This window comes from Esox lucius, chromosome 12 (assembly GCF_011004845.1).
Source record: "Esox lucius isolate fEsoLuc1 chromosome 12, fEsoLuc1.pri, whole genome shotgun sequence".
NCBI classification, from domain to species: domain Eukaryota; kingdom Metazoa; phylum Chordata; class Actinopteri; order Esociformes; family Esocidae; genus Esox; species Esox lucius.
The window spans coordinates 17,166,523-17,238,611 of NC_047580.1; the positions used below are offsets into that span (position 1 = coordinate 17,166,523).

Below are 72,089 nucleotides of genomic sequence, written 5' to 3' on the forward strand. Positions count from 1 at the left end.
ATTTTTTGTAGAAGATCACAGTTTGTACTGTAATTTGTTAATGTAGATACAGGACATCCATTCATGTGGCTAGTTGTTTGTATGAACAACAGGCTAAGTAACACAAATTATTCATATGATAATCCAATGTGTTATTATGATTACAGTGAGGTAACCATTGTTAATAAGGTAGGCTAGATAATGACAGTTTAACATCATTCATATATGTTTTCTATTTTCCAGTTACATTAACTAATGGTAAGGTAACAGAGCTACCAATGGGTCATTAGTCATTGTTAAGGTAGGGTATTTCATCACTTCACTTAGGGGGACACAACATAATTAACTAATGGTGAAGTTTCAGTTATTAATGGTTCATAGCTGCTACTGGGTCATTAGTTAGTGAATGTTAATGTAGGATAATTCATCACTTCACTTAAGAGGACACAAAATAATGACCTAATAGTGAGATATCAGTTATTAATTCCTGCTCGGTTACTCAGCGGGCCAAATCATCAGTATGAACTAATGATTTGGTGCTATGGATTAATGCTGTAATACCAGTGTTAGCACAAATTCCTCCCTTCGAGAATGACAGGATGAAAAGTGCATAAAGACAATTTGTAGCATAATCGCTCTGAACACATGGACATCTTTTCATGTTGGAGGATGAAGGAAGAGATAAGTAATGTCTTTTCAGTGGAAGTGGAAACAGGCCAAGTCATATACAAGAAATAAGCAGTCAGATCAATAAAATCTAATTTTGTCAAGCCCTTTTTATATCAGAGGTTTTCACAAAGTGCTTATACAGCAATTATTTTGTACCTATGTGTAACTTGTGTGGTAAAATCCAGTAAAAGGATGAGGCAATTGCAAATAACCTTCATTTTAACATGATTAGGACATAACTGAGCAAGCTAGCAAAGTGCTAATCAAAACTAATAAAGACTTGACTAGAGCCAACATATAGCTAACTGGAGCCAACTAATAATCAGCCGAAGCCAGCTAACGGGAACTAGCTAATCGCAACAGTGCAACAGTTGCAAAGTTCCAAAACAATACATTTACAACATCAAATTATATAAATTCTTAGGATATTGTCAGGAGTGTTGTTTTCGAAAATAAAAATGCTCAGGACTCAGGAGTACAGTACAGTAACAAATGTGTTAAATAAATGCACCACCATCATGGCCTTTTACATTCAACACAGATTTTATGTGTAGTTTATAGTTTACAAAAAAATTACAATGCTTTTCTAACCCTCTACATACACTACACTAACAGGCAAGTTATCAAACTGTATTGAAATTTCCAGGGTACTTTTGTAAGTTATTTACCCCTGGAAAACATGATAAATGACAAGAGAGAAAATATGGCTCTTCCTTCAAGTTATGAGATCCCGCAGATGTTTAGATCGTATGTCCCAACGCGACGGGAAAACATCTCTCTGAGCCCCTATTGGACAACCATAGTATAAGTGTCTCGCAATGAACACAAACTTTGAGAACGAGAAGCCCCTGACTGCAGTGTGCAGTTAGGGGGCCGGGCTCAATGTGGGCGGAGTCAAATACGTGTAAGCTGACCCCTTCCCGTCTCCTTCAAGGTCACTCAAGCTGAGGTTCACGAAAGTATCAACATCAACGAAATCGAATCTTATTTGAACCTATCCTGCACAGATACAAATAGAAACCATGTGGCTTTCATGAAGTTTACCCAATAATTCAATAAAGAAGCTGATAAAATCCACTAAAGGTAACTTAAAGAAATGAGGAGAACCAAGAACATGCAGGAGAGGGAGATGGGTGATGTAATAACCACAACTAATAAATAATTATGGAAAACATGCACATGCTATCAGAAAGGAATTAAGTGGGTATCTACATTGTAGGGGTGGAGCCGAACATCAATACGGTATTCGGAAAGGCACAAATAACGTGGTTTTTACAAATACTTATTTCAAACAAATACTTTCAAAAATATTTGTATTCGGGAACAAGAAAACCGTTATATCAAAAATTAGCGTTTTCTCATGAGACCGCAGTACATGCCTGGATGGGTGAGTGAGTGACGTTCAGTCGGGGGAGGGGAAAAGAATAAAAGCGGTAACTGACACAGGCTGCTCCACACATCTCCATTCTCTACACAGCAACAGAGAGCGCTCGGTATTTTATTAGTTGTTGGTTAACCATGGATGAGTTGGCTGTTATGTTATTTTCTTTTCAATGACGTTCCTTGTTACATGTTCATTCTGTCGGTTCAGCGTCCTCCAACAAGGACGGGTGGTGGTGGGGTTCATAATGTTCACAAATGGTATTTATTAGTTGTTGATTTAACCATGGATGAGGTAATGGCAGTTATGTTATTTTCTTTTCAATGACGTTCCTTGTTACATGTTCATTGCTGGATTTATGGAAAAATATCAACCAATATTTCCATATCCATAATTATTATAATAGATTTAATAAAAAAATACTTACACTATAAAGTAAATTAGAAGTGTAACGCAAAATAAAAAATGTAACAAATACAAATACAGATACAAATACTGGCTGCTTTGCACACCCCTACTACATTGTAGCTCAGGATTAAAACATTTAGTTAGGGAAAAATAAATTGATTTAAAATTTCATGGCATCAACACATCTCAAAAAAGTTGGGACAGGGCCATGTTTACCACTGTGTGGTATCCCCTCATCTTTATATAACAGACTGCAAACGTCTGGGGACTGAGGAGACAAGTTGCTCAAGTTTATGTATAGGAATGTTGTCCCATTCTTGTCAAATACCGGCTTCTAGTTGCTCAACTGTCTTAGGTCTTCTTTGTCGCACCTTCCTCTTTATGATGCGCCAAATGTTTTCTATGGGTGACAAATCTGGACTGCAGGCTGGCCATTTCAGTACCCGGATCCTTCTTCTATGCAGCCATGACATTGTAATTGATGCATTATGTGGTCTGGCATTGTCATGTTGGAAAATGCAAGGTCTTCCCTGAAAGAGACGACGTCTGGATGGGAGCACATGTTGTTCTAGAACGTGGATATAACTGTCAGCATTGATGGTGCCTTTCCAGATGTGCAGGCTGCCCATGCCACACGCACTCATGCAACCCCATACCATCAGAGATGAAGGCTTCTGAACTGAGCGCTGATAACAACTTGGGTTGTCCTTGTCCTCTTTAGTCCGGATGACATGGCGTCCCAGTTTTCCAAAATGAACTTCAAATTTTGATTCTTCTGACCACAGAACACTTTTCCACTTTGCCACAGTCCATTTTAAATTATCCTTGGCCCAGAGAAAACGCCTGCGCTTCTGGATCCTGTTTAGATACGGCTTCATTTTTGACCTATAGAGTTTTAGCCAGGAACGGCGAATGGCACGGTGGATTGTGTTCACCGACAATGTTTTCTGGAAGTATTCCTGAGCCCATGTTGTGATTTCCATTTCAGTATCATTCCTGTATGTGATGCATTGACGTCTGAGGGCCCGAAGATCACGGGCATCCAGTATGGTTTTCCGGCTTTGACCCTTACGCACAGAGATTGTTCCAGATTCTCTGAATCTTTGGATGCACTGTAGATGATGATAACTTCAAACTCTTTGCAAATTTTTTCTGAGAAACTCCTTTCTGATATTGCTCCACTATTTTTCGCTGCGGCATTGGGGGAATTGGTGATCCTCTGCCCATCTTGACTTCTGAGAGACACTGCCACTCTGAGAGGCTCTTTTTATACCCAATCATGTTGCCAATTGACATAATAAGTTGCAAATTGGTCCTCCAGCTGTTCCTTATCTGTACATTTAACTTTTTCGGCCTCTTATTGCTACCTGTCCCAACTTTTTTGGAATGTGTAGCTTTAATGAAATCTAAAATGAGCCAATATTTGGCATGACATTACAAAATGTCTCACTTTCAACATTCGATATGTTATCTATATTCTATTGTGAATTAAATAAAAGTTTATGAGATTTGTAAATTATTCCATTCCTTTTTTACTCACAATTTGTACAGTGTCCCAACTTTTTTGGAATGGGGTTTGTATATATATTATATATTTAATGTAATATAATCTTATTTAATATACATATAATAAATGTGCTAATAGTTGTATTATTTGTTAATTAGCTATAATATTATTGAAAAACTACACTATAAGAGAATGTTTCCACTCGTTACACGCAATACTTTTAAGATGGGCATCTTGTCCCAGCTGCTGTCCTGGATCATAGATTTAAAACTGAGTGGGTGATAAGGGATGATCAGCTGCGTAACCAGTTTAGATACAAACGCGACGGCTCGTACTTTAAACAGCTGCAATGGTCCTCGCTGGACACAGAAGGAGCAGTGGTTGCAGCGGTAGTGAAGTGCAGAAATTATAGGAAATGCATCATGCACCATTACATTATCCTGAAGCCACAGACTCTGGCCAAACCCATCTTTCTAAAAGTGTTTTCCAAGTTACTATAGACAGACATTAAGCAATATGTTTTTATTTAATTTTAAGTCAGTTTTAGATTTAGGTTTTTACAGCTAATATACCCAATGTATATGCTAGTTAAATGCTAAGTGCTTAATATTTGAAAGCATGCAATATGCAATTTTCTTACATTAGCCCATTGATAAAAAATATATTTTGTTCCTTGTTGGCTGTGTGCTGATATGTCTCTTTCGTTTCAATTTAGTTTAATTCAAAGCAAGTAAATGTACTATTTTATTTTATACATTCTATAGGCAAAATGTGGCTTAAAAATGCTAAGCATCTGATTTTTTTGCCAGTCGATAGTGTATTAGAAATGCTTTACTATTTTGTTGTCATACAAAATGTATAATGAATTAATAATATAATGGTACTTGTTTGAGTGTATACATTTTGGCTAAAAGACTGATTGGCAGATCTGTAGACTATTTGAAATAACGATTACTTTGTATCCTTATCCTTTCATGCTGTTAAAAAACAGGATAAACTTCATAAAAATACTGTATGGTAATATAAAAACAAATACTCAACATTCATAATCACAAAATTAACAGATTTTGTTTGAATTATGACTAAACAAAAAATGAATGTAGCGAATTAGAAGCAATTATTTTTCCTGTAAGCAAATAGTGGTTTTGGGCCGAGTGATGGGAAAGACGTGGAGTGGGGGAACAGAGCGTAAGGTTATACTCTAGCCAGTCTCACTTAATGTAATATATCTTACAATCTTCAAAAATGATCTACGTTTTTATTCAAGATGAACAAACTGCGTGACTGTCAAACCTCAGATTGACAAAAAAACGATGGGCGAGGTCAAATATGGGCGGAGTCAAACGTTTGACTCCGCCCATATTGATCCTCGCCCCGAACTACACACTGCAGTCAGGGGTACTTGGAGAGAACTGGCATTTTCAAGGTATGTCTTTTTTCCCCCATGACAAACAAACAATACTTAATCCCAAATGCGACCGTACATTGTGTGTGCGTCACACACATTTGAAGATGCAAGTAGACACTGCTATAGGCTACCAGAAAATATATATTAATCATGTTAAACTATCATTATCCAGCCTACCTTATTAATAATGGTTACCCCACTCTAATCGTATTAACAAATGTGATTATTTTATCAATAATTTGTTAATTATAATTTGTATAATTACTGCACTCGTTTATGGTAGTTCATGTACCCTTATCGGAAAGTTTTACTGCCAATATCAAACTATACTTCATTCATAATTTAAAGGCAAATTTTAAAATGAGTGTGTGAATGAAATGGACTTAAATGATGAGTCTGCTTAAGGTATGAATGGGAAATGAATATAAAGAAAGAAAACAACAATCATTGAATGGCCCTGCGTCATCGCTCACCGTTTCTAGTCAAGCACGCCTCCTATGTCAGATACAAAAGAATCTTAATTTTCGTCTTTGACTCTAATCCGTGCTCCCCTTACCGTTTTTACGCGCAAACTCGATTTCCTCGCGAACACCACACGTGTGTTCTCTAGATCTAAAGATTTTCTGCCGTCATACACAAGTGATTCTAGGATCAAATTATTTACCTTACACGACAATATGGATTTCAATTTTACCCTGATCGGGCGCGACTTTCTAGACTTATGCGCGCTGGCTCAGACACTTCTAACTTCGGGGACCAACTACTCTTTGCGTCTGGGTAACTACTCTCTGTTTGACAACGGATCGGAGTTCTACGAGGAGAACTCCTTGGATGTAAACACTAACATGTACTCGAAGGTCCTGGTCACTGTGATATATATCGCGCTCTTTGCGGTAGGTTGCTTAGGAAACTCCGTTACGCTTTACACTCTGCTTGCCAAGAAGTCCCTACAAAATCTCCAAAGCACGGTCCACTACCACCTGGTTAGTCTCGCAGTCTCGGACTTGCTTATCCTTGTCCTCAGCATGCCTGTAGAGCTTTACAACTTCATCTGGGTCCATCACCCTTGGGCGTTTGGAGGAGTCGTTTGTAAAGGTTACTATTTCATTCGGGATGCCTGCTCATATGCGACGGCATTTAACATCGCTAGCCTCAGCGTGGAGCGTTATATGGCGATTTGCCACCCTTTCAAGGCAAAGAGCATCATGTCCCGCAGCCGCACCAAGAAACTGATTAGCGGGATGTGGGTCGCTTCGTTCCTCCTAGCCTCTCCGATGCTCTTCGCCATGGGGCAGAAGTCCCATCAAGGGGAGAAGATTTGCACCACCATCGTGTCTCCCTTCTTATTGAAGATGGTGATACAGGTGGGTTTGAATCTCGTAGTAAAACATCCCTATTTTACACTCCATTTACAAAGCGAGTCCTGTGCATGGATACTGTCTCCTTCATATGTTATGCTCTGATTCTCTGTTTCCTGAATAATTTACGTTTTAACGCAAATCGATATGAAATTCTGAACACATTTCCTCTGAAGAAAAAAAAATCTAAACAAAACAATTATTCATTTATAATATAACATTTAATTTTGTGAAGTTAGACACCACTTATGCAAACATGCAAACACGCAAGCGCACACGCACACACACACACACACACACAAAGATAAGATGAGTGTGAGTGGAATGAAAGGGTGGGATGAGAAACAGACAGACATAGACCGAGAGATTCATGTACTTACAACATGTAATAACTTACAACATATTGGTGAATTTCCCTATAAACAGTTTCTCAATACCCAATACTGTTAAGGGGGTGGAAGTGGGTGGCTGTTATAATTGACTGTTGCAGCTGTATGTAGATGTGTGATACTGGTGATATTGTGGCAGCAGGTGTAAGAGAATTTAACAAAGCAACTGGAGGGTTGCCGGTTAGATTCCCAGTTCAGAATCTAAATATCTGGTGCAGAGATTCTTGCATTATCCTAAATACCACTGCATGCTGTTTTGCATTCTACAGGGGTGCCACACTGTGACTGACCTATTCATCTTCCAGACTATTGACATGTGTGTGTCTGAAGGGGTTGGTTTGTGCATAATGACACATTTACTTTCTCGTTGGCTAATGGACTATGAAACACATATTATGTTGTCCCTGCTTGCAATGTCCCAGTGCACAAAAACCTGCAAACACAAAAGGAAATCATGTCTGCTATGGGGGCTGATGTGTGACTTGTCACATACGCAATGACTCGAGAATACATGTTGAAGGATGGCACCATGAATTGAAAATTAAAATCATTTCAAATTTGCATTGGCAGGGCTGTTGGTTATTTCTTTCCCCTTTGTCTTTTTCTTACAACATGACTATCTCTTCATCGTTCAATTTCATGGCTGAAGACTTTTCTTCTCCTCCTACGCATAAGGATGTCATTACACACTGCAGAAAAACTGTCTCCTCCGCAATAACAACATATGTACCCTTCTATAATTGAAGGGTTGCCATGTCTTTGCTCATTTTCCTTTGTTGGATGTAAATACTGACATTGTCAAGTTCTCTATCAGTGGAAAGGAGGCAATTTATCACCCGGAGAAGTGGTTTTCAGAGGAGGGGTCACCACAAGTAAACTTGTTTGGTGATTCTGTGTTAGTGCTTGTTGTTGTGTGTTACTATGTGTTAGAGTGTATTGGATGACTCAAATTTCAGAAGCAGCTGGACTGATAAGCCTGTTTACCTTTCAGTTTGGCTTCCTGCTGTTTTGTAGAGCAGAGCCCTACAACGCTTCAACCCACCAGTTTGATTGGTTGTCACGTCTAATCACTTAACCAATAAATATAAACTGAAATATAGCAACTGTTAGTCATTTGCATGCTAAATAGTTACCCTGCTTTTATTATGGATTATGTAATCATAATTGCTATGTACTCTGTTTCTGTGTGTGTGTGTGAATGTGAGAGAAAAATTGAAACTACCTCTCTTGGAGTTCACAGATGTTTTTGGGTGTAGGGGTAACGTGTAGCCCTCTAAAAGAGATGCTGTTCCCTGTTGATAAGTGTGGAGTGTGTATGTCAGGCTACGTGTTAGCGCCATATCAAGTTTAGGCATAAAGGTTAGGTTTAGGGGCTAGTTAAGATTTCTGGGTTTCAGGTCCCCACAAGAATACAAAAGAAATCATGTGTGCATAAGTGCGTGTGCATGCTTTTCCAAGAATGCGGACATGTGCATTATTACATAGTTTTTGGCGTGGAACACAACTAAATAATAGGGGAAGTCTGGGATTAGGCTGAGTGGTGTCCTGTAGTGCAGGGAACTCTGTAGTGGTATTTTTGGAGAGTCCATGCTGTGTAAAATAGCTGGGATTGGAGTCTTTCTCATTCCTACCACCTCAGTCTCCTGTGAAGACAATGTCATCAGTCATGAGTGTTAGTGTGGTTTGTTTCAACAAAACTAAGACTTATGACTGATGACAGGATCGTGGCACAGCACACTATACCAATTACAGCTTACACAGTCAACCTAGGCTTGACTTAACTCCAAAGCCTTTAATAGGTTTGTGGAGTTAATACGCTGTGGTCCACTCTGAGTTCAATTGAGGATAACTGGTACCATGATTGTCAGTCGTCTTTTTGACAAATACACTTCTATAGCAATGTATCCTCCAAACCTAACCTTGGTAAGTTAAGTTACGACTGTGACTTAACTTATGAAACCCTAGATGTAATAACTAAAGTGTGAGTTGAGGACAAATTAAATTATATTCTCTGCTTCTCACAAAGATTGTGTTGTCATCATCTCCTTCGTTTTTTGGACGACGACTACATAAATATCTTAAGATGATTTTCCAGTTGTAATTGAAAATGGGCTAGGGACAAGATCAGAGAATTTGCCCTCTGAAACACTTCAGCCCAGCAATTGTTTTTATTTTCATGTTGCTCACTCAACTAGGAAGTCAGCTAAAACCAACATTTGTGGGAATGCACTCTAATGGCCACAAACAGCTTTCAGGCACCTAACCAGCCTGAGCACTATTTGTCAAGCATGTCTTTACCGACAATGTTTCAGCTAAGCCAATGTATGCCGCCCTCCTTGAACACCCATACACATCCAAGAAGGCACCCACAGTTACAAGTCTTCTAGAGTTAATGGCAGGTGTACAAGCAAGTGGATGAGGAACAGTCACATTATACAGTGGATATAAAAGTCTACACACCAAGTTATTAAGTTTTTTATTTTTCCACCTCAAAGATTTCAGTTTGTTTTTCAATTGAACTGTTCACGTTATAGGTCACATTAAAGTTGGAAAAAGTTCAGACATGATTTATCTTTGTCTCATTCTTTTACATCACAAGAACCTGGCATTTTAACAGGGGTGTGTAGACTTTTTATATCCACTGTATATTGTTATACAACCATTTCTGTGTTTTAGCGATTGTGAAAAAAAAATCGCGACCTACCTTATTAGCCTGGCCTTTGATTGGTGATTACAATACACATAATCTGTCCTGTTATGTTCTTTTTGTGTTTACAGGACCCATTTGAAGTTTAAAGACTTGTTTCTCTAAAACTCTTTACTCCAAACCAGAGTGAAAAAATCCTTCTGGATTTCAAAACGCAATGGCTACCCCTGTTACCTCAGAGGGCAAGCTGTTTCTCAACTGAGAGGCTTTATTTGAGAATGCTCCGTCCCCCGCTTGGTTCTGCATCTAAGTACAGTAAATAAACAGTCTCCCTAGGAGCAGAGTGCCCTCCCTGGATTGTACAGAACAATCATGAGTGTCAGGTAAGAGGGGCTAAGCCATGTAGTGCCTTAAAGGTTAAGTGAATAATTAAAAACAGAGCGATATTTAACAGGCAGCCAGTGTAGTGCAGATGAAACAGGAGTGATGTGTTCTTCCTTTTGGTGTTTAAAGCATTTCATTGTAAGTATACTTATTTTGTTCCACTTAAATTAGTTCTGGATTTGCCTCTACTGTTTCATAAAAGGGCAATACAAAGTTGTCATTATAATTCCCACAGACTTTTGAAGTGCTCTAAAAGACAGCAGAGATGGAGAGTCGAGGAAAAAGAGACCAGCATCATGTTACCATGGAGATCGCTTGCATCATTTTTCATACAGCATAGTGTGCACAACAAAAATACCTTCATTTCTACTTCACTGTTAAACAGCGTTTTGGCATTCCTTTTCGAATTTTCTAATCTACTGTAATCTCTTATGGAAATACACATATTCTTTCTTGGATTTTTTTTTAACTAGCCTGATGTGCAGTGTAACAAATTAAGAGGTATGGCTTGCCAACTAAATTGTCCTGTAATATGATTTTGAAATGATCTAGAAAGAAATTAGAACAATAATCACAAACCTGCAGTATAAACTGTAGTCTCATGTGGTATGGTATGTACCCATCTATAGCCTGTTGGAACCGTGTGGCCAACCTGGTCTAATTGGAATACGTAAATTATTATATGAAAATCTCTGACAGCTGAATTCGTAAGATGTACGTTATGTCAAGTAACGTTAGAGTAATAAACCAGAAAGAAATGGGCATACATTGCTTTAAAGCTGCGTCCTTCAGGTTTGCAGACGGGCACTCTACCCACTGCTCCAAATAGTGACATCCCATTAGAGGAGGTGAGTAGTATCCTTAGCAAGGTCATTACAATATGTTACAAGGGATTCGTTTTTCTAATCATAACCCATACCTTAATCCTTACCTTAACCCCAGTGCTGTGATACCAAACCTTAACCAAACCATAACATATCATACGTTTTCATAGCGAGCGAAAGATATGATACATTTGTCGAGCATTCATAAGATATGATACGTTTTACTAGCATTCGTAACATGTTACGTTTTAGCCCATTCGTAAAATATTATATGTTTTGGTACCACTTTGTAATTTAACCTAAGGTAATGTAACATACCGTACGAAAAACTATGGGGTGCCATTAATTTACATATAATAGTTTACTTATTCCAATGAGACCAGGATGGTGTGGCTGTTCTTCAAATGAAAGTACAAAAACAGAGCGCTGTTATTCCAAGTCTGGTTTCGGTCCATAATCCAATTCAGAGATATTTTGCAAACATCACTTGACATCAGTGAATGAATCTCAGAAATATAAATGATTTCTGTGATAACCTCAAAAAGAGACTTACTATTCCTAATGCTAACCTAGGAGTTATTTTCCACTCTGCTAAAGATGGATGAATCACATCTGTCACATTTTCTTCACAGGTCACATCAACTTGTGGTTACAAGGCCTTGTCTGACGTCGGTTGTCCTTTATCCGATCTTTGCAAAAAGAATTCCTCATTGAATTTAATGAAAAAGCCCATGTCACATTAAGACAAAGCAGAACAAGTAATACAAAACCAATATCCTCTCCCCATCTGTACCTGGGTGAAGTGATACATGCCTGTTTGTGGCTATTAATGCCTTAGAGGTGCAGTACACATCCTTGACAACAGGCACTCAAAATGAAGTCTAGCCCAACACACACCCATCCTCATGAATAACGTTTGCCGTGTGTGGAGGAGAGGGAACTAGGAAGGAAAACAGAAAGATAGAGGGATGAATAGTATACTGAAAGAGGGACTGAATACAGTTCCTCATCTTGTAAACATAAGGGAAAAAGCTGACACTGAAGTTAAATGTCTCTAGAAGGAGACAGGGATATCCTGGTGATGAGGTTTCTGGGCACTCGGCAGGTAGCGTTTATTTTGTGTGTGAGACTGGCATTTAACCCAGAGCAGACAGCTCTCCACAGGACCCAGTCAGCGACAGGACCAGGGTTAGACCCAGGGGCAACCCTAACTAGAGTCAGCCTGCCAGATGCTCAATAGACGTTCACATTCCACAGACTGCTATACAAACTAAAAGTGTGTGGTTTTGTGTGTGTGTGCATGTGTGTGTGTGTGCACTCGTGTGTGTTTGTGTTGTCCGCTGGTGAATGCATGTGAAAATCTACCAGCATCATCTGACATTTACAATCTCAATCAATTGTATACCCAGACAACTAGAAATGGCAGAGCTTGTCTGTCTACTTGAAGGTAGACAGAGCATTCAAGTCAACATAACGCCAAAGTAGTGCTTTATTGATTATGCAAACAGAGACACTGTATGATTTACTAGTGTCATATGCTAAACGTCCAGACGGTTAGCTCAGATCCTTCCCTTTATAATTTTAGTTATAGAGGTATGAATTGATAATGCTTAACAAGTGATATTTAACTTAACGCTGTGAAAATTAAAGACCAGTTCTAAAGCTATAGTCTACAAGGTACCACTAACAACTAACAAGGCTTTCTTGAAGCATGCAACAGACCGTGCAAACAAAATGTTGTGTTGTACAACCCTTTACTCCAAAACATATCGTTAGAAAGTTTTAATCAAGGAAAGCTGTCGTTAAAAGCACCTATGACTGACTAAAGCTTGTTAGAGGCTTGTCTCCTCTAATTGCCTTTTCCAGCTTAGCCTCGTTAGGGCTATGCAATCAGACAGGTCGTGTTTTCCCAACACATGTTCTGGTCTGCCGTTTCTGACCCTGTTCATTACGCACACTAAGTTCTGTCCTGTTGGGTTTTCAGAAGAGTGAGCTTTTACACCGATTTTCCTGGCAGACAGACAAACCACCTCATTTCCAGTCATCTGTCCAAAATCAGGAGGGCAGAACAGGGCGAAGGGATACCCTAAGCTCCTTGGGACCAGTGCCAATGGAGTTTTTTCTACCCCTGCACTCCAATCTACTTGTTCCTAGTTCCACTCTTGTTAAATATATATACTGTAAGTCATAGCCTCTGATTAAAAATGTCAGAATTGTTTTAACGTTCGATACCATATAGCCTTCTGTATTTTCTGGTAAACATCACTTATGTTCTAATCAATCTAAACTGCTTCCACGGAATTACAGAAATCAATTCCAAAGTGCTATGTTATCTACGATTTAATCAAGTGAATGAGTATAATGTAGCATCTTAAGAATACAGAATGTGGACCCAGAAAATATATATGGTTTGGGTGGCTGAAAAACTGTAACCTTTTTTACAATTATTGCATGTACATTTCATTGAGACAAAAACACATTTTATAGTCCTGGCCTGGCCAAAATAGCTGCACATTGTTTCAAGACACTTTCAAACATGAGACACAATTAGAATACATTAAAACATCTGGTTACATTGAGAAAGGCAAGAGATTAACGGTAAGGTTTGTTGCTGTTTGTTCCAAATGAAAGGGCCAGAGATTTGGAACCATTTTTACTCAACTCTGTATGGGCCTTTGGCACAATAAACAACATACTGATTATAGATGATAGTTGCCATTTACAGTCCCATCTTTTGGCAAGTCAGACCATGCCTCAAATCTGCTCATCCTTACCTACAGACAAAAAGTGAAGCAGGAAGCATTAGTGGACTAAGCAATCAAAACATGTTTATGTTTTGACCATGCATACTAGGAAATGTTCAGGGAGACCTCTGGGAAGAACAGCGACATCATGGAACAGGGTCACAGGATTTATCAAGGAATGTGTTTAGTCCCTACAGTGAGTATACATTTCAAAGAGACATGACAGAACTTTGTAAACATTTCTAAGAGGCAGAAAGTCAGTGCACGAACCAATTTGAGTCACATCTCAATGGGTCAGACATGCAAGAATGTGGCAGGGGCTTCAGACAATAACGGATTACCAGGGAAACCCAGCTGCGTCACGGACACAGGCGCCTCGATCACAGACAAGCTAAACCCCTTTTTCACAAAGCTTGAAAAGTAACACTCAGCCCCTGGCACGAGCCCCCACTGCAAACGTGAACATCGGGCTCACATGGTCAGCGTGAACAGGCCTTTCATGGATGTTAACCCTGGCTAGGCTGAAGGTCCGGAAGAAATTTCTTGTTGTCTGGTCAGAGAATTACATATTCAACTTCTCCCATTTCTAGTTGGTTGTCCCGAACTGCTTCACAGTTTTCATAATTGTTCCACAACTACTGAATACAGTGCCTTCGGGAAGCATTCAGAGCCCTTCTCTTTGTTGACATTTTGTTTTGTTGGATGAGAAGCGTTGTTGAACTTCGGTCTTGAGGTTTCCTTACAGATGTTCAGTCAGGTTCAAGTCCAGGCTGTGGCTGAGTCACTCGTCATTGTCCGTGAAAAATAGAAATAGGTTGGAGGGAATTGTTAGATTGTGCAGTAAAATTGCAGGCATAAATCTAAATGTCTTCTCCCAACAGTATAAAGTCAGGGTTACAAAGAAGGGCCAGTAAATATTAATAACACAATTTAGTGTAAAGAAAGTTTGCATACTTGCACTGTAAATGATTACTGCCTCTTAGCCCTCATTTCATGCCTTATGAGAGACTGCTCAAGGACCACATCACCTCCATTTTACCTGCCACCCTGCGCCCAATGCATTTTGAATACTGCCCAAACAGAGCCACTGTTGATGCCATCACCACTACTGCACACTGCCCTAACCTGCTGGAACACCTATGTGAAAAGACCTTTGTGATTACCCTGTTTATAAAGTGAAGTGCAGCTTATAACATTAGTGTCCCCTCAAACCCTGTCAGAAAGCTGGAAGACCTGAGGCTGGATCAGCCCTGCGAAACTGAATACAGGTGGTAAAGGTGAACAACATCACCTCCTCAGCACACAGGTGCCCTGAGGTAATTGATATCTTGGGAGATTATTCCCAAATCCTCAAGGTACCCTAGCCATTCCATGTACAGTGGGGAGAACAAGTCTTTGATACACTGCCAATTTTGCAGGTTTTCTCACTTACAAAGCATGTAGAAGTCTGTAATTTTTATCATAGGTACTCTTCAACTGTGAGTGAGTGAATCTAAAACAAAAATCCAGAAAATCACATTGGATGATTTGTAAGTAATTCATTTTCATTTTATTGCATGACATAAGTATTTGATTTTAATCCATGACAGCGTAGTGTGTTATTTATGGTTTTCTTTGAGACGGTGGTCCCAGCTCTCTTCAGGTCATTGACCAGGTCCTGCTGTGTAGTTCTGGGCTGATCCCTCACCTTCCTCATGATCATTGATGCCCCACGAGGTGAGATCTTGCATGGAGCCCCAGACCGAGGGAGATTGACCATCATCTTGAACTGTGTGGACAGGTTTCTATTATACAGGTAACAAGATCAAACAGGTGCAGTTAATACAGGTAATGAGCGGCTCTCACAGGTCTGTGAGAGCCGGAATTCTTACAGGTTGGTAGGTGATCAAATACTTATGTCATGCAATAAAATGCAAATTAATTATTTAAAAATCATACAATGTGATTTTCTGGATTTTTGTTTTAGATTCCATCTCTCACAGTTGAAGTGTACCGATGATAAAAATGACAGACCTCTACATGCTTTGTAAGTAGGAAAACCTGCAAAATCAGCAGTGTATCAAATACTTGTTCTCCCCACTGTATTTGATAAATTCCACCACCTGCCCACATGATTCAACTTAAAATGAAGAAATCATTAGATTTAGGTTTGCAAATGGTGGAATCCTAACCCGATTTTCAAGATGTGATATTCAAAACATTTTAAGAAACTGTATACGTTGAAACTATTCTGTATAAGAACACAGAATACACATCTGAAGACCCAAAAAGCTGTCTGCATATGATGAACAGAACAGGATCAGAAGGAAATCCAGAAAAGTTCTGGATGCCTAAAAACTCCCTATTAAAAACTCCTCAGTTGCTATGGCAGTGAGTTTGGCGTCATTGTCCTGTTGCGTGATGAAGCACCATCCAATAGGGCAACTGGTTTGAGACAAGATGTTTCTGTAAACCTTAGGATTCATCGTTACGGTGCCGTCAACAGTCACATCATCAATGAAGACAAGTAAGCCAGTTCCAATTACAGCCATTCATGCTTAAACACTACCTCCACCATGTTTCACAAATGATGGTCTACTTTGGATCATGGGCAGTTCAGTGTTTTTCCACCATATAGGTTAATCTTCATCTTATCTGTTTATAATACATTATTCCAGAACTATTCCAGAACTATTTATGGGTACTTTTTTGGCACTTGTATGCTCGTGGTTTTCTAGTGATCTTATGGTGCCTCTGCAGTACTGCTGGTGTACTCTTCTGCAGATGGACTTTGACACATCTACATTTCAAATCTAAACATTTGGTATATATTAGACTAAATAAAATACTTCACTATCAAAACAATTGTTTAGGCAGCTGCACAAGAACAAGCAATACCAGCACTATAGGAAATGATCATAGGGGATAGAAGTCAGATCAAATTACCACTAAATCTGATGTTCAGGGTCATAGAGCTGTAAGTGGACATGGTTGCCTGGGAAAATTGTGGTGAGAATCAAAACTCTTGAACATATAATAGGCCACATAACCCTGCAATTCTCAAACCTCAATTCACACGGGGATTCTTACCGGTCCATGGCATATCCGTAATGAAAAAGTCCCATTGACCCTTCCTTCACAGAATCTGAGTTATATGCCTATCCCCATGATGTCCACTATTTAGTGTTGTCACATTTAAAGTGCTTTCCATTTCAGTCCTACAAATCTGATTTTAGCTTTTAATGGTTGAGCTATCATGACCCCTTAAATTAAAGGTAGAGCTCCTGGGAATAACGTACAGATGTGATCTAACGTATTATTTAAATACTTAATAATAACAAGAAATATTGCTCTCCAGTAATGAAATGGGGCTACCCATAAGTCCCATGGCTATTTGAATAATTATTAAGAATTAGCCTGTAATGCAAACAGAAGACTTGATTAAAATAATTATTCATTATATTATCAAGTTTTTGTTTGTTGCTTTACTTGTCTTTTTATTTATTTATTTACATCCTTTACATCGTGTTTACTGGATTTAGTATTTTGACACAACAAAAGGCTTATAATGACTCCAGTGATTGTCTTGGCTGCTGCATGTAGCTTCATTCACCTCAGTCAATAGGATAGACCTGCAGTAACACACCACATACCTGTTGCATCCGTATGGTCCTAAAGCCTTTCCATTTCATTGTTGAACTGCATATGTGGTTTTATGAATTCAATAAATAAATAATGCATGCACCTCAACAGTTGTTAAACCTATATCCTAGCTCAACACCAACAAAAAATAGCAGGCTACTAACATGATTCCAATCCAGATTAGAAGTCTAAAGCAATTTAGCTGTCAGTGTGCTGGCATTAGCACCATTTTCAGAGGGGACAGGCAGGGACATGTAGGGGACAGGGATTTGATCTCGCTACCTTTTGGTTACTGGTCAGACACTGGTTGGGGAGGCTGAGCAGCATTCGATAGCATTATCCATTTTGTCCTCTTGCTTATAAGCCTATTTACATGTTTGTATATTAATTATTTAACTAGACAGTTAACAGTTAGACTTCAATCTCTTTTACAAGTAAGCCCTGGTCAAGATGACAGAATACATAATCAACACAACAATAAAATGTTTTAATACTTTGTCAAGAATCCTTTTCAGGCAATGACTGCTTGAAGTCTGGAAAGCAAGGACTTCACCAAATGCTGGGTTTCCTCCTTTGTGATGCTTTGCCAGGCCTTTACTGCAGCTGTCTTCAATTGTTATTCGTGGGTCTTTCTACCTTAAGTTTTGTCTTCAGCAAGTGAAATGCATGCTCAATCGGGTTGAGATCAGGTGTTTGACTCGGCCATTGGAGAATATTCCACTTCTTTGCCTTAAAAAACTCATGGGTTGCTTTTGCAATGTGTGTTTTGGCTCATGGTCCATCTGTAAAGTGAAGCTTTGGCAATATATCCCTATTCACTTCAGAATTCATCCGGCTGCTTCTGTCTTCTGTCACATCATCAATAATCACTAGTGACCTAGTGCCATTGGAAGCCATGCCATCTCACTGCCTCCATTTTTCTTCCCATCATTCTGGTACAGGTTGATCTTAGTTTCATCTGTCCAAAGAATGCTGTTCCAGAACTGGCCTGACTTTTTAAGATGTTTTTTGCTAAGTCTAATCTGGCCTTTCTATTATTGAGGCTTATGGATGGTTTGCACCTTGTGGTGAACCCTCTGTATTTGCTGTTGTTAAGTCTTCTCTTTATGGGTAGACTTGGATAATGATATGCCAACCTCCTGGAGAGTGTTCTTCACTTGGCTGGATGTTGTGAATGGGTATTTTTCTTTTACCATGGAAAGGATCCTACGATCATCCAGCACAGTTGTCTTCCATGGAGGTCCAGGCCTTTTTGTGTTGCAGAGCTCACCAGTGCTGGATTTTTCTCAGAATATACTAAACTGTTGATTTGGCAATTCCTAATTTTCTTGCAATCTCTCTGATGGATTTTTTTTGCAGGCCTGTTTCACTTGCATTGAGAGCTCCTTTGACCTCATACTGTGGGTAAAAGTAACTGCTTCCAAATGCGAATGCCACACCTGGAATCAAATCCAGACATTTTACCTGCTTAATTGATGAATATATAATGAAGGAATAGCCCACACCTGTCCATGAAACAGCTTTTGAGTCAATTGTCCAATAACGTTTGGTGGATTGAAAAACCGGGGGCTACGTATTAAAGAGCTGTAATTCCTAAACCCTTCCTCCAATTTGGATGTGAAAACCACTCAAATTAAAGCTGAGAGACTGCACTTTAAGCCAATATTCATTATTTAACTTGAATATAACTTGAATATATTGTGGTAAACAGCCAAAATAACAAAACGTGTGTCAGTGTCCAATTATTTCCAGACCTAACTGTATGTGCAGTATCTCACAAAACTGAGTACACCCCTCACATTTTTGTAAATATTTGATTATATCTGTTCATGTGACAACACGGAAGAAATTACACTTTGCTACAATGTAAAGTAGTGAGTGTACAGCTTGTATAACAGTATACATTTGCTGTCCCCTCAAAAATAACACAGCCATTAATGTCTAAACCACTGGCAACAAAACTGAGTACACCCCTAAGTGAAAATGTCCAAATTGGGCCCAAAGTGTCAATATTTTGCGTGGTCACCATCATTTTCCAGCACTGCCTTAATCCTCTTGGGCATGGAGTTCAACAGAGCTTCACAAGTTGCCACTGGATTTGAGAGGTGAATGAGAGAGGGGTTCCCCAGAATACTAATGTTGAAACACACACACACATTTTCCAGCAGAATACAGATTGTGTAGGCTCCACTGCTGATATTAAAGGACTATAGCTAAATAGAAACAGGAAAGTGATTGATACATCTGTTCTGTGTTCTGTTCAATAAACCTACAAGAAAACAATTGCAAAGGATCTTACAATATGATCTTATCAAGGATGTTAAATGCCAATATGACATTTATTGTGATTCTCGTGATTGTAATCATTATATATACTGCATGTTACTATTTTTCCCATCTCTGCTCTCTTTTTCCTCTCTTTATCTCTCTTTCTTTCCCTCTCTTCTCTCTACGTCCATATCTTTTCTCTTTCTCTCCCTCATTTCTCTCCTTTTTTATCTCTTTGATTTATTGTTTATTTGAAAAGGGACAGGGTACATTGATCAACATTCTTCTATTACTTTCTTTCAATGAAAGGTAAATCCGTTCAAATGGACTGAAAAGAACTGTTCACATTTCAAATGCAATATTATAGGAAATGTACAATGTACACTGAACAAAATTATAAATGCAACACTTGTTTTTGCCCCCATTTATCATGAGCTGAACTCAAAAGATCTAAGAATTTCTCTATGTACACAAAAGGCCTATTTCTATCAAATCTGTCTAAATCTGTGTTAGTGAGCACTTATCCTTTGCCCAGATAATCCATACACCTCACAGGTGTGGCATATCAATATGCTGATTAGACAGCATGATTATTGCACAGGTATGCCTTAGGCTGGCCAAAGTGGAATGTTGGTACACTCCTCTTCAATGGCTGTGCGAAGTTGCTGGGTATTGGCAAGACCTGGAACACGCTGTCGTATACGCCGATCCAGAGCATCCCAAACATGCTCAATGGGTGACATGTCCGGTGAGTATGCTGGCCGTGCAAGAACTGGGATGTTTTCAGCTTCCAGGAATTGTGTACAGATCCTTGCAACATGGGGCTGTGTATTATCATGCTGCAACATGAGGTGATGGTCGTGGATGAATGGCACAACAATGGACCTCAGGATCTTGTCACGTTATCTCTGTGCATTCAAAATGCCATCAATAAAATGCACCTGTGTTCGTTGTCCATAACACATACCTGCCCATACCATAACCCCACCGCCACCATGGGCCACTCGATCCACAACGTCAGCATTTCTGACAGTTTGTGCAGAAATTCTTTGGTTCTGCAAACCAATTGTTCCAGCAGATGTCCGGGTGGCTGGTCTCAGATGATCTTGGAGGTGAAGATGCTGGATGTGGAGGTCCTGGGCTGTGTGTGGTTACACATGGTCTGCTGTTGTGAGGCCGGTTGGATGTACTGCCAAATTCTCTGAAATGCCTTTGGAGACGGCTTTTGGTAGAGAAATTAACAATCAATTCACGGGCAACAGCTCTGAAATTATTAAGCTTTTTTTTTTATATTCCCATGTACATGATTTGTAGATGTTCAGTAGATATAAAGCTTAACAATATGTGAACTGTCCATTAACCTTAAAGCTAGCTTTAGCACTATAGAGGCCATGCGTAATTGGACGATCATTGACATTTAGACTAAGAAACTCTAAAGTCCATGTGTACATATTTTACACCAGCTACTGGAAACCAGGAACAGAACTAGACAAGGCTAGTTCAGCAAGCCTGCAAATGAAAGTGATGAATGTTGTAGCCCACCCTGGATTTCAACTAGGGTCGCCGACATGAGAGGCTGTGTCTTTAGCCAATACACCATGGAACAGCACGCTAAACTAGTGTCGGTAAAGCATCCAGACATTAGATAGTTTTGTCACGCATTAACATCACACAAAGTTTTCATATTTTGCTAGACACCATTAAGCATTGTGTTAAACTGACTAACGTTTCTTATTAAGTTTACCTCCACCACAAATAGCATCTATGAACTGTATGGCTTTTGCCACTGGCTGTTTTTAACAGCTTATTAGCCATTCGTGAATGACATTGATACAATAACTATCAATATAGGTGACTTTTTCATCAAGTGAAAAGACAAGAGAATCGTGTAGCCAGTAAAGTTTTTGTCTATCCTGAACAAATCCTAATACATAATTCGTAAATCCACCAGAAAAGTTAAAAGAAAAACAGTGAACAGTTTAATTTTAGGCTTCCTATAGCTACTGAAGGTTGTAGCCAGCAAAGTTTTTGTCTATCCTGAACAAATCCTCATTTGCCACTGGCTGTTTTAACAGCTTATTAGCCATTTGTGAATTACATTGATACAGTAACTCTCAATACAGTTGACAATAACTGACTTTTTTGTCAAGTAAAAAGACGATAATTGAGTAGCCAACAAAGGTTTTTGTCTATCCTGAAAAAACCCTAATGCATCAATCGAAAATTCACCAAAACTGTTTCATGCTAGGCTAATTTGTTTTGACTGCGACGGGAGACGAACGCGGGACTTCCGTTGTTCCGTTGACCACGTCTCTAACCACTATGCTATAGCCATGAAATCTCCATAGACAAACAGTGGCAGTACAATGGTTCAAACTGAGGAGCTCTGTGACTTTAAACATGGCACTGTTAAAGGATGCCACTTTTGACTTTTGAAGTCAGTTTGTGACATTTCTGCTGTACTAGATTTGCCCCGGTCAACTGTAAGTGCTATAATTGTGAAGTAGAAATGTCTAGGAACAATGACAGCCAAACTACAAAGTGGTAGACCAGGCAAACTCACAGAGTGGGGCAGCCATGTGCTGAAGCACATAGCTCGTAAAAATCGCTTATCATTTGTATCATCCCTCACCACAGTTCCAAACTGCCTCTGGAAGGAATATCAGCACAATACCTGTGCATTGGGAGCTTCACAAAATGGGTTTCCATGGCCAAGCAGCTGTACCCAAGCCTCACATCAACATGCGAAATGCCAAGCGCCAACTGGAGTGTTGTAAAGTACTGGAAGCAGTGGAAACATGTTCTCTGGAGGGATGAATCACACTCCACTATCTGGCAGTCTGATGGATGAATCTGGGGATGGCGGATATCAGGAGAATGCTTCCTACCAGAATTTATAGTGCCTTTGATGGTGTAGGGATAATGGTCTGCGGCTGTGGTTCAGGGTTTGGGCTAGGCCCCTTAGTACCAGTGAAGGGTCATCTTAATGCTACAGGATACAGAGACATTTTAGACATTTGGGTTTACAGAGTGGGGAAGGCTCTTTCCTGTTCCAGCATGTCTGTGCCCTGTACACAAAGTGGGTTCCATAAATACATGGTTCAATGAGGTTGGTGTGGATGAACAGGGCTCTGTGGTCCCTGCACAAAGCCCTGCCCACAACCCCATTGAACACCTTTGGGATGAATTGGAACGGTGATTGCGAGCCTGGCCTTCTTGTCCAATATCAGTGTCGGACCTCGCAAATGGTCTTTTGGCTGAATGGGGTCAAATTCCCATAGGGACACTCCAAAATCTTGTGGATAGCCTTTTGAGAAGAGTGGCGGCTATTATAGCTGTAAAAGGGGGTGGGGGGGGGGCTCCATATGAATGCCCGTGGTTTTAGAATGGGATGTTCAACAAGCTCATAGAGGTGTGATGGGCGGGTGTCCAGATACTTTGGTCATAGTGTATCTGGCAATGAAAAGTAATTAGCAATCCTCAGAATTCTCTTTTTTCTCTCTTTATATGCTTTAGCTGCCATATAAAATTTCACTTGTCTTTCAAATCTTTATGAGGGAAGATACAATGGACAAACCTTTTATTTATACTACCCCATGGCAGTGAAGGGGACATTTCCCTCTGAATTTTGCCATTTTTGGGCTGTGTATTGACTCTGTTGTCAATGAAGTTCCCACTGCACTTATTGTAGGTGTGTCATTTCCCGGTGACATCACACCATGGCGATCTAATCATCCCCAGCTTCAGATTGTTTCAGTAACCCGCCCTCCTCCCTGTGTAACTATTCCCCATGTTGTTGCTATAAATTAGAATGTTTTCTCAGCCAACTTGATAAAATATGGGTAAATATAGGTATGTCTGAGGCCAATAATAAGGCCTCAGACACAAACAATTCCAGAATGGACAGTCTTCCTAACTTTATCCCTCCCTGCCTCTCATTTTGGACAGGTGAATGTGTTCCTGTCCTTTGTGGTTCCCATGGTAGTCATATCTGCTTTGAATGGGGTAATCGCAAGTCAGCTGTTGCGTATGTTCAGAGAGACGAAGCAGGACAACCGCATCTGTATCGTCGAGGGCAACCCTACCATGCTCAGTGTAGCTGTGGAGCCAAACCGCACGCAGTCGCTGCGTCATGGAGTCATGGTTCTACGTGAGTATACAATGCCCACTTGAACAAACGCATGCACCAACCCACATGTAATAACCTATACAATGTTTTCAGTGTTTCTTCCTACACTGTACACTCCAGGTGTCAGGGCTACATTAAGTTTTGGCATAAACGGTTTTGAGGATAGGTTTAGGGTTAGGGAATTGGGAACATCGTTTTTTTTGGGGTCAGGTTGAGGACAATTGGTATTAGGGTTAGGGTGGTTACCTTTGGTTTAAGGCATGTTTTTTTGGAAGGCATGGTTAAGGCTGTTACACGGCAGCAATTGTAGCCTTTTCAACGACTTGAGGCTCGTCTTAACTCTGATCGCTCATGTTGTGTATTGTTGACCACCGATGGCTAGTATCTAGCACTAAGTGTTTTGTCTTTTTGAATAGTTAGACGATAGATGCCAGCTCTGAAACAATCTGAAAATGGGAGAAGAAATTGCTTGTAAAAGTCAACAAACGCAGGGAGAGAGTATTTCTTTCGTGTGGGCAAAACGTATCGTCTACACAGTGTGGCAATCTATGTATTAATGTAGTATTCTAATTCAGCTAAATTCCAACAACAGCCTTCTCTGCTGAGAAGTAGTTAGTGGGAATGAGACAATCGCTAATTGGAACGTAGTGCTAATTGTTCTCATGTCTGAGCGCAAACCAAGCGCCTATATGGGCCCAAGCCTTTAGGATCAATAATTTATGTTAGGAACACTTTCCTATATATTACAGCAGGGATAGAGCTGGAAATTAGCTTAACCAACATGAGAAAATCACAGAGCTTAATGTGTCCAAGCTGCAAAGTTTAAATTTTACTCTGTATGTGTTTTGATCTCTGGTTATGTGTTAGTGTGTTTATCTTGGCAGACTGGATTGCAAAGTTAAATAGGCTTTGGATAGAGCCACTGGGGAGCTTCACATGCTGATTCTCTCTGTGTCACCTGGTCACTGTTCATAAAGACTAGGAGACAGACATAATGATCATGAGATAAAGAACAGCATTTCTCTGTGTGCATCACACTATATTTTTGATCCAAGGTTTGATATCACTATTAACTGATTAACTGTCACAATTATATTTGTCTTTCAAGATTCAGAATTTGTAATATTCCTTGCTATTAGATTATCAACTACAATAAAACTAAAATATCTGAGTTAAATGTGATGTAGAGACACAATCATTTTGAACATAATAAGACTTCAGCATCTATAATCTTCCTTCATTGTCCATGACTTAAGCAAATCAGACTACTGTAGGACACAGTGTTCAGGGTACTTCCCTAATAATCATCAATTTGTCAATCTTAGCAATGTCAGTCTTTGCAATTATCTAACAAAATTGTTTTCATTAATTTGCAATTTGGAGCCTAGATCAGTGCTCATCCATCTTGTCCTAATGAATCTAATCTCAGAAAGTCAGAAGAGTATTTTATGAAGATTGTTAGAACTCCAGTATGAAAACAAAAATCAGAAGTGTTAGTAAGGGTTCTCCTGCATAGATCTTAGAGATATTACCCTACAGATATAGTTATCCATGTTGGCACCAACAATGTTGGGATGAAACAGTCAGAGCTTACAAAGCAGAACATGGCTTCAGCATGTAAAAAGCAAGAAAGATGTGTCGCATCAAGTAATTGTCTCTGGCCCCCTCCCAGCTATGGCCAGTGATGAGATTTACAGCTGACTTAATCACTGGCTGAAAACTGAGTTCTGTCCGTGATAGGAGATAGAATATGTACATAACTGGCTCTCTTTCAGGGACTTATCCATAAAAAGAGCCTTGCCCTACCTGCTGAAAAGTGATGGATTCCATCCTGCTTTAGGGGTGCTCTTCTTTTATCCCGGGACATAGACAGAAGCCAGGGTTGGGCACATAGACTCTGACGTGAGAGCAATTTGCATCTCATTCCGATTAGCAGTTGTCATGTTCAGACTGCCTACTTCTCAGTAGAGGTGTTCAATACCACAAATGTTGGGTTCAATCCGATACCTAGTAATACAGGGCCAGAATCACCAATATCAATGCTGATACTTTCACTGAAACTTTTAATGAATTTTTGATTAATAGTATTGCACATCAATTGGAATTAAATATCAGTGCCAATTGATAGGCCAATTATAGTGCCAATTGATAGGCCAAAAATAACTTTTGTTATATTTCATCACATTTTTTGTAACAATTTTGTTAACCCAGGGAGGCGTATAACCCCAAGCCATCCTAGTATCTGTAGTATCGATATTTTGGGATCGATCCGCCCACCCCTACTTCTCAGAAGTAAGTCTAACGCTAAGTGGCCGCAAGGTCTTCAATGGCCACGGCCATAATCATAACCCCAAAGGTTAACATTGATGTTAGATCCCCTGTTTCAAAGGCAATCACAGTCAATTCATTAACATTGATGTTAGATCCCCTGTTTCAAAGGCAATCACAGTCAATTCATTAATCACTGATCATAAACTTGATGTGATTGGCCTGGGTGAAACCTGGCTTAATTTACTGCCCTAAATGAGGCCTCTCCTGCTTACACTAGTGATAGATCTCATGTGAATTCTGAAAAGGGGGAGGTGTAGCTAATATTATTTACAACGTCACATATCAATTTAGGCTCAAATAATTGCTTGGTTTTTGTGTTTTGAGGTATAACACACTCTCATAATGCAACTCTCCTGCTTCCTGCCTTTTGCCAGCCTTTCTGTCTTTTCTTACTTTTTAATTTTCTTTTAATCTTCTTTAAATCTTTTACCTTTGTTTCATTTTTGTTCTATATTTGTTTTAATCATATTTTTACAATTGTATGTAATTTTTAAAAGAGGACCTCAGCATAGTTATTTTGTATTCTTGAGTGATTTTATGATGGAGGAGCTGTTGGAGGTACGGATCAACCGCTTAGAAGATTTAGTCACCAGAATGCTCCTCTGGTCGGACTGTGGGTTCTCTCCGGCAGGTGAATCAACAAATGCTAATGCTAACATTGCACAACAGGCTAACCTAAGGCTAGAGAGCTCTAAAGATGTCTCTATACTTGATAGAATGCAGTCAAAACTGGTGAACAGATCTGAGCAATTTCAGAGCGAATGGCTGAATGAGACGAAAACACAGCTTGAAATACATGAGAGTGAACAATTCATTGACTCTGTAGCAGCTACTAGGGATTGAGCTACCAAATGCTAACGGACAGACAAAGATTGGTATACAAGGGATTATTTCAAATCTAGACCACACTGTCACGGGCCCGGCTGACACTCTCCCCTGGACATGTGCAAATGCCACTGGATAAACCGCAGAGGCTTTCAAACCAGCCTTACCCAATGACACATCTTACTGGCACAACACCGGGGCTAGACCGAAGACATCAACTCCAGCGGGGATTTGATCTGACGTTGTGCGCCCCAGAGGCAAATCCATCAAGAAATCAAATAGGAGAGCACCAACCCTCAATCCACCACCTGAACTCACCATGCAAAACAGGTACGAAACACTGATTCAGAATGAAATGTGTGTAAATGAACCTAGGGAAGCTAACCACAACACTAGCATTAGGGCTAACCAAAATCCAAGAAATAGCCCTAAAACCACTGATAGGATGAGGGAAAGAAAAATGTTTGCTAACTCCACATCTGATAAGCCAGGTACTACCTTGATTGGGGACGACATAACCAAGCATATCAGAATGGCGAAGACTGAAAACTTAACCATGGCTGACACATTGGTCAGAGAGCTAAAAGAAATGTTGCCAGTTATTCTCTCTACACATCCAAGCAACATGCAGATTATTATCCACACTGGGTCTTTTGACATTCTACAAAAAAAAAAACTGTCTCTGAGATCCTGAAAAATTATTTTTCTATGCTACTGGAGAAAATTACTTTCAACAACATGTTTTCATCTCAGGCCCCATTCCAACCTTGGGGAAAGGAATTGAATCTTTTAGCTGACTCCTTAGGCTAAATATGTGGCTCACATCGGCATGCAACCACGGGATAAGGTTTATTGACAATTTCAATATTTTTTGGAACTGTAAAGACTGCTTTAGACCTGATGGGGTTCATCCAAACATCATGGGATGCCTGCTGCTTGGTGACAACATACATCACACTCTTGGAATGCCATTCCCCAACAAGATAAGCATGAAGGACAGTACTCATAGGCAGATTATTCACCCCCCCCCCCTCCCGACCCTCACCCTAAAATCACCCAATGCTTCCAGAAGTTGTCCTTGTCCCAAATGTGGGTACAACAACTCCCACCCCTCCCCCCTTCACCACACTCACCCTCTCCACCACAATCACACCCACCCTTTCCCCATCTATCACACTCTCTGTCTCCCCCTCTACCACACTCACCCTCCCCCCTCCACCACACTCACTAATCAGGGAGCTACTTCTAACCAAAGAAATCCGAGCTCATCTTTCCCTATGCCCGCCGCCCCCCACATAAAACGATTGCTTAGACCACAGCCACATCGTCAACAACCTTGTCCTCCATTTACACAGAGCACAGAATATACTCGGTGATGTAACCTGTCAATTTACTAGTCCAGGAACCCCTATTATATCTATTAAGCTGGCTGGCAGATCTCCCGCCAAACAAATCATTCTTGGTAAATGACATTATAATATCCAACAACCTAGATTTTATGTTTGAAACTGAAACGTGGCTAACAGAAGAATCTTCAATTCTTAACGAGACAGCACCCGAAAAATATGAATACATGTCGAAATGGTAGGAAAGGAGGAGTGGCTGCCCTATTCAAAGATACATTCCAGTGCAAAGAAAATACTAGGTAATTAATTATTTTGAATACCTCAAAAAAAAATGTTAACCATTTACAGACCACAATATTCTGCAGATTTTATTGATGATTTTGCTGAACTACTCTGTTATATCAGTTGATTACAACTTGTTTGTTATTACAGGGGATTTTATGGGGATAATGCCAAATAACCTTTTGCACTACTTGACACATTTGATCTCACTCAACATGTGAAAGAGCGTACACACACTCAAGGCCACATTCTAGATCTGGATATCTCTAAAGGTCTCGATATTTTCTCTGTCATGGTTAACGACTTGGCCCTGTCTGATAATTTCTGTGTCTTTTTTGATTCACTAATCACCCCGATTATTACAGTAAACACTGTTTCTGTTAAGAAAAGGTACATTAATGAGAGTACAAATGTTCAGTTTATTGAAGCCATAGCTATTTCTCCAATAATAGGTGCTGAGTCAGTTGATGTACTCCTAGATAATTTTAATGCCAAAATATTAAATGTCATGGATCGTGTTGCACCGGTAAAGGTAAAGAAAACTATGAGCAAACAGAAAACACCATGGAGAACCACCATGATGGTAACCGCCTGAAAAGAGAATGTCGGAAAGTGGAACATAAGTGGAGGAAAACTAAACTTCAAATTCACTATGACATCTATAAACAAAGCCTTGGTAGCTTCAACAATGAGTTATGCAGGGCCAGACAGCAACATTTATCGGGAATGATCAACAAGAATATCAACAATACCCGCACTCTATTTGTCAAGGTCGACAAGCTTACAAACCCAAAAAAGCAGACGGCATCAGAACTCATGTCCACTGTGTTTCTTTAGTGAAAAAATTATAAGTATTAGACAGAACATCAGAACAACACAGTCTAACAAGGACTCTGTACCGTCACCATGACCACCAAGACATACAGTGGGGAGAACGTAGTATTTGATAACAAAGTATTTGATACACTGCCGATTTTGCAGTTTTCCTACTTACAAAGCATGTAGAGGTCTGTCATTTTTATCATAGGTACACTTCAACTGTGAGAGACGGAATCTAGAGACGAAAATCACATTGTATGGTTTTTAAATAATTAATTTGCATTTTATTGCATGACATAAGTATTTGATCACCTACCAACCAGTAAGAATTCCGTCTTTCACAGACCTGTTAGTTTTTCTTTAAGAAGCCCTCCTGTTTTCCACTCATTACCTGTATTAACTGCACCTGTTTGAACCCGTTACCTGTATAAAAGACACCTGTCCACACACTCAATCAAACAGACTCCAACCTCTCCACAATGGCCAAGACCAGTGAGCTGTGTAAAGACATCAGGGATAAAATTGTAGACCTGCACATGGCTGGAATGGGCAACAGGATCATAGGCAAGCAGCTTGGTGAGAAGGCAACAACTGTTGGCCCAATTATTAGAAAATGGAAGAAGTTCAAGATGATGTCAATCTCCCTCGGTCTGGGGCTCCATGCAAGATCTCACCTCGTGGGGCATCAATGATTAGATTACTGCAATGCTGTTCTCTCTGGTTATCCAGACAAATTAATAAATAAACTTCAATTAGTGCTGCACACAGCTGCTAGAATCCTAACTAGAACAAAAAAATTTGAACACATTACTCCTGTCCTGGCATCCTTACATTGGCTGCCTGTTAGGGTTAGGGCTGATTTTAAGGTTTTACTCTTAACCTATAAATCAATACATGGACTTGCTCCTACTTACCTTGCTGAAATGATCCAGCCATACATACCTACACGTAACCTTAGATCGCAAGATGCAGGCCTTTTAATTGTACCTAGAATTTCTAAACAAACAGTTGGCGGCAGGGCCTTTTCTCATAGAGCTCCACTCCTGTGGAATGATCTGCCAATTAAGGTTAGAAATGCAAACTCAGTGCAAACTTTCAAGTGTCTACTAAAAACTCATCTCTACAGCACGGTTTATAATTAGGTGTAGCCTGGCCCGGGGGCGTGAAGGTGACCAGTAGGCTTGATACTGTCCACCCTTGCTGTCTTGCCAGGTGGGCTCTCGTCGCCACTGGGATGCCCTCCCTCCAATGCCCTTCGGGGGAAGAGTCACTGGCTAGTTGTTGACTCTCTATTGCGCACTTGTGCAGTTGGGCTGTACGCTGCTAGCAATACTCGGCCCTCATTCAGGGGGGTTGCGGTTGGTGGGTGTCCCTTTGGTTGATGCCTGGCAATGTGGGTGGATTGATTTCCTGCCTGTTGGGCCCTGTCCGGGGCCTCCCCCGGGTAGGGCCACAGTGTCACCGGACCCCCCCGTCTCAGTTTCCAAGGTGTTACGCTGCTATATTATTGTGCTGGGGGACATGAGGGATGTACAACTAACTTTTCTCAGTTTCCTCCAATTTTAAATTTTAGAAGGAGATGAGGTCCTGGTCCACACCTGCGGATTACCTGGTTTGGGGGGACCGTTGCTGTTCCTGTCCTTGTCCACCTGGTCATACTTCTGACCTAGTCTAAAATCGAATATACTCTGGATTTAGCCAAGATAAATTTATTTATTATTCCAATTGGACTCTTAATATCTCACCGGCACAGCCAGAAGAGGACTGGTCACCCCTCTGAGCCTGGGTCCTCTCTAGGTTTCTTCCTAAAATTCGACCTTCTTAGGGAGTTTTTCCTAGCCACTGAAATTCAACACTACTGTTGTTTGCTCCTTGGGGTTTAAGGCCGGGTGTCTCTGTAAAGCACTTTGTGACAACTGCTGTTGTAAAAAGCGCTTTATAAATACATTTTGATTGATTGATTGATCATGAGGAAGGTGAGGGATCAGCCCAGAACTACACGGCAGGACCTGGTCAATGACCTGAAGAAAGCTGGGACCACAGTCTCAAAGAAAACCATTAGTAACACACTACACCGTCATGGATTAAAATCCTGCAGCGCACGCAATGTCCCCCTGCTCAAGCCAGCGCAAGTCCAGGCCCTTCTGAAGTTTGTCAATGACCATCTGGATGATCCAGAGGAGAAATGGGAGATGGTCATGTGGTCTGATGAGACAAAAATAGAACTTTTTGGTCTAAACTCCACTCGCCGTGTTTGGAGGAAAAAGAAGGATGAGTACAACCCCAAGAACACAATCCCAACCTTGAAGCATGGAGGTGGAAACATCTTTTTTGGGGATGCTTTTCTGCAAAGGGGACAGGACGACTGCACCGTATTGAGGAGAGGATGGATGGGGCCATGTATCGCGAGATCTTGGTCAAGAACCTCCTTCCCTCAGTAAGAGCATTGAAGATGGGTCATGACTGGGTCTTCCAGCACAACCCGAAACACACAGCCAGGGCAACTAAGGAGTGGCTCCGTAAGAAGCATCTCAAGGTCCTGGAGCGGCCTAGCCAGTCTCCAGACCTGAACCCAATAGAAAATCTTTGGAGGGAGCTGAAAGTCTGTATTGCCCAGCGACAGCTGAAGGATCTGGAGAAGTTCTGTATGGAGGAGTGGGCCAAAATCCCTGCTGCAGTGTGTGCAAACCTGGTCAATTTAATTCAATAAATGTATTGCCATGTCAACAAGTTGATAGGAATTTGTCTTGGTACAACTTTCACGAACTACAGAAAACGTATTCAACAAAGGTTTCTGTACCAAATGTTAAGTTCTGCTTTTCTGAAGTATCAAATACTTATGTCATGCAATAAAATGCAAATGAATTACTTAAAAATCATACAATGTGATTTTCTGGATTTTGGTTTTAGATTCCGTCACTCACAGTTGAAGAGTATCTATGATAAAAAAATTACAGACTTATACATGCTTTGTAAGTGGGGAAACCTGCAAAATCTGCAGTGTATCAAATACTTATTCTCCCCACTGTAACTTTGTTATTATGTCACATTTTAATACAATTGATCAAAAATCCCTTGAAGAAACAGTTTGACATCTTAAAGCTTCCACTTGCTGTCTCGACACACTGCCATCAGACTTAAAAAAAATAAAATAACTTGATAACAATGGACCTACAGCAAATAGTTAATAGCTCTCTGTAATCAGGCAATTTCGCAACGTCACTAAAAACAGCTGCCATTAAGCCCCTGTTAAAAAAGAGAACACTGGATGCATCTATAGTGAATAACTATAGACTCCCTTTTATAGCGAAGATCATTGAGAAGTTTGTCTTCTCAATGCGGTCTTTTAGACAAATTTCAGTCAGGTTTCCGACCTCACCATAGTACTGAAACGGCCCTGATTAAAGTTTTAAATGATGTATGGCTGAATACTGATTCTGATAAAATAACAGTTCTGGTTCTATTAGATCTCAGTGCAGCATGTGACACTGTAGATCATAGAACACTTATAGATAGGATAAAAAAATTGGGTAGGAATCTCCAGGACTGTCCTTGATTGGTTCAGATCTTATCTAGATGGCCGGAGTGACTTTGTCACCATTGGTAATCATGAATCTGATAGAGTGGCTATGACAAGCGGAGTTCCACAGGGATCAGTTCTCGGACCGCTTTTGTTCAATCTCTATAAGCTACCTCTGGGCCAAATTCTACAGAACAACAACATGAACTACCACAGCTATGCCAATGATACTCAAATATATATGACTCTCAAACCGTATGATAACAGCTCAGTAGACTCTCTGTGTCACTGTATAGAGCTTATAAATACCTGGATTAACCTAAATTGTCTACCATTAAACCAAGATAAAACTGAGATTACTGAAAAATAAAGTATTAGTAAAGAGCTGGATTCTCTGGCCCTTAAAACCTGGGATCAAGTGCTTAATCTTGGTGTTCTGATAGACTCAGACCTCACATTTGACAGTCATATCAAAGCGATAACCAAAACAGTAGTCTATCATCTAAAAAAATATAACCAGAATCAAAGGCTTTGTGTCCCAAAAAGACCAAGAGAAGCTCATCCATGCTTTAATCTCTAGTAGGGTTGACTACTGTAATGGCCTCTTTACTGGACTCCCGAAAAAGACTGTAAAATAGCTGCAGCTAGAATGCTGCTGCTAGAATGTTAACCAGGACCAAGAGAACAGAGCACATCACTCCGGTTCTTAAATCTTTGCATTGGCTTCCAGTAAGTTACAGAATAGATTTCAAAGTGGTGCTTTTAGTTTATAAATCTCTGAATGGTTTAGGACCCGAATACATTTCTGATATGTTTGAAGAATATAAACCGAGCAGGGCTCTTAGATCCATGAACACAGGTCAGCTAGTAGAGCACAGAGTCCAAACTAAACATGGAGAAGCTTCGTTTAGCAGTTATGCTGTACACAACTGGAATAAACTACCAGAAGATCTTAGACGTGCCCCAAAACGTATTGATTTTTAAATCCAGGTTAAAAACACTTATCTTTTCACATGCCTATGACTGAGTACTTATACTTAACCACACTGTTTAGCCTTTTAGCTTCCTAGGTTTTTATCCCATTTTTTATCTTTTTATGTTTTCTCATTGCATTTTTTATTATTATGATGTTTTCATTTGTTTTGAAGTTTTCATTTGAGTATTTGTTTTTATGTTATTGTACTTACATATATTTTTCTTTGTAAAGCACATTGAATTGCTTCGATGTATGAATTGTGCTTTATAAATAAACTTGCTTGCTTGCTACTAGTCATTAGTCGGCTTGAGGCATCTCAACCACTTTTCATAAATACTACTCAAAGGCCTCCTGGGCCATACACAATGTTCCTCCCAGTGTTGTTATTGTGCCTTGTAGTCATGGCAGATAGTATTCACATATTTGATCTGTTCAATATTCACATGGAGAAGTCTAATGACCCTCTCTAAAAGAACTTTGGAGCCATTATTAACTCAGTGGGATTTGTCAAACATATTTTGGGACCTACTTACTGCCAAAATCAAACATTTGACTTAGTTGTGTCCAGTGGAATAGATATTCTGGGTATAACTGTTTTTCTTAATAATTCTGGAATGTCAGACCACCATCTTATTATATTTACCATCACAACAACTTACCCACCTGAACCACAAACAAGGACAAGAAGCCTTATATATAAATTCTCAGACAACCCAAAGACTCCCTCCAACAACCCAGTGTAAATAAATCAGTCGAAAATATTTAGACTAGCCTGGAGAAACAGTACACTGGAATATCGAAAAATGCTCACATCTGCAGGATTTCGCAATTATAGTTAGCCTCCACTTCAGCAGTGATTTTCTTTGTTAGAGCCATGGTTGTCCTGAAATGAAAACTGTGATTCCTTTTAGATTTGAGACATTATATAAGGTCATAGCAAGCAGATACAAGTATTGAATTTCTGCTTTTTCACAATGGGAATACCTGGGCCTAATATTGTTGTTTAACACTGAGCAGAATTAAAATACCAAACTTTCAAAAGCATTTTAAAACTTTAAACTGTGTATTGTGTAAGTGTCCAGACAGAGAGATAAATAGGCTTGGACTGAGATCAGCAGTCAATCTGCAGGCCTGGAATGTACTCCTCATGACAAATAAGCATCCATTTGACTCTGAAGGCTGATTGAATGCCAATGAAGATAACCAGAAATGTTTAAGAAATTAGGAGATTCCGCGTCACTGTCAATCAGTTGACAGTGTTTACAATTGTCATGTTGTATCACGTGGGTTGCCAATGAAAAAGTAGAAAGTCACAGAATGAGTTGAGATACTGCAAATTTTAAGTACATAAAGTTGCAATTCCTAAACTATATAACAATAGTTAAAATATGTAATAATAAGTAACATATAAAAAATGTAATAAAGTATTTATAATTTGTGCCTGGGTTTTGAGTAAGCTCCCAATTTACCCCCGTGAAGATGAGCACTTCCAGAAAACAAATTACTCAAAATGCACTGCACTGCCATTGACAATGGTCAAGGAATTTAACCTATGGCCATTAATATGATTCTAATGGAGTTTTCAATTTGCCAATCAGAGTATTTCTGTGATAACACAATCTTGCCAGACAGAGCCTGTATTCTGACTGATGTGTTCCACACAGATGGAGTTACAACTGCAAATGCAAGCTGACTGATGAACAAAACATTTCCATTTTTGCAAACATCGTTGAACTGTTAGTAGGATAGAAGTAATTATATTTTAAATCAGATATATGCGTACACCAATCCACTAATATACACTCACCTAAAGGATTATTAGGAACACCTGTTCAATTTCTCATTAATGCAATTATCTAATCAACCAATCACATGGCAGTTGCTTCAATGCATTTAGGGGTCTGGTCCTGGTCAAGACAATCTCCTGAACGAATGGGAAAGGTGATTTAAGCTATTTTGAGCATGGCATGGTTGTTGGTGCCAGACAGGCCGGTCTGAGTATTTCACAATCTGCTCAGTTACTGGGATTTTCACGCACAACCATTTCTAGGGTTTACAAAGAATGGTGTGAAAAGGGAAAAACATCCAGTATGCGGCAGTCCTGTGGGCGAAAATGCCTTGTTGATGCTAGAGGTCAGAGGAGAATTGGCCGACTGATTCAAGCTGATAGAAGAGCAACTTTGACTGAAATAACCACTTGTTACAACCGAGGTATGCAGCAAAGCATTTGTGAAGCCACAACACGCACAACCTTGAGGCGGATGGGCAGCAAATATATTTATTTTTATCAGCAGAAGACCCCACCGGGTACCTCTCATCTCCTCTACAAATAGGAAAAAGAGGCTACAATTTGCACAAGCTCACCAAAATTGGACAGTTGAAGACTGGGAGAATGTTGCCTGGTCTGATGAGTCTCGATTTCTGTTGAGACATTCAGATGGTAGAGTCAGAATTTGGCGTAAACAGAATGAGAACATGGATCCATCATGCCTTGTTACCACTGTGCAGGCTGGTGGTGGTGGTGTAATGGTGTGGGGGATGTTTTCTTTGCACACTTTAGGCCCCTTAGTGCCAATTGGGCATCGTTTAAATGCCACAGCCTACCTGAGCATTGTTTCTGACCATGTCCATCCCTTTATGACCACCATGTACCCATCCTCTGATGGCTACTTCCAGCAGGATAATGCACCATGTCACAAAGCTCGAATCATTTCAAATTGGTTTCTTGAACATGACAATGAGTTCACTGAACTGAAATGGCCCCCACAGTCACCAGATCTCAACCCAATAGAGCATCTTTGGGATGTGGTGGAATGGGAGCTTCGTGCCTTGGATGTGCATCCCACAAATCTCCATCAACTGCAAGATGCTATCCTATCAATATGGGCCAACATTTCAAAAGAATGCTTTCAGCACCTTCTTGAATCAATGCCACGTAGAATTAAGGCAGTTCTGAAGGCGAAAGGGGGTCAAACACAGTATTAGTATGGTGTTCCTAATAATCCTTTAGGTGAGTGTAGATCTAGTAATATCAGAACTGTGGCTGAGACTGAACCATGACGTGTTGCTGTACAGTATTTGCTGTCTTGGGATGTTTCGGGTCAAGACAAATTAAAAATGAAAATAAATTTGAGTGGTGAATGAATAGAAAATCAGGTCTAGGCTGTCTGAAAATGTCATGTCCTGATTAATCACAGGGTAATATCAGGTTTTGGGTAGAATGAGACTGTGATCCATGACAGAGTAGAAGTACACATCAGTATGCAGACATTTCTGTTTTCTTGTTTTATGTGTTTAGATGTGTGTGTGTGGGGGGGGGGATAAATATTACCATGGAGTTCATAAATGAACAGTGTAATTGTTGGCAGCCAGTGGTCCTTGTCAAGGATCAGGAACAACAAAAAAGAACAGGAGAACACTTGTAAGTGCAACACAGGGAAGATGAGAGAACTAAACAATACACAGACATGAAGCTAATTCCAGGATATGCTTAGTTTAACACTGTAGTGTTAGTAGTTATTGCATGTTATTTTATATATTATTTTGTATTTTGTGTTTGTTTTAGCCTGTTATTTCAATGATAGTGATATGTTTATTGATAATAAGCATCTAAGCTCTCATTTTTTATCCTAGAGAATCTTGTTGGCATGTAATATCTCTCGGGCACGCCCTTTCTTTTATTATCCAACAAATTAATGTATTAAATAAAGATATTAATCTAATTGGGATTTTGCTTTGCTTGATTTATAAGAATATCAATCACTTACATCCTATTACAATTCTGTACTGCTATTATGACCGTGAAAGCAATGTTTTTCTCGCTGCCCTTAATTCAATTGTGCAGCGTTCATCATTTATTACCATAATGACAAAGAGAGATCCACACTAGTTGTATCCAAATGGCATCCTATTTTACTTAAATGTCAGTTGCACTTCAGAATTAGCCTCTACATTGCCTGTGTAGTACAATATTAACTTTTAATACTTTCCCCCTCTCATGCTGAAGATACATTGAGGTCTGATGTCAACACATTCAGTATATTTATTTTTATTAGTTTTTACAATATGTTCCACATTTTCCACCCACTTTTGTGGTATCTTCAGGGGTCAGAGTTTCTATATTTTATTCAGATAAAACAATGAATTTAGTTTAATTTTAATTAGTCACATGCCACAGGAGGTTGAATTTTAATCATATTTTTTTATAAATATTTAATTCACAGCTATTTAAATCAATTACATGCCACTTATTACTGAAAAGAATACCCATACTAATTTAAATATTTGTTTAATTATATGTAACTCAGTGAAACAAATGTTCTTTGTCATGTAATAACAGATTTTATTAGCAAAATATATTTATTGCCTGGGTAATAGGTGGCACTGGCCTAAATGCACAGTGTGTGATGACATTTGCCTTGGTACTGAAATGCTGCTGTGCTTCAGGGATCTACGACAGCTGGCTCTGCGTTCAGTGCTAAAGTGAAGCGCAGCTTCACATATACCTCTAAATCTCTAATGATGATGCCTATGTGCATCATGGCCTGGGTGTATCTCTGCTTCTCCTTTTTGCAAGAGTTGTGTATTATACAACAAGCAGCCACAACTGTGTTAAAGAATAGTGATCGACCAAACATTTGTGGAGAATGGAAAGCCCCCTGCAATTGTTTTCACACACGCAGTGCTCTCTCTATTTCTTTCACATGATGTGTGGTAAACAGAATCCTTTGATAGCCAGCCATTAAGCTAGTTATATTGGTAATATTACACATTTGTGATCTGCGAAAATGTCCATTAATTTCACATTATCACACACCCTCCCCTCAACTCCCCATAGAAGCAAGCACATGGGCGGCTCCCAATTCTTCATTTTCTCTCCAGTTCAAATATAATGTGATAAAATATTCTGTAGTTAGTTAGCTAAATCATCCTTTACCATAATATGGTTTCTTTATCTGTTTTACGTTGTATAAAATAAAGAAACCATATTATGGTGAAGTATGTAGCTGACATTGTATAAGTTGTGAGTTAAGCCAAGGCTTAAATTTATGTTTTCTGAGATTATTAGAAGACAAAATTACAGACATAAATATAAATGCTGTTTATAGAGAAAACTAATAGTAGCAGGAAGCCATGCAATATTTAGTTGCAAGTTTGATTAATGTAATGGCTAAAATATGTCATGTGAATTTGGTATTTTTGCTGTTTGTTAAACTATAAACATCAGAATTGCACTGAGAAGCGCTCCGGGGGATGGTATAGGTAGAGGCTTTACCAGCATTTTAAGTTAAAGCTCCCTTCTGGGATTTACATAACAAACAGATATGAATATGGATACAGGTTTAAAGCGATCAGCACTCCCCTAGTAATTGGAGCGTGTGAACATGTTAATTTCTTTATGGCCACATCTCCTTTAAGTAAGCTAAAGTGGCCATAGACTTCTTTCATGGTGAGGTTTCTATCAGAATGTAGGACCTAGCTATAGTTTTTCAAGATAGATGGATCGCAACACAGGTGCTTTTATTGATTACAGCAAGAGCAATTACACCATCCCTCTGGTATCAATGCAAAACATAACATTTGACACCACAATCTACACTGTCTTCCTCTCTAACGTCTCTCCTCTGTATTGCAGGGGCTGTGGTTGTTGCTTTTGTGGTGTGTTATCTACCGTATTACGTACGGCGCCTCATGTACTGCTATGCAGAGTTCTCAGAGTGAGTACCGTCCAATCCTTTCATTGTGTTTTATATAAAGTCCACCTACACACCATACGTCACATAACAGTCATAAATGACTGTAAACATGAATGGAAAGCCCCCAATCCCACCCTTCCTATAATATCACTCATACACACATTTAATGCAGAGGGGAGCTTAGCCACCCAGTCAGAGAATATACAGTGGGGAAAATTCAACGATCAGTCCAGTTGTTGGAGCAGCAATAGATCAGTGTGTTATGAAGATTAATTAACATGTAATGGCAAAGGATTCAGGCTATATATGGCCCTTCACACTTATTACTGAAGCTTTCACAAGCTGATCAGGAGCACTCCAAACTATTTCTGCCTCTGGGTCATCCCTCACAGTCCCACTGGTTTCATACAAATAGCTCTGAATATACTTTGTATCCCACAAATCTCGGCACGGCTGCTTTGTAGTATGCTCATATGCAGCATTAAAATGCATGCACTGATTTCTCTAGGCTTTGATTGTGAAAAAGCTGGAGGGCAGAATGTATTTTTCCTCAACTGAATGCATTAGTTTTACTTTACATTGGCATGTGCTGATAGATAAGCTGAAAGAGGCTTGTGGGCAGGCACTGAGTGATATGTGTGTGCACCAACTTACCAGGTTCCAGATGTTCTTTCACAGGCTACATTACAGTAGGTAGCTGATATTATATACAGTGGGGTAAACACGTAATTGATACACTGCCAATTTTGCAGGTTTTCCCACTTACAAAGCATGTAGAGGTCTATAATTTCTATCATAGGAACTCTTCAACTGTGAGTGACGGAATCTAAAACCAAAATCCAGAAAATAACATTGTATGATTTTTAAGTAATTAATTTGCATTTTATTGCATGACATAAGTATTTGATACATCAGAAAAACAGAACTCAATATTTGGTACAGAAACCTTTGTTTGCAATTACAGAGATCATACGTTTCCTTTAGTTCTTGACCAGGTTTGCACACAATACAGTAAGGATTTTGGCCCACATACAGAACTTCTCCAGATCCTTCAGGTTTCGGGGCTGTTGCTGGGCAATACGGACTTTCAGCTCCCTCCAAAGATTTTCTATTGGGTTCAGATCTGGAGACTGGCTAGGCCACTCCAGGACCTTGAGATGCTTCTTACAGAGCCACTCCTTAGTTGCCCTGGCTGTGTGTTTCGGGTTGTGCTGGAAGACCCAGTCACGACCCATCTTCAATGCTCTTACTGAGGAAGGAGGTTGTTGGCCAAGATCTCGCGATACATGGCCCCATCCATCCTCCCCTCAACACGGTGCAGTCGTCCTGTCCCCTTTGCACAAAAGCATCCCCAAAGAATGATGTTTCCACCTCCATGCTTCAAGGTTGGGATGGTGTTCTTGGGGTTGTACTCATCCTTCTTCTTCCTCTAAACACAGTGAGTGGAGTTTAGACCTAAAAGCTCTATTTTTGTCTCATCAGACCACATGACCTTCTCCCATTCCTCCTCTGGTTCATCCAGATGGTCATTGGCAAACTTCAGACAGGCCTGGACATGCGCTGGCTTGAGCAGGGGGACCTTGCGTGCGCTGCAGGATTTTAATCCATGACGGCGTAGTTTGTTTTTAATGGTTTTCTTTGATACTGTGGTCCCAGCTCTCTTCTGGTCATTGACCAGGTCCTGCCGTGTAGTTCTGGGCTGATCCTCACGAGGTGAGATCTTGCATGGAGCCCCAGACCGAGGGAGACTGACCGTCATCTTGAACTTCTTCCATTTTCTAATAATTGCGCTAACAGTTGTTGCCTTCTCACCAAGCTGCTTGCCTATTGTCCTGTTGCCCATCCCAGCCTTGTGCAGGTCTACAATTTTATCCCTGATGTCCTTACACAGCTCTCTGGTCTTGGCCATTGTGGAGAGGTTGGAGTCTGTTTGATTGAGTGTGTGGACAGGTGTCTTTTATACAGGTAACGAGTTCAAACAGGTGCAGTTAATACAGGTAATGAGTGGAGAACAGGAGGGCTTCTTAAAGAAAAACTAACAGGTCTGTGAGAGCCGGAATTCTTACTGGTTGGTAGGTGATCAAATACTTATGTCATGCAATAAAATGCAAATTAATTATTTAAAAATCATAAAAAATCATTGTTTTAGATTCATTCTCTCACAGTTGAAGTGTACCTATGATAAAAATTACTGACCTCTACATGCTTTGTAAGTGGGAAAACCTGCAAAATCGGCAGTGTATCAAATACTTGTTTACCCCACTGTATATAATATCAGCTACCTACTGTAATGTAGCCTGTGAAAGAACATCTGGAACCTGGTAAGTTGGTGCACACACATATCACTCAGTGCCTGCCCACAAGCCTCTTTCAGCTTATCTATCAGCACATGCCAATATAAAGTAAAACTAATGCATTCAGTTGCGGAAAAATACATTCTGGCCTCCAGCTTTTTCAAAATCAAAGCCTAGAGAAATCAGAGCATACATTTTAATGCTGCATATGAGCATAATGCAAAGCAGCCGTGCCGAGATTTGTGGGATACAAAGTATATTCAGAGCTATTTGTATGAAACCAGTGGGACTGTGAGGGATGACCCAAAGGCAGAAACAGTTTGGAGTGCTCCTGATCAGCTTGTGAAAGCTTCAGTAATAAGTGTGAAGGGCCATATATAGCCTGAATCCTTTGCTATGACATGGTAATTAATCTTCATAACACACTGATCTATTGCTGCTCCAACAACTGGACTGATCGTTGAATTTTGAATAAATAACGTTAGTGACTATCAATCAATAAATCAAATATATTTTATATAGCCCATTTTACATCAGCAGCTTTTAAAATGTAATTATTAATACACACAAATATCCATATCTATAACTCCAAACAGCAAGATTTTCTTTTTTAAAGAATAGCAGCAAGGAAAAACTTCTGTCTAAAAGTTGGAATCTAGGAAGAAACCTAGTGGTGGACCATTCTGGTTGTGTATCCATTGGACCTTTTAAAGCTGTTCAGATGACCAGCTGGTCAGAAATACAGGTGAAAACTGGTGGGCTGTGTCCAGTGACAGCAAGAGTCTTCAGGCAGAACCTAGGTCAGACACAAGACCAGGTGGACTTTGGACAGAGACGACCAGTTGGGCTTGGAGTCTTCAGGCCAAGTAGTCTTAAGCCATGGTCCTAAGGCTCAAGTCCTCCTACAATCCAACAGGACGTTAGAGAAATTAGAGGGTGCATACCTATGATATAACAGAGAACCAGATAAGACAAGTTACATCAGTACCTACTGAACCAATTACACCAGACAGGACCTATAGCATAGATACTGGGGACTGGGACAGCAGTGGCCAGGGGATACTGTGACTATATCCAAAGATATATCCAAAGATATAGTCAGGGCAAACCAGGCAGGTAATAGCTCCACCCTCCTTGCCAAGGACCAGACCACCAAAGGGGCACCAACCAATCAACAGATGTAAATGCTCAACAATTTACATCAGCCTTCCAACATCCCAGGCCTGGTGAAATTAAGTTGGAACCCAATTTAAATTAGTAACGCCTCAAAAGACATCAACCCAATCGAATGCCTTTCTTGAGTGAAGTTCCAAAAGGTGCTCATGTCACAGTGAAGTTGTACTCAGGATTTCCACCCACTAGCTAAATTAACTATCTAACTACTGAGGCTGTTATCTAGCTGGAAACACAGCTTGCAATGCAGCTGTATCATGGCCAACTTAGGATGTACAACTTGGAATATAGGTAATTGTCTGGATGTTATAGTGACATGCCATTTAGATAACACATAGAGGTCCTGTGAGTACCATGCTGGTATGAATGATCAAAGCACTACTATTGTATTGTATCAAAGCTAAGGATTCACAAAGATGTTTGCAGGATAACTAACGCTGCTCCTGCTTGCTATAAAACTGCGGCCCACAGTACCGTGAGGAAAGAAACTAATGTTACTGTAGTGTAGACATAGCCTCTTAGGCAATTGTATTACTTTGCATAAAGATATATTTTAAATATAGACATGCAGTACATAACATACCATTAATCCTCAGTGACTGGTCATTTGCCATTTCAATGAGACTCTCCCACAACCATTAAAAGTTTTGAGTCTCCAAAGAAATACTGTGAGGACCACACCTTTATCATCTTAAACCTTATACTCATTGTTTTACATCTTCCGTATATCATCTTAAACCGAGTGCTCAATATAACATGTGTTTTTTGGAGAGGATTATAGGAGTATATTTTATGCCTTTTCAAGTTTTAGCTGGAAGTCCTACTAAACCCTATATACAAAAATACAGATATTTCTACATAAATACAACAAAAGGTCTACAATTGTAGACTAATGTAGACCAATTGTACAAGTAGAAAACTATGTGATGACAATTACCTCCATTTCCAATGACATAATGAATTGTTCATCCCTGTCCTCCCTCCCTTTCACCTCTCAGGGAAGGGTATGATGTCTACCATTACTTCTTTATGGTGACCAATGTCCTCTTCTATGTGAGCTCAGCCATCAACCCAATCCTCTACAACCTGGTCTCAGCCAACTACAGAGAGATCTTCTTCAACACGCTTCGCTGCTTTTGCCTTCCATGTTGTCGCAAGAAAGAAAGACGTCCTCTGACCAGACACTCGATCAGCATCTGCAGTAACCACACATTCTCTTCCAACATCAACAAGGAGACCGTTTACTGATGGCACACCCCGAAAACACTCTATTTTAGAACAGCAGTGAATGGAATCTTAATGTGGGGTCATTGTGGACCTTGGCACTGTGAATCACTGATAGTTTGTTCTACATACTTCAACGAAAAATTGTCCTTAGGACATTCCCAGAAGCCAGGAGGTATTTGTCGTGGTCCCCCGACTTGTCCCCCCCCAAACCATTCTTAGGATGTCCACAGTTGGCTGGGTAGACTAAACGCAGAACATATAAAAAATGTGATATTGGTCACTTGACAGAAGGAAGGAATGAAAGAAGGAAGAAAGTGTTGGATGTAATAGTCTTTTACACTGTAAATATTGTACACACTATATGTACGTACATTCTGATTTCTGTAGAACTATAAAGGCACTTTTGGTTTTATCTGCTCACAGTAGTTTACACAATTATATTGTGATGATCAATACAATCTGCACTTATCGGCATTCATCAGGATTTTAGAAATCTGAGGCTAGAAATATACACAATGTGAACGTTACCCCTTCATAGGCTTTTGGAATGTGGGGAGAAATTAAGAGCATCGGTATTTCAACCTTGAAAACAGGCATCTTGTAAATTCAAAACGTTTTAAATGCATTATCACAAATTTCAGAAGACAAACCGCGGTTATAAATTGGAATGGGGGGAAGACTTTTACAGGGTATCAATATTTCTCTTTCACATTACATTTACATTCTTTTAGGTGATAAAAAATGGTGGTCAAATGAACCACAATATATTACCTGCTAAGGGTTTAAAGCCAGGAAAAGTATTGATCAAAAATGTTTCAGTCTGCCTAGACTGTGAAGGTTCATTAAATGCTGTAAGATGATGTCATAGTCTATATTATTTTGCCCAATCTCAGGCCCTGGAGGGACAAAATACTGGAGATTTTTCTTTTACTTAGAAATTAATTGCACTCACTTGGTTTCCCAGGTCGGAATCAGTCCCTTTACATGAGAAAATAAAAAACAGAAGAGTTTTGGCCCTGTGAGACCTGAGATAGGACCTGAATAGCCTTGCACTACACTGTCCACATGACTGCTTGAGAAAATAATAATAATTAGGTTTAGGTGCCCCGAAAGTTTGTGCCCTGCATGTCTGCTGTACTGAGACAGGCAACCGCAAAGGCTATATCCATGTTCACAGAATAATAGGATTGTCATTTAAAATGGAAAAACAGGAATTTTCATCAACAGTATAATATAGATATATAATACAAAAAGTTTAGCGAAAAATATATTAAAATACTTTTTTAAAGTATCCCTGGACCACTTTGAAAAGTCCTGCTTAATGGGATTCTACTTAGTTCATAAAGTCAAAAGTGTTATTTGCTCAATACAGTGGCTTACAAATGGTTTAATACGCCATTGCACTCACAATCATTTTTAATCTCTTAAACATTAGTGCAAATGGCGGCAGTCAAATTAAATACACAATTGGCGGGATGATGATGATTCAAGGGAAGGGGGAGTATTAGGATTTAGCCTGGGTGTTTCCAATGCTGAATGCCCATTGAAGACCGAGGGTAGAAAGGAGACAGCCATTGTGTTTTGTCTGTGTGTTTGGGTTTGTCTGGGTATGCTGCCTGCATGGATGGAAGAGTTTTTAACTCCTTAGCTTTGATTAAGAAACACATTCAATCAATGTTGGTTGTCACCAAAAAATAAGATTTTGACTGCTAATCCGGCAAGGCCAATATATATGAATATATAGGGCTACTACTACTACTTTCCCAGGCATTGGTTATTGCTTAACTGATCCTAATAAGAAAAATTTTGTAACAGGGAGATACACCACGAATGGACACAGTACCAGCGTTGAGTGACGTGGAGGGTGTTTCATTACCACACTAAAGTGAAAATGAGCAGGAAAAAACAAACAAGGCAAACCACTTTTCTCTTTGGTGTGTTGCTGCAACGCTGAGGCAGTTAAAAGGGCACTTTCAGCATCAGTATGTTTTTCACACCAAAAATATGTAAATGTGAATCTAGAAGGTGCAGCACAGCCTAAATACATATGATAGGAGAAAGCTGGGAACTGAAATCTCTGTAAAAGACTGTGAGGAAAGCTTAGAAAATACATCAATTTCACTCTTCTAGCTAGGCCACCAGAACTGTCAAGGAGAACAAAGGGAAGACAAAGAGAGAGGGTCATCCCATACCCATAATCTAAACAAGGGAGTTTGGTGGAGAGGTGCAGCTGTCTGATAGTGTATCTAGAAGGGAAAAATGGAAGGAGGAATGTCTGTATGTCTGTTGTTTTAGTTTATTTTTTCTCTTGCCTTTTTCACTTGCTTTATTTGTTTTTTTAAGTAATTTTCACTTTCTTTATTTATATATTTTGTATTTTTTTTAGTCTGTGCTGACATTTGCGTGCTTAATGAAAAAACACAGGCACAAAGTGCACATGTGAGTTAAGAATGGCATCTTTTAGGCTTTTGCACTCTTATCAGCTAAAAACAAGTGGCTCCAGAGGAGCCAATGGAGGCTTTTTTCTGGTCTAAGGATTACTGATTCCTAACTTGTGTGGCCTTTCAGTTTACATAGCTAAACCCAATAAAGCATGTTTAGAATGAGATATTACTGTCTGTTTCCAGCATGAATGATCTCCAGAATTTACCTATAAACTCCAATGTATTAAACCAGAAAAGGAACCAGACAAGCCTAGTTTAGCCGGCCCGCAATTAAATGTGATAAACGTGGTTACCACCCTCACTAGATTCAAACCTGGGTCTCCCACGGGAGCAGCTGTGTCGTTAACCGCTACACCACGGTGCTATACGCTTGCACTGTGTTGGTATCTTGACATTAGATCATTTGGTCACGTGTTAACATCATGCCAAGTTTTAATATTTCAGTTTACTTCCACCACAAATAGCATCTATGATATGTATGGTTTTTGCCACAGGCCATTTTAACAGCTTGTTGGCCAGTAATAGTTTTACTAGTATCTAACTTCATACTTGAACTTAACACAGCCAAAGCTATTCCAAGGTGAAAAAGCGTTTTTCTTTCATTCGTGAGTGACATTGAAAAAATAACTATCAATATATGTGATGATAACTGACTTTTTTGTCAAGTAAAAATAAGAGAGAATCGGGGAAACCCCTAAGATTTTACTGCCCATGGGATTTTGATCTAGCCTATATTACTGCAAAAATCATACACGGATGCATACTTCGAAAATCCACCAGAAATAGCCACAATATAAACAGTTTTATTTTAGGCTTACTATAACGTAGCCACTGAAGGTTGTAGCCAGCAAAGTTTTTGGTTCTAGTGTATCCTGACCCAAAAAGCATGCATGGATGCATACTTCGAAAATCCACCAGAAATAGTTGCAGTATAATCGTGAACAGTTTTATTTTAGGCTTACTATAACGTAGCTACTGAAGGTTGTTGCCAGCAAAGTATTTGTGTATCCTGACGCATGGATGCATACTTCGAAAATCCACCAGAAAGAGTTGCAACATAACCGCAAACAGTTTTACTTTAGGCTTAATATAATGTAGATACTCAAGGTTATAGCCAGTGAAGTTTTTGTCTATTCGGAAAAAATCCTAATGCACAGTTTGCTTTGAGGAGATTTGAACACAGGACCTACTAGTTGCCGGTCTGAGTCTCTAAACACTAACCTATTTAACAAGGGGTTGTCCCTCTCTCAGTCACTCAGTCAGTCAGTAAGAGACATTCGCTCTTCTTGGCCGACTCCGCTTACGCGGTCATTAAAGATAATGCAGCTGGTTCTCAGTGTATATTTCTAACTTTTCTATGACCGTTGGTCCGATCCCCATAAAACGTTGTATCCATGTGCCCACTTCTTTGAATGCTATATTTTCTATCAGTCTAGCTTAAACAAAATGGTCAATATGAGCCAATCTGCCTAAAAGTTTTCCCCATACAAAAGAGCCATCTCTAGGCCAAAAAAAATCCACTTTTTACAGTTTAGCTAGACTTACACCTGAGCATGTGAAATATCCCCACTTGTCAAACAGTTTAGGAGATACAGAAACATGGGATTATATAGTGCCACCATGTGGTCAATCTAAATATGTTTGCACACATTATGTCTAACCAGTATAATGAACATGTTCACCAAATTTTATTAAGATCTGAATATCCATGCTTGATTTATAGGCATTTGTGTTAGACCCTACGCACATTCAAATCCATTGATAAGTAGGGTCCAAGTTTTTTGATGTTGTAGTCTGAAAAATATTGTGTTTTTAGGACTTGGTACATAGATCCTACACATCAAGGTACATGCAGATTTGTCATTCCGTCCTAGAGTAGTAGCAATTTATGTGATTTTAAGAAAAAAATAAATAGCATGAAATTCTTAATGCCAGACTATGGGTGCTATAAAGGCATATGTATCCCTAGTGTGAAGATGGACCTATGCATCAAATAATAGAACTCTACAACACATGGGGTGAAAGGTGTGGACTAAAATGTTATACACCTGACCATATCACGGCAGTTTTTCACTTTTCCACGGCTACGCTGCTAAAGCCCTCATTTATTGATTTCTCTATTATGCCAAATTATAATTATACCAGACAGCTGGTTTAGATTTTCTGCCCCCGTCGCAAATAAAATATTGCCCTATAAGAAGCATAGAAAACGAAGTCGTCTTTAATAAAAGTGCTTTCCAATATACAAGTTCTAGTCTTATCTTCCACTTAAAATTACTTCAATAATCTCAATTCCTTGATATAGTTACACATTTGAAATAACATTTTTACAGTTCTTAATAATAAGTGACCAAATCTGATCATTTTCTTAAGGACAGTTTAAAATTATTAAAAAACAAGACTAGTGTAAGCTAGACACTGCTGGAGTAGGCCAATAACATTAGGTTAGTAGAACATGTCAGGGAAATTGCTAAAGTAGATTTGCTGTGATAATATATAATATTATCTATGGAATTTTTGTAAAATAGATTAACCGCTATAAGTCTGCACATAAAATACCATTATTTTTTACAATTATAATGCTAACCATCAGGCAAAATCGTCTGGAACATGTTTAGCTGCAGTCAAGACTAAAAGATAACCTTGGCATTCATGTTTTAGAGGGGACATTCTCTGACCATTGTCACCAATTGAGATCAACAGTTGATATTAGCAAGTACTGGTGGTTGCAGTAGGGCCTTTATTTTGAATATTTTGAATCTATGAATTTGCTAGTGTTAAAATGTATCCAGCCAAATCCTTCATCTGTTTTTAGAAACAGAGGAACCTTTGTTTGTTTTTTCAACTGCTGATATTTTTTTGATATTTGCATTTTGAAAGACACTATGAAATGATTACAAATGTTTTCTGTTGCTTGAAGCCTCTCCAAAAAGTGTGCCAAAACATTGGACTAAGATCTCAGTGCCACAAAATGTACTCAACCTTGGTAACATTGTGGTCTGGAGCCCAGCCTTGTAGTGTTTATAGCATCTAAGGATTGTGACCAGCACTTGACTGGCCTTGCACTCGTCAGTATGTAACTGTGTGTTGAAATAAACCCAAACCCTGAAACATGCCACTTATGATAATTGGCGATGGTGTTCATATTTGTGGAATTAAGATATATCCTGACAGTGTTCTTATTCATATGGTTACTCTGTTGATGGTGCCTATCACCTGCTCTTTACTGTAAGTGCCGTGCTCTATGCCAATGGCGATGTCTTTATAACATATGCTCTATTTGTTATAGACGATGGAGGCTTATGTCTGTTTTATGTCTGAGCTGTATACTGTATAGATTGTCCTTTATATTTGTTTTGAAAATAAATCGTTCCCTCTGATTTTGTTATACACAAATAAAAATGTAAATGTAGTGATATCCGTTGCTTTTTTCTGTGTGGTTCATGATCTTCCACACAATATGCAGACACACCAAGTAAACCCACAAACACCTGCATATGCACCATCCACCCAAAAACACACATCACACACCTAGGACACACACACACGCATACACAAAAACTCATACTCTCAAATATACACCACGCACAATTTACCACAGATGTGTTTGACCTTTTCTAAATGGTACCATGGGGGATTATCACCTCTGTTTTATAAAGAACCTGTCAATCACTGAGGTCAGTGTGGAGTCTAGTGTGTTCTTCATCCACTCCGCCCATTGTGTGACAGGTGATGGTGAAGTCCTCAATGTTGACAGTAAACTACATCTGTGAGGAACAGAGAAACAGAACATTGCTAATGATTGGGCACACCTTCTACAATTCCTCTGACAATAACAGAGACATTTGCTGTTTTTATGACATTAAACAGATGAAGAGTTGCCTTAAATATACATGTGAATTTATTCAAGCATTTTCCTGTGTTGTTTTTCCTGTTCCACCAGTCTATTTTATTCTGTCTGAGACACAGAGATGTATGTATCTATCTATATTTTAGAGACTATGGGTGGGTATTGGCAAGTACCTTGCTATACAATATATATCACAATACACATGTTAGGATTCAAAATGTCACTTCAGCACGATATCACAACTGAATATCAATACTTACTGAAGTGCTGAAGAAAACCTCAAATAATATTAGGCTATATACTTCAAAGGACAATATGTAGCTAATCTTCATTAGAAACCCCTAATGAAAAAAAGAACCACTCAATTTGAAATTACTTAGAATTTCTAAATGTAATATTAAGGTTTGATCTTCAGGACAGTTTAACCAGTCCACAAAAAAACTATAGCAGTGTACTATTCTGAAAAGTACATTCTTAGAGAAAACATAAGTAACTTAATACAATTATTTTAATAAATACAAGTGAATTTTAAATACATTTTGTATGTAATTTTGAAAACTTATGCTATGCTAAATTGTTGCACAACACAACGTAAAGGCACTGTATTTGTTGCATAGAAACTTTAAGCACTGTATTATAATTAATTTAAACAACGGGTAAACTAGATACTGAAAAAACTGCTTCATATATGAAATACTCCTGAGTGTCAAGATTCTTGTTCAAAAACCGGAATTGGTCAACATGCTCTCATGTGAGTGCACTCCTCTGAGCAGTCACAATATAAATTCTAGAGATTGTGATATTTTTAATTTTTTTGAACTCGTTTTGAACTCCCTTTACATGGTTACTTAGATCTTAAGTAGATACTTCCCTAAAGTGGTGGTGAACACAGCCGAACCCAGTTGAGTACCTGTACTTTGTACTTTTTCCACCTCTGCACAGAACTAACATAGAGATATTTATTTATCATCAAATTAAATATTGGTGTAATGCCTATCAAATGAAATATTGGTGTTATGCCTATAAAAGGTTTGGTCAAATCTTGATCAGTCCTTCTGGCTTTTCCAATACATCCTCACTGACAATAATAGTTCTGTCAATATGCAAATCGCTCTTGACCTTTCCTGTCTGTCTATGGGGACCACTTGTAATCAGAGCTGTGTTACTGACATGGGGCGTGCCAGGAACATGTTCTGCTGCCCCAACCTTCAGGGAGTTCCTAACCCAATTTCTATTATTTCTGGCGGTAGGTAAGCATGTGTCACAAAAAATATATATATATATTTAGGGGACAACAGAATGGCATAAGTACATGTTATAAACCATGGCAAAGAACATTTGCTTTAACTTCAAAGATTTCTCTCAACCTCAGAAGCAAGTTTCAAAACCAATGTGTTCAACTTGAAGACAGGAACTTTCTAAAAGTCTATCCTGACCCTACCTGCACACTTTCCGCTCGCCCAAATTGCTAATCGCTCAATATCTGGCGAGCTGCCACTGATCCGAACCTAGCGGGCACACTGCCTGCTCGGGCAGGGCGTGTCTTTTTAATCTATGCCAGCGACAGCCAGTCAACCTGTATAGGGGAAACATCGGTCTCTGCAAATATTAATAAGTATTTAGTATTTGCGTGACTCCACTACTAAAAATGTATTACGACGTTGCCATGTAAATGTTAAAATAGCAATTTACTTTGTTTTATGTTATGCATGTATCACGCACCCGTGATCCCAACGATCTCTGAATACATCCATGCATATTTTCTTTTCAATTATAACTCTGCGTGAAGCCAGGGAAGAATCATAAATAACGGGAAACGGGACACCGCAATTATAAGTTTCTCTCTTCTCAATTTATTTTATCTAGTGAGTGAGTTTTTAGCTAGCGAAAAAAAAAGAGAAAGTACTTAAAGATGCAGAGAACATCTGCCCTGCCATTGGCAGTCGCCGAACTCCGTCACTGCCCGCTCACTGGAAATTAGCATAAAGTTGAACATTTCTCAGCTCTCAACTGTCGCTGGGAGATTTTGTCTCCCGGTGCATTCACACTATTCGCGAAATTACGCAAAGCCAACACTAGCGTCGCCCAGAGTGCTTTGTCTGTAGCTTACCTGTGGGTGTGTCCTTGGGCGAACTAGCATCATAACAGCAGGTAAGCTGTGTATTAAGGTTTGAGAATAGCACATTTGTATGAAGGACGGTTAGATTATTACAATGGTTACGGCCTTTACACATCAGGAGCGAAACGATTAAACAAAACGAAAAAACTGTTTAAAATTACTTGTCTATTGTACCTGGCATTCGCGGCCATACTGAAAACTCATTATGCAAGATGCGACAGCCAATCAGGGCACACCTGCCCCTATATAGGACCTGTGAGCCCAGAGAACGCCCTCCCGAGATTATTCAGCATAACTCATGGGACAGCAGGGCCACAGGTCTAGGGGCTCCGCTCCACTCATATAACCGGAGTTACCCTAGAGGGGCTTTAGCTCCAAGTGATTCACGGCGGAGCGAGCGAGCCAAAGATGTAGTCCCTGCCGGAACACCAGTAAGCTCGCAGGGTCCAGTAAAAACCTTCCCCAAAAACCCCAAGACGAAAACATCCCAGACAGCTGACAACTTCAGAAAGAGATGATCGAATTCATAATGATGGAATCCTCCTTAGTGTAGGCACATGAACACATAGGCCACCCCAGGGAGAAAGGATGTTGAGCTCAAGCGAGAGGGAAACGTATCCGTCCCACACAAGCACAACAGAAAATACCCATGCACCACACATCACGAGATGAGGGGCATGAGAATACAAAAAAATATGAAATGTCCCAGGGAGGTGAACCCACACCAAGCATATTGGTATGCATTGACAATAACCCTGAGCCAAGCAGGCCTCCAGGTGCTACACCGATATGGAAATGATAGAATCAATGCAAAGCATGTGATTCCCTAACAAAGTTCAGAGATCTCGGGCAGCCGCACCAAGGACCGAATGAACAAGGGAAGACGGAGACACGTCTAGTGAGTAGAAACGCACGAACACCGAAGGCGACGACCACGACGCCGCGGTGCAAATGTCATCCACTCTGACCCCTTTGAAAAGGGCAGCAACACCCTGCATGGAGTGTGCACGGAGACCCTCCGGAACAACAGAATCAGACGCCCTGTAGGCCAAAGTGATGCAGTCACAAAGCCAATGGGATAGACGCTGTTAGGAAAGCAAAACCGGGAATCCGAATAGCAAATGAACAGCTGGGGAGTCAGTCTGATAGACCTGGTGCGCTCTACGTAAAGGGCGAGAGCGCGCGCCGGGCACAGACTGTGGAGCCTCACGGACGTACAGAGGAGGGAAGAAGGCCTGTAAGTCGATAGTCCTCGACCGAAAATAACTGGTGATAACCTTGGGTACGAAGGACGGATTAGGTCTCAGCGTAGCGCAACCTAAGTCCTCTCTATTAGCCAGGCACCCCAGGCGCACAGAGAGCGCGCGGAGATCACTCACTCGCTTAGCAAAGCACAGAGCGATAAGCAAGGCCGTCTTAAGGGAGAGCAACTTGAGAGAACACAGCTGTAAGGGCTTGAATGGGGGTTCACAGAGAGCGCCCAGCACCTTAGCAAGCTCCCATTGTGGAGCGCCCAGTTTGGCCCCCAGGTGCAGACGGCGCGTACCCAAAAGAAAACGGCGAAGGAGAGGGTGGCTGAAAACCGTGTTTCCAGCAAAACTCTCATGACACGCAGAGATGGCCAATGCGTATCTGCGGATGGTTGAAGGAGACTTATCCATATCAAAGAGATACTGCAGAAATGACCGAATCTCCTCTACAGGACAACACGAAGGGTCCGAGGACCTCTGCGTGCACCACGACACAAACATATTCCAGCGAGAGGGATACAGTTTGGACGTAGCCCTAGCGCCCTGGATGGTGCGCACGACGGCAGCGGACAAACCTCTGTTCAAAAGCCTGTCCCGCACAGGAGCCAGACCCTGAGAGTTCATGAGAGCGATGGAGGGTGTGGAATCGAGCCCTCCGCTTGGGACAGTGCCTCCGACCACGGACGGTCCGCCAGCAACTGGATCATCTCCGGATACCAGATAGCCGCAGGACAATCGGGTGCCACCAGGATGACCCGAAGCCCTTCCGCTTTGATCCGAGCCAGTAGATCAAAGCAGAGGAAAACACATACAGGAGGCCCTGAGGCCAGGGATGGTGCGCGAACACGAATATGTCCATCTGGGCTTCCCCAAACCTCTGCCAGATTAGGGAGAAGATATCTGAGTGGAGACGCCACTCGTCGTGATGATCATCATGTCCGGGGCAAACTAGGGAATGTGAAAGTTACAAGTGACTTAACAGGCTCAGACACCGCCTGAGCCTGAACAAAAGCACAACTTACGCTTGAGTAAAGTTTAGCTTGTTTATTAAAATGAAAAGATTGTCGGGGCTGAATCTGCTGATGGAGGAAGAGGCGAGGGCCGTGAGGGCAACGTTGCCACTCACAGCCCACTCCACGCCTAGTCAGGACGGTCTGGCATCGTTTGGCAGAAGAGCACGGGTGACGAGAAGAGGGTCGTGGGGCCGAGCGGGAAGAGCGGCCCGCCAGAAGAACGTTGCGAGATAACACCTTCAGTCCCTTGTCTGCTTTCTTGAATGGCCATGTGAACGGCGTCGCCGAATAAGCCCTCCTGGGAGAGAGGTGCATTCAGGAGGGGTGCACGTTGGGAGGAGAGAGACAGCCACAGATGACGGTGTGCAACCACGGCAGAAGCCACTATGCACCCGGCACAGACCGTCTGGGCCTGGTTAAGGTGGGGGATAGCCTTCAGATTAGCCGCTACCGACATCATGTGACGACGGAGAAGGAGAACTGTCTAAAATATAGGAGGCCGCTGACGCGAGGAGAGCAACGTTGTTCGCCGCGGCCAGGGCCTGTGATCCCAGGACGTAAACTTTATCCCATAGCTGCCCCGAGTAGCGGTCCTTGGTGGATGGCAGGGCAGGCTTCTTACCGGACCAGACCCAGGAAGGCAGGAAATGCCTACAGCTTGGGCTGTAAAGGAGGGATGTCCGAGCTGATGGGAGTCTGCCTACCGTAGACCCTAGTGAAGGTGGCGTAGGACTTAACAGGCGCTCTGGCAGAAGCTGGAGCGGACCAGGAACCCTCGGCGAAGGCTTTAAAACCACAGACCCCAGGCGCAGGGGAGTCAACCGGTTTTACACGCTCCGCCCAGGAGCCGAAGGACATGTCGGAAGGCTCCTTCGGCGCAGGCAGGGGAGGCAGAGGCAGCTGGATGTGTAAAGCTGCCCTCTCAATCATGCCCGCAAACTCCACGTGGAGAGGGGGCGGGCGGAGAGAAACAGCAGAGGAGAGGTCGTCCTCCAGCTCTCCCCAGAGAGAGGGAGAAGCGCGAGATCCGCTACCACAACTCACGTGGGAAGGGAGGGGGTTCGCCTGCATCAGAGGAGTCGGCTCCCACGTAGGAGCGTCCTCCTCAGACATCTCCTCGTCTTTGTAGTCGCTGGAACTCAAGGCGGCGGAGACGTCCACCTCCTGTTCGAAGTAGCTCGCCCTCTCTACACGTGTAGAGAGGGACAAGGCAGCGCAGGAGGAGCGAGCCGGGGGGGTCTGTGAGACCCTCGCCAGCATGAGCCGGTCCCAGGCAGGAAACACACGAACAATGGGAGTCCTGATCCGGAGACAGGTCGGCGCAGCGGCAAGTGACGGCGGCAAACATTCTCAGGCTGAAGTAAAGTAATCAGTAGACACTCAGCAAGCGTTTGCTGAATAAAAAGGGGCGGGCGTTCTCTGGGCTCACGGGTCCTATATAGGGGCAGGCGTGCCCAGATTGGCAGTCGCATCTTGCATAATGAGTTTCCAGTACGGCCGCGGACGTGGCCAGGGTAAACCACTAGGAGCTAAAGCCCCTCTAGGGGGCGGAGCTCCACGACATATAACATTATATCCACAGCACAAAACACCCATTAATCACAAGGCAGCAGTGTAAAACCCACTAATAAAAGTGCCCTATTTAACTTCTTTTAACCAAACCCGTAAACATGCCCTAATATGTCTTTTCTTTAACTATTGAGTAGCCAAATTAACTATGATTGTGTTTTACCTAAGACTAGCTGCTAGGCGCTGCTCCGGGTCAATAGGCTCCCTGAAGTTGGTCCCCTGCCTCCTCAGGTGTGGTGTTAGCATCTGCAGGAGCGCCTCAAACTGTGTCACGGACATCCTGAAGTAGGTGCGGAAGCGGCCGTGAATTTGAGCTACTGGATCAGATGGTGGAATTCACCGTAATCTGATCGCCTTTTCAGAATCGGATGGATATTTTTTTGACATTTTGTCAAAACCAGCCTGCTAGAATTAGGTAGCCAGCAGTCAGCTAAGGAATCTAATATTTACACCAGAAGCACCAGCTATCTCTGCCACTTGTCTCCACGCTGCATTTTCTTTTGTTTGGGTCTCTGTAGGCAAACAGCGTGCAATCTTATAGCTCAGGGAATCCCATCACTGCTACTAAAAGTCATCCATCTTTTAAAAAAACGCAAACGTTTAATTCTGTGTAAGTCCCCAGCGATAGGTGTGGGTGATTTCCATAGATTGGAAAATCTGAACTTTTTCTTTGCCTCTCACAGATCCCACACATCGCCCCACAAGTCACTGGCTCGCCACACTTCCTATCATTGAAATGTGTGCAATCGCCCCCATCGCAAATAGTGTGAATGCATCGTCCGAGAGTAGCTCTGCCCACTGTCTCCGTGATTTGCTTGCTCTTGTTCGAAATGAATGAGAGTGTGCCCCTTTGTAGCTCTAGGGAGCGGACAGTGTGCACGCACCATGATTCAGCTTATTATCATAAATCTTTTTCCAATCCTCTATCTCAGTACATGTTCTACTTTGCCTGCCCTCTCACTGCTCTCTCCTGAAGGAGAGTGTGTAAGGAAAGTCTGCCAATTGCCCAGATGTCACAGTTCTCTGAAGAATCTACTTGCTGTACATCTGGAGAAGAAGGGAGGCGGGACCCACAAGAGCATACAAGACATGGGATAAAAACAAATACCTGGTATATATTTCTCTGTGTATTTGCCTGTTTTCAAGTTGTTTAGTTTTGGGTTGGAAGTACCAACAAGGAGCTGAGCAAAGGCAGTCTTTGTCTGGAAACAGAGCTGAACCTGAACCCTGGTAAGTTGCTATCACTTGGGTACAAACATTTCAACCCGTGGTAGCATAAGCTGATTTCTCACACTAATGCACACAGGGCACGGCCAGACTGCCACATTGATTTTATTTTCATGTCTGATTGCTGATGCTTTCTCAGTGAGGCTTGTGGGCTGGTCAACAGCAGCGGAGACGTGTCCCTTTCCAGAAGATGTCCATACATTCACTGACAAAAAGTTCATATGAGATTCAACACATTAGCCAAATAGCACACTCCACACATGACCACAGTCCAGACGGAATCAGTTCTAATGTATTTCTGTTCTTAACCTCCCAGTCTAGGCCGTGTTCCAAACCGTGTTGCTAGGCCTAACACTATACATATACGTATAAGTTCAACAGTAAACATGACAGGCGTTTGTTTAGGATCCGAGTTGAGCTCACAGAGTGAAAACTAAAACACAAAGAGTTTCAAACATTTATTAAATAAGCTATGGGTTAAATAACACATGGCAAGGAAGTACAAATATTCCCTCATATTAACAGTAAATACATTGCTGGTACTGGTACAGTATGTTATTCCATTCTGTTTCACTTAAACTATGCAAGGTAAAATCTGATACAAACTAAAAGAAACACAAAAGAAGCACAAGAAGCAATCCAATCAAAAGTTAAATATTTTCTAAAGTTCATGACATATAAAAATGTTGAACACACGCATACCATTGCAGACCTGTCTATATGTTTTAAAAGTGAAACGGCCTGATTGATCAGGCCGTTTCACTTGATGATGATTGAAACTGGGAAGATTGCAAGACTGAATGATTCACTTCAGCTAGGTTACGTTTGTTTTATGCTTTACAGTTGGATTTCAAGGAACCCTACTATCACTAATGATAAATGCCGTCAGAAGATGACACTCATTTCAGAATGGATGAATTTCAAAAACATGTAGAAGAGGAAAATATCTGGTAGTGTACATTAGTCAGATTAAAAGATAAAAGAAAATTAGATTAATCTTTATTAAATGACATTTATCTTAATTATGCTTTATAAAGCCTTTGGAATGTGTTACAAGTAAATAATAACACAAATCATGCTTTGTAAAGGGTTTGGAAATGTGTCAAACAGTAATCACATAATCACCAATGCCAAAAATAACACAACTCACTACGTCAAATATGACATAAACCTACGTTTTATAAAGGGTGACATGTTGTGCTGAAGAATGGCTCATGCTCTAAAGTGATGTCATGTTTAAACACTGCTCCAATAAAACACAAGGGTTAAAAACGCATAGGAAATATTATTTATATTTCTGTAACCATGTTAGATAATTTTAAAAGTACATTTACACACACCCAGTAAATATACTTGGTGCAAAGTGCTGCTGGTGGGACCGAATGGACAAATCTCCTTTAAGTTGAAATATATTCATGTGCAATACATTTAGTGGTGAGCATTTGAAATGAAAGGATATGAGTGGTAACAGATTTCCTGTGAAATAAACATAAGCCAAAAATGATGGACTCATTAGCTTACTCTGTGTTGCTTGTCGTTTTAATGTCAAGAAGAACTAATTGCTTCAAAACATTGTTAAAATGTATTCTGCTATAATGGAATGACATTCCTTGAGGATTACCAAAACAATTTTGATGTGAAAAATTATTACTATATGTTACTTTTATTGGCTCCCCAAAAAGACTGTAAAACAACTGCAGCTCATTCAGAATGCTGCTGCTAGAATGTTAACCAGGATCAAGAGGACAGAGCACATCACTCTGGTTCTTAAATGTTTGCATTGGCTTCCATTCAGTTACAGAATAGATTTTAAAGTGGTGCTTTTAGTCTATAAATCACTGAATGGTTTAAATATTATAAACAGAGAAGGGCTCTTTGTTCCATGAACTCAGGTCAGCTAGCAGAGTCCAAATTAAACATGGCAAAGCTGCATTTAGCAGTAATGCTGCATACAACCGGAATAAACTACCAGAACATCTTAGATATGCCTTAAATGTATACATTTTTAAATCCAGGTTAAAAACATTTCTCTTTTCATGTGCCTATGACTGAGTGCTTAAACTTATACCATACTATGAGCCGTACAGCTTTTTCAGTTTATAGCTTCCTCACAGAATCTATGGAATCAATTAGTTTAGTATATATTTTTTATACTATTTAGTGTTTTGTATTCTATGTAAAGCACATTTTATGTGTTTTTATTGTTTTTATTCTATTGTATCTTTATCTTTTTCTTTGTAAAGCACATTAATTTGCTTTTATGTATGCATTGTGCTATATAAATACATTTGCTTGCTCGCCTGCTTCTTGTTTCTGTTTTTGTTGTGACACTGATATCTCGGCAACCTCAGCTTAAGTACTGTAAGGTAGACAAACTGCAGGTTTTCCTACTTACAAAGCATGTAGAGTTCTGTAATTTGTATCCAGAAAATCACATGTATGATTTTTAAATAATTAATTTGCATTTTATTGCATGACATAAGTATTTGATCACCTACCAACCAGTAAGAATTCCGGCTCTCACAGACCTGTTAGTTTTTCTTTAAGAAGCCGTCCTGTTCTCCACTCATTACCTGTATTAACTGCACCTGTTTGAACTCGTTACCTGTATAAAAGACACCTGTCCACACACTCAATCAAAAAGACTCCAACCTCTCCACAATGGCCAAGACCAGAGAGCTGTGTAAAGACATCAGGGATAAAATTGTAGACCTGCACAAGGCTGGGATGGGCAAATAGGGCAATAGGCAAGCAGCTTGGTGAGAAGCCAACAACTGTTGGCGCAATTATTAGAATATGGAAGAAGTTCAAGATGACGGTCAGTCTCTATCGGTCTGGGGCTCCATGCAAGATCTCACCTCGTGGGGCATCAATGATCATGAGGAAGGTGAGGGATCAGCCCAGAACTACACGGCAGGAACTGGTCAATGACCTGAAGAGAGCTGGGATCACAGTCTCAAAGGAAACAATTAGTAACACATTGCGCCGTCATGGATTAAAATCCTGCAGCGCACAGATTTTAATCCATGCTCAAGCCAGCGCATGTCCAGACCCGTCTGAAGTTTGCCAGTGACCATCTGGATTATCCAGAGGAGGAATGGGTGAAGGTCATGTGGTCTGATGAGACAAAAGTAGAGCTTTTTGGTCTAAACTCCACTCGCCGTGTTTGGAGGAAGAAGAAGGATGAGTACAACCCCAAGAACACCATCCCAACCGTGAAGCATGGAGGTGGAAACATCATTCTTTGGGGATGCTTTTGTGCAAAGAGGACAGGACGACTGCACCGTATTGAGGGGAGGATGGATGGGGTCATGTATCGCGAGATCTTGGCCAACAACCTCCTTCCCTCAGTAAGCATTCAAGATGGGTCGTGGCTGGGTCTTCCAGCTTGACAACAACCCGAAACACACAGCTAGGGCAACTAAGGAGTGGCTCCGTAAGAAGCATCTCAAGGTCCTGGAGTGGCATAGCAAGTTACCAGACCTGAACCCAATAGAACATTTTTGGAGGGAGCTGAAAGTCTGTATTGCCCAGCGACAGCCTCGAAACCTGAAGGATCTGGAGAAGGTCTGTATGGTGGAGTGGGCCAAAGTCCCTGCTGCAGTGTGTGCAAACCTGGTCAAGAACTACAGAAAACGTATGATCTCTGTAATTGCAAACAAAGGTTTCTGTACCAAATATTAAGTTCTGCTTATGTCATGCAATAAAATGCAAATTAATTATTTAAAAATCATACATCATGATTTTCTGGATTTTTGTTTTAGATTCTGTCACTCATAGTTTAAAAATTACAGACTTCTACATGCTTTGTAAGTGGGAAAACCTCTTAAATCGGCAGTGTATCAAATACTTGTTCTCCGCACTGTAACTACTAGGTTAGCGTTAGGGATAGTAAATCTCTTTTTGGAGTTATCACAGAAATCATTTATATTTCTGAGATTCATTCACTGATGGCAAGTGATGTTTGCAAAATGTCTCTGAATTGGATTATGGATAGAAACATGACTAAGAATAATAGCGCACAGTTTTTGTACTTTCATTTGAAGAACAGCCACACCGACCTGGTCTCATTGGAATAAGTAAATTATTATATGTAAATCTATGGCACCCCATAGTTCTTTCATATGATATGTTACATTACCTTAGGTTAAAGTACAAAAACATACAATATTTTACGAATGGGCTAAAATGTAACATGTTAAGAATGCTAGTAAAACCTATCATATCTTACGAACGCTACGAAAACGTATGATATGTTACGAATGCTAAATTGTACCATATATTTCAAATGTACCCAAAATATCCACTCCATGTCTTGAACAGGCAACATTCAGCACTGCAAACAGGCCTCCCACTGCTCCATACAGCACTATTTGATTTAGGGAGATGAGAAATGGCCTTACCAAGGTCAATACCATAGGTAATAAATGCATTTTAAGGTTGCAGTTAATGTTAAGTATCACAGCACTAGGGTTAAAGTTAGGCTTAAGGTTTGTGGTAAGGTTATAAAACGAAAAAAGTTTTGGTTAAGGTTCGGAAAGGGGTAAGCATCACAGCACTGGAGTTAAGGGTTGTTTGGCAAACTCCACAAGGCACATCATATGCTTTTTTCTCCACCTAGCCACTACCTGTAAAGACCTGATTAATTAATGGAGTGTTGCAGACATGGTTGTCTTTCTGGCAGGTTCTCCCATCTCTCAGAGAAATTCTGAAGCTCTGTTATTGTGACCATTGATCTTTTTTGCCTCCCTTACCATACATAGATGCATCTGAGCTCAGTTTGGATTGTCATGGCAAAATGTCTAAATACATATGTACACAAAATATAAAAATTTTTCATTTTTCTAACTTTTGGCACAAATTTCTAAAGGTAATATGGGGATTGGGTGTAGATTGATGGCGAGAATTATATTTATTAATTTATAAATTTACTCTATGACAAAATAGGGAAAAGGTGAAGGGCAAAGAATCACCAGTGTTTTAGAAAACAATCGTACTGCAGAATACATGTTTTTCAAAGTGTTCCAATTATCTTCGAAAGAGTTCCAAATTTGTTCACTTTCCTTTTAAAATTTGTTATTATTGCCTGGGGATTGATGCCCCTAGAAACCCCATGGATGTGCCTTGGTTAATTTTTTTTGGGGGGGGATTAACAAGAAACAAGGCACGACAGCATAGAGTGTCGTGCCTTGTTTCTTCCCTCAGGGAACAGGGGTTATAGACATATTATTAGGTTTCCTTCTGTTATTGCTCTTCCATTGCTCTTTCTGTCCTCAGTCTGAAATTGGATTGGATTCATGGTTGTTTGCTGTGCACCACTGGCTGAGTTAATGTGCCTCCTCCTCTTGTGGGCCTTACTTTGGAACCCAGAGCAGCCATGCAGAAAATGCTCTCAGTACACACCCAGAAGGAAAAGATAAATAAAATACAGAGTGATATGAAGCGTATGAACTCCATGTTATTATCCAATCACTCTGGGCTGTCAAACTAACACCGGGCAAGTAGTTTCTGCTCTGGGAACATGGTCTGAGCATTGTTTTTAAAGGAGAACGTAGAGCACAAACCAGCTTTCCCACAGATTTTCATACAAGGCTTTTGTCATTCTCATTAGTCCAGACTTTGGCAAAGCAAAGGCAGACCCCAGGCAGTGAACTGGAAGAGTCAAGTTAGCAAGCCAAGGAGGGCATTCCTCACTTTCTTTCCTTTCTTGTAGGGGATGATCCCTTTCTTTTACAAGGGTTTAATGATGGGATCTAGCTAAATGCCACAAAGAGGGTTTCAGATATTGCTGAAGATGCCTGAAGATAAGTGAGACAGATTTCCCTGACTATTAATGACATTTTGCAAATGTGTTCATTTTAATTCTAAATCCCTTGATTTTAGCAGAGATTGTTATTTTATGGAAGTTCCCAGTGCAGGGACTCAGGTAATGATGAGGATTGACTGCTGAACCTATGGAATCCCTGTGGTAACTATAAATGAGAGAGTTATGAAAACTGTTAAGAAAACAGAAATCACATAACTTTCCAACACAATAGTTAGACATTGTCATGATCAAATAAGGAGGACGCAAAGAAAAAAGGTTTTTTGGGGTTGGCTGCAATATCAATGCTATCACAATAATATTTAAAATGATAATCAGGTGTGCACCGCAGGATTTTTGGCAAGGGCTGTGCACTGATTTAAAAGGATAGAACTGGTTGTCAGTCGTATTTTATCTTCTAAATCAATGATTTCTTTGCAAGGTTGGACTTTTAAAGAGAAACTGCAATCACCTGATTTGTTTGTTTTGTGTTATTTGGTGCTGCAAGCACAAACAGGTGCCCAACAAACAACATATTATCTCATTCAGATCTAGTAGGTCTTATGCTACAACAACTACAGTTTAACACCAATCAATAGCAAATCTGAGTTGTTTTTATCTCAAGGACGATATCACAACAGGGTGAAGGATTAGACACAATAGTAGACATTTTCATTTTGCTTTGAATTTGAAGGTAAACCATTGAACGACACACAAAACAAATACAATTATTAATGACTGTATTTAATTAAACATTTGCCAATCTTGTTAAGCAGTCTAGTCCTAATGTTAAATTATTCCACTGTATATATTTATTTTACCCTTCTTCTACTGGAAGACCTTTATTGATTATGAGCAAGCAAGGACATGACTTGTTGACATAATTGTAATTCAAACCCATGATAACATAATCACTTCTCATTTTCAACCAGGGCAAAATATTGGGTCTCACTGCAATTGCTCTTCAAGATCAAAAGAGATTTCAGATCTTGAGACGCGAGTGAATCATTCAGGTTAGGATTAGGGAAAATAGTATATTAAATAGGAAACATTTTGGGGATAGGATTCTAAAATGTAGAAGGTATGTGTGCGTGTCTGTAGGCATGAGAGGAATACAAAGGAAGTCAAAGGAGAACAGATAAGAAAATTAAGTTTGTCCAAGTTTGGAAACACATCTCAAAAAAGTTGGGACAAGGCCATGTTTACCACTGTGTGGCATCCCCTCTTCTTTTTATAACAGACTGCAAACGTCTGGGGACTGAGGAGACAAGTTGCTCAAGTTTATAAATAGGAATTTTGTCCCAATCTTGTCTAATACAGACTTTTAGTTGCTCAACTGTGTTAGGTCTTCTTTGTCGCACCTTCCTCTTTATGATACGCCAAATGTTTTCTGTGGGTGAAAGATCTGGACTGCAGGCTGGCCATTTAAGTACCCGGATCCTTCTTCTATGCAGCCATGACATTGTAATTGATGCAGTATGTGGTCTGGCATTGTCATGATGAAAAATGCAAGGTCTTCCCTGAAAGAGACGACGTCTGGATGGGAGCATATGTTCTAGAACTTGGATATAACTGTCAGCATTGATGGTGCCTTTCCAGATGTGTAGGCTGCCCATGCCACACGCACTCATGCAACCCCATACCATCAGAGATGCAGGCTTCTGAATTGAGCGCTGATAACAACTTGGGTTGTCCTTGTCCTATTTAGTCCGGATGACATGGCGTACCTGTTTTCCAAAATGAACTTTACATTTTGATTTGTCTGACCACAGAACACTTTTCCACTTTGCCACAGTCCATTTTAAATGATCCTTGGCCCAGAGAAAACGCCTGCGCTTCTGGATCCTCTTTAGATACGGCTTATATTTTGACCTATAGAGTTTTAGCCGGAAACGGCGAATGGCACGGTGGATTGTGTTCACCGACAATGTTTTCTGGAAGTATTCCTGAGCCCATGTTGTGATTTCCATTACAGTATCATTCCTGTATGTGATGCAGTGCCGTCTGAGGGCCCGAAGATCACGGGCATCCAGCATGGTTTTTTTACCCTTACGCACAGAGATTGTTCCAGATTCTCTGAATCTTTGGATGATATTATGCACTGTAGATGATGATAACTTCAAACTCTTTGCAATTTTTCTCTGAGAAACTCCTTTCTGATATTGCTCCACTATTTTTCACAGCAGCATTGGGGGAATTGGTGATCCTCTGCCCATCTTGACTTCTGAGAGACACTGCCACTCTGAGAGGCTCTTTTTATACCCAATCATGTTGCCAATTGACATAAGTTGTTCCTTATCTGTACATTTAACTTTTCCGGCCTCTTATTGCTACCTGTCCCAACTTTTTTGGAATGTGTAGCTCTCATGAAATCCAAAATGAGCCAATATTTGGCATGACATTACAAAATGTCTCACTTTCAACATTCGATATGTTATCTATATTCTATTGTGAATTAAATATAAGTTTATGAGATTTGTAAATAATTCCATTCCTTTTTTACTCACAATTTGTACAGTGTCCCAACTTTTTTGGAATCGGGTTTGTATTCAACAGGGAGGCTTCTGACAGTGGAGAAAATGCAAAAAGCTTTTATAATACACTTACAACATTTTCAAAACCATGATAACTTATTGATTTCCACCCTTTCTCACTGGATCTTTTCAAAGTGCAAAATAAATAAACACTATCTAATCCCTGGCAAAATGTTTGGCCTCTGGATGAAGGTCTTTTCAAATCAGATTTTTAGAAAACAGACTTTTCTTTGCCCAAATTTCCTTGTTTTGAAGAGTGGCAAAAGGCTTATTAAAGGCTTATTAAAGGGATAGTTTGTCCAAAAATCATATTTTCTATGTGCCTTCTGGAATTCATATTACAGAAGGCACATAGAGTCATTTTTTCAATCAACAATCCATTATTCAGCTCTGTCTCAGTCTGTAATTAGCGTTATAAGCATCATCCAAATTCATTAATGGAAACGGTTTGTAGTGATATTGCAAAGCAGCATTGCAAGTGGAAAAATACTCCAAAAAACATCAAACTACATTCAGTAATCTGTCGCAGTAGCATCAGTTTTTGAAACTGTACACTGACGTAACAGCCAGCGAATTGGCTGAATTCAAACTGGCACTAGTAAAATTCTACCCGCTCTGCAATTGGGACAATACCTCTTCCTCTCCCGAGTCGTATTGTGGGATAATCAATGGAGCAACTTCGCTAACGAGACATACAATTTTTGCGAGAAACATTTTAATACAGAGGATTGTGACCTACGTTCACTTTGAAGAGGACTAAAGGTGAATACAATTCCATCAAGTTACCAAGTTGTGAACAAATCTGATTGGTTAACACAGGAAGTACCCTTTTATTTAAAATTAGATTTATATTGTGAAAATAAAAGCTTTTTTTTTTAGGACTACAACATCGCCATTTTCTTTGTGCTAAAAAACACCAATTGTCATATCTCGGAGTGGTTTAGAGTAGTTTACCGCTTGCAATTTTTTGATAGGGGCACGTACGGTTTCCATTCATGAATTTGTAAGATGCTAATAACACTAATTACTGACTGAGACAGAGCAGAATAATGGATTGCTTTAAAAAGGACAAACTGAAGGGGACTGTCAACGAAATATAATTTTTGGATGAACTATCCCTTTAACACCCCCTTACAAAGCTTAACTTACAAATTGTCAGGGAGCCCCATGGGTCATGTACATTGCTGTGGAGGAGGGAGGCAACACCAGTAAGGACTTCTTGGTCTCATCACATGGTTGCACTCAGGTGCCTGATAACTGTGATCATTACATACATTGCCACACATGACTTCTTAAGAGCAGTGTGGGAGAACCCCTCAGAAAGGCTTGGCACTGAGGTCTAGGAGGAAGGATTTCCAAATTCCAAATCCGTCTATGAGACAAAGATAGATGTAAGCTGTTGATATGAGACATAGATAGATGGGAGTTGTTGATATGAGACAGATAAATGGGATTTGCTGAGATGACACAGATGAGAGTGGATGATATGAGACGTAGATAGATGGTAGTTCTTGCGATGAGACAGAACTAAAAACAGTTGGATATGACAAAATTACTTAAGGGAAAAAAGGCGGGGGATGTAAATGAATAATATCAAAATCACAATAAAACATGATGAAACAAAAAAAAGCAGTATTAGAAACAGCCAAATATCTACAGCTCAGGCAAAAATTAAGAGACCACTGCAATTTGAATGCTTCTGTTCCTCACTCAAAACCTTCCTTATCAACTTTTTTGTAAAGGAAAGAAAATGTGCAATGGTCTCTTAATTTTTTTCGGCGCTGTATACCAGAATAGTAACCAGTCATGAACTCTAGTAGCATTCCCATGTGGGTGGTTATTAAAACATTCAAGTTAACAATCTATATTCACACTTCTTGTTAATCTATTACGACACAGCTCATCTTAAGAAACTCTTCCTCTCCACATCACATATATATTATAGCTGATTCATTATCTAAATACAGGGGTGAGTTATGGAAACACTGCCAAAGGAGGGGGTAGTGTAGACATTTGGCTGTTCATTAATCAAAGTGGCGCTCCACCATGACAGATCATTACCCATTTATCCACTCCCCAACATTCTTCCTCACATGCCTATTCAGTCCCTTATTCCCTCCTCACACGCTAACTCACATTCTAAGATTCAAAATTTCAATTGAACTTAGTACTAGGGATTTTTGACCAGAAGAAAAAAGACAAGTAGACACAATGAACGTAACTGAAATGCAAAATGGAGTGGGACAGGAAGAAGACAATATAGGCAAAATGTGAAGTTAGAAATGAGAAGAAAAGACACTGAATGAGGAATGTATTGGGAAGAGGAGACAGGGGGTTGTTGTCAGATCACTGTCACTGCCATGCTCCTCAACCCTGAGGCAGGACAGAACAGAGTGGAACATAGGGAGAATGATTTGAAATGAAACAACCCAGATGCAATTGAAGTGCAGACTTTCAGATTTAATTCAGGGGGCTGAACAAAAATATTGTATGAAATGTTTAGGAATTGCAACCATTTTCATACACAGTCTCCTTATTTCAGGGGCTCAAATATAATTGGACAAATTAACACAATCATAAATAAAATGTTAATTTGTAATACCCTGTCAAGAATCATTTGCTGGCTTGAAGTCTGGAATGCAAGGACATCACCAAACGCTGGGTTTCCTCCTTTGTGATGCTTTGCCAGGCCTTTACTGCAGCTGTCTTCAGTTGTTGTTTGTTCATGATTCTTTCTGCCTTAAGTTTTGTCTTCAGCAAGTGAAATGCATATTAGATTGGGTTGAGATCAGGTGATTGACTCGACCCTTGCAGAATATTCCACTTCTTTGCCTTAAAAAACTAATGGGTTTCTTTCGCATTATGTGGGTAATTTGGGTCATTGTCCATCCGAAAAGTAAAGTGCCGTCCAGTCAACTTCACTGAATTGGGCTGAATCTAAGCAGACGGCCCGAGGCGTCTTCGGAGGGTAATGATCGGCAGGCATGTTCTACCGGTGGCCTTGAAAAACTAAAAACCTTAGTCATCGGCGATTCCATTACACACAGTATTAGACTAAAGAATCAGCCGGCGATCGTACATTGTTTACCGGGGGGCAAAGCCAAGGACGTAGCCGCAAATCTGGGGTTGGTGCTAGCGAAGTCTAAAACTGGCAAGTATAGAGAGTACAGAGATATTGTTATTCACGTTGGCACCAACGACGTTAGGATGAAACAGTCAGAGGTTACTGTTGAAGTCTAACACTTCCCCGAGTTGGTTTGTTGGAAAGGAGAATAAAACACCAGGAGTCAGGTCAATTATCGTATCGTATATCCATTTATTACAGAAGCTTCCGGAGACAAGTGACGCCGCACAATGTCTAAGGATCAACAGTCAAAACATCATTTTTATACTTCCACTACGCCCAAAAGATAGAGGCGTTAAGTTACAAAGCAAGTGTGCCATTGGCCCAATCCCAGTTCTATTCCTTATAAGGATAACTGCAAGTATCCCCTTGCCCCCCTTGTGGTTTCTGTGTTGTCTGTCCGACTATGTGTGTGTGTCTCTAACCTGTGTCCTACATCTACATCTACATTACGAAGCAGAACATAGCATCAGCATGTAAACTAGCTAGAAAGATGTGTCGGCATCGAGTAATTGTCTCTGGCCCCCTCCCAGCTAGGGGTGGTGACGAGCTCTACAGCAGACTTGCGCAACTCAATCGCTGGCTGAAAACGGAGTTCTGCCCGTCGCAGGAGGTAGTTTGTAACTGGCCTTCTTTTTGGGACTCTCCCAGAAATAGGGCCAGGCCTGATCTGCTGAGGAGCGACGGACTCCATCCTAGCTGGAGTGGTGCTCTTCTTTTATCTAGGAACATTGACAGGAGTCTCACTCACTCCTATAGCTTTAACATGAGATAGGGTGCAGGTCAGGCTGAAGGCTGTTAGCCAGCCTGCCAGCATAGTGGAGTCTGTCAATAGCATAGCCAGAGTAGTTAGTACAGCTTTACCTATTGCCACTGTGACAGTTCCAGGCTGAGAAAAGTTAAACAAGTTAGTGCTAACAAAAACAACCTTATTAAGATAAAGCCTTCCTCCACCTCGGTCAAAAATAAAAATGATTGTATCACTTCGCATCTCAAAATGGGACTCCTAAATGTTAGATCCCTTGCTCCAAAGGCAGTTGCAGTAAATTAATTAATCTCTGATCATAAACTAGATGCTATTGGTTTATGTGAAACGTGGCTAAAGCCTAATGAATTCATTGCCTTAAATGAGGCCTCTCCTCCTGGTTATACTATAGTGATCAAATCCCTCGTGCGTCCCGAAAAGGAGGGGGTGTTGCTAATATTTATGACAGTAAATATAAATTTACTCTCAAACATATCACTGAGTTTCATTCTTTCTAAGTTTTACTCATGAAAGTTAACCAGGCCGATAAATCGTTTTACATTGTTACTATTTATAGGCCCCCCGGGCCATACACAATGTTCCTCAATGAGTTTCCAGAATTCTTGTCTAACCTTGTAGTCATGGCAGATAGTATTCACATTTTTGGCGATTTCAATATTCATATGGAAAAGTCCAATGATCCTCTTCAAAAAGCCTTTGAAGCCATAATTGACTCAATGGGTTTCATCCAACATGTCTCAGGTCCAACACATTGCCACAATCATACTTTACATTTAGTCCTGTCACGAGAAATAGATATTGTAGATCTAATAATTTACCCCCAAAATCCTGGATTATCGGATCACTGTCTTATTACATTTACCGTTAAAACAAGAAATCCACTTGCCCCCCAAACAATGAGTTTCAAAAGCCGTACTATAAATTCTCGGACTACAAATAAATTCCTTGATATTCTTACAAGTTCGCTCATTAACGACAGAGTAAATAAATCTGTAAACGATCAAATCGAGGATCTAAACTCAATACTGCGAAATACATTAGACACAGTTGCACCACTAAAAACTAAAGAAATACGCAAGAAACTTGCTCCCTTGTACACAGACACTTAAGCAAGCCTCCTGAAAATTGGAGCGAAAGTGGCGCTCCACCAAGTATTTAGACTAGCCTGGATAGACAGTACACTACAATACCAAAAATCACTCACGTCTGCTCGATCAGCTTATTTCTCCAACCTGATTGAGGCGAACAAAAACAATCCAAAATGTCTCTTTGATATAGTTGCAAAGTTAACAAAAAAGCAAAGTTTAGCAAGTGAAGTGGGTATTCACTTTAGTTGTAATGAATACATGAACTACTTTGATGAAAAGATCGTCACCATTAGAAAACAAATAACTGACTCCTTAAATAGTTATGGTCCTCAAAATCTCAGTTGTCCAAAAAATTTGGACACTTGAATTTTTTGATACCGTATCGCTCGACACATTTACAAAATTTGTAATGAGTTCTAAACCCACAAACTCTCAGCTAGACCCGATTCCAACAAAATTACTTAAGGAGCTATTTCCTGTGCTAGGTCAGCCAATGCTGAACATAATAAATTGCTCCGTTTCCTCCGGATGCGTACCAAACTCACTAAAAATAGCGGAAATTAAGCCTCTTCTAAAAAAATTTGCTGCTTTGACACTATTGATCACTCCCTTCTCTTAGAGAGACTGGAAACCCATATTGGGCTACGTGGACATGTTCTAGCCTGGTTTAAATCTTATTTATCTGAAAGATATCAGTTCATTAGTGTGGATGGCATATCCTCTGACTAGTCAAAGGTATGCTTTGGTGTTCCTCAAGGCTCTGTTCTGGGCCCATTATTGTTCTCACTATATATGCTCCCTCTGGGCGATGTAATCCGAAATCACAATATTAACTTTCACTGTTATGCTGATGACACACAGTTATATATTTTAGCAGATCTCACTGTGAACCTCGACGGCTGCATGGTCGTATCCCAAAAAACTGTAAAAAACCTTGGCGTTACCCTTGACTCTGACCTCTCTTTTGAAGAACATATAAAATATGTCTCAAGAGTTGCTTATTTTCATCTTCGAAACATCGCAAAAATTTGAAACTTTCTATCAAAAACTGATACAGAAAAATTAATCCATGCTTTCGTTACTTCTAGATTAGATTA

At 40.2% G+C, this 72,089-nt stretch overlaps 1 protein-coding gene across 1 annotated transcript; it reads left to right on the forward strand.

The window, feature by feature from the left end:
- The first annotated feature begins 5,908 nt into the window (after window positions 1-5,908).
- Window positions 5,909-46,510, forward strand: ntsr1 (neurotensin receptor 1 (high affinity)). Its single transcript, XM_020051597.2, has 4 exons — window positions 5,909-6,716; window positions 23,536-23,737; window positions 39,451-39,532; window positions 43,977-46,510. The coding sequence occupies exons 1-4, from the start codon at window positions 6,030-6,032 to the stop codon at window positions 44,224-44,226; spliced, it is 1,221 nt and encodes a 406-aa protein (XP_019907156.1). The 5' UTR covers window positions 5,909-6,029; the 3' UTR covers window positions 44,227-46,510.
- Window positions 46,511-72,089: the final 25,579 nt, after the last annotated feature.

Coding starts and splice junctions, on each gene's coding strand:
- ntsr1 (XM_020051597.2), top strand. CDS start 6,030: ATGGATTTCAATTTTACCCTGATCGGGCGCGACTTTCTAGACTTATGC. Junction 23,738..39,450: donor TCATGGAGTCATGGTTCTAC/GTGAGTATACAA, acceptor TCTGTATTGCAG/GGGCTGTGGTTGTTGCTTTT. Junction 39,533..43,976: donor TGCTATGCAGAGTTCTCAGA/GTGAGTACCGTC, acceptor TTCACCTCTCAG/GGAAGGGTATGATGTCTACC.